At 42.6% G+C, this 71939-nt stretch overlaps 2 protein-coding genes across 3 annotated transcripts; one reads left to right on the forward strand and one right to left on the reverse strand.

Annotated features, from left to right (window-relative positions):
- Nucleotides 1–4551: 4551 nt before the first annotated feature.
- Nucleotides 4552–9088, forward strand: MTIF3 (mitochondrial translational initiation factor 3). The gene is made up of 3 exons (XM_032765322.2): nt 4552–5126; nt 6679–6833; nt 8771–9088. Exons 1-3 carry the CDS (start codon nt 4643–4645, stop codon nt 8984–8986), a joined length of 855 nt encoding a protein of 284 aa, XP_032621213.1. The 5' UTR covers nt 4552–4642; the 3' UTR covers nt 8987–9088.
- GTF3A (general transcription factor IIIA) lies at nt 8974–19466 on the reverse strand. Of its 2 annotated transcripts, none has more exons than XM_032765321.2 (9): nt 19128–19466; nt 16522–16622; nt 14726–14822; nt 14427–14515; nt 13330–13403; nt 10722–10805; nt 9691–9920; nt 9553–9612; nt 8974–9273 (listed from the first exon to the last, which is right to left on the reverse strand). In XM_032765321.2, the coding sequence occupies exons 1-9, from the start codon at nt 19329–19331 to the stop codon at nt 9112–9114; spliced, it is 1101 nt and encodes a 366-aa protein (XP_032621212.1). In that variant the 5' UTR covers nt 19332–19466; the 3' UTR covers nt 8974–9111. The 2 variants fall into 2 exon arrangements, with proteins under 2 accessions (XP_032621212.1, XP_074917755.1); XM_075061654.1 differs by lacking the exon at nt 19128–19466 and adding an exon at nt 18304–18502.
- Between the last annotated feature and the right edge of the window lie 52473 nt (nt 19467–71939).

Below are 71939 nucleotides of genomic sequence, written 5' to 3' on the forward strand. Positions count from 1 at the left end.
CCCAGTATACACCCCCAGCACCTCCCGAAAATACCCCCTCCCAGCGCACACACCCATCTCAACACCCCCAAATACCTCTTCCCAGTAAACACATCCCTTCCAGCACCATGCCCCATACCACCAAGATACGCCCACCAGCACCCCCAAAATACCCCTTCAGAGTACTCACACCCCTCCCAGCACCCTTCCTAAATACCCAGCAAACACTCCCAAAATACCCTCTCTTGGGTGGATAAAAATGGATTAAAAATATCAGATTTTTTATTTAAACTTCAATTGTTTATTTCGATATTTAAATTATAATAAGATTTTCTTTAAAATATTAAACTGTTAAAAATATCTGAATTTAATACAAAGTATGCTAAAGCCTGAACTTATTATAATCTCTTAAAGCATGGAAAGAAAAAATGAATACTGTATGCTGAACCCATGAGCCTTGATCAGAACTTTGAGTTAAAGGCTGCTTTTCTTGATAAAGAAATAATTGGGGAAAACATCTAACTTTTGAGATCAAGTTTTATAAATATGGCAAAATCGTTCAAGTACTATATGAAAGGCTTGTTTTGTTTAATACAAATAAATGTTGTGTGCTGTTTCCTCTGTTTAATTAAATTCGTTACCATCCTAATGCAGCTTGACAAGTCTGAGCAAGGGAGTTGGACTAGATGACCTCCTGAGGTCCTCCCAGCCCTGAGATTCTATGAAGTCCTGAGCAAAAAGTTAATTATCTAGTAAATAAGCAGTATATCATTCACCATTCTCTAACCTACTAAAACTGTACAATCAATAAGAATCTGAAAACATTAAATGAAATAATTGCTGACGTACATGTATATAGTTATAGTGTACTCTACTAGGTAGCAGAAAAAGTACCAAATCTAGAATAAAGGCTCTAATTAGTTGTAAATCAATATGTTTTAATGATTATATCAACTGAGTCTGCACGTTTCTTTAGAAAAGAACTGAAGTACAAATAGAAAAGTTGATTAAAATCAGTGATTTAAATCAGCCCACCTTCCCACATTCCCCAAATACCCTCCAAAATACCCTCTCCCACCACAGGCCTGCAAGTACATCCCAAATACTCCCTCTCACCCCATCTCTAAAGTATTCCTTCCCAGCACACGTGCACCCAAAATACTTCCTCCCAGTATCCTTGTGAACAGAAAAAAATATCTCCCTTCTCATGTGCATGCACACTCCCACGCAGCAAAATACCTCATCCTAGCACTCAACAAAACACCTTCCTCTCAGTATGCACGTGTCCCGTCAGCATACACACACAGCAAAATACCCTCCTCTCTGGACACACACACCCTCCCCAGACACTGTAAAACTCATAGTAAAATACCCTCTCCCAGTTGTGCATGGTCCTTCTCAGAGAGTGTCACACACACAGGAAAATATGCACCCCTGCCAGAAATACAAGCATCAAAATCCATTGATGTAAAAAGATACTTTTCTCTCCTACAGCAAATGAGCGTGGGTTTCTTGGGGGGCCAGATATGGCATTTAAAATGTTAGTTCATGGCACTAAATAAGGAAGACAAGGAGAACAAAGTTTGAAATGATGTGTATGTTTGGGGTAACAGGAGTTTCATTTTTCTGGTCAGTAATTAGTGAAATAATACCAGGTTCTTTGGGATGGAGGATACATTTTGGTATTGAGCATGTGACATTCTTTATGATCAGGTACACTAGAGGAAAGGCAATGTGGTGCAGTGCATAGGGTACAGGACTGGGGATTCAGGTGACCTAGGTTCTAATCCTGGTTCTGCCACTGTTCTGTGAGCTTGGGCACATCACTGAACCTCTGTTTCCCCTTTGACCCTTCTCTGTTGTCTATTTAGACTGAAAGCTCTTGAGCATAAGGACTGCCTCTTACTGAGTGGTTGGTCAGCACCTAACACAATAGGCCCCCAATCATAGAAAGAGAGACAGTTATCTCAAAACTTGTGCCAACCATAGGCCCTGATTCGACAAACCCCATCAGTATGTCTACACTGCAGTGTAAGCCCAGGGTTCAAACTCAGGCTCAAACCTAACCCCCTTCCATCTACACACCATCACAGGGGCTGCCAACTCCAGCTGGCTCACGGGGCTTGGGCTGTTGCATTGCTGTGCAGACTTACTTCTAGACACACCTTGCAGGGTCCTAGAGCCCGACTCCAGCACAGACTTGGAAGTCTGTATTGCAATGAAACAGCCCTGCAGCCTGAGTCAGCTGGCACAAGCCAGATGTGGGTTTTTCTTTGCTGTATAGACATACCCTGAGCCTGAGTCAAGCCAGGACCCAGGGTTCAACTTTATTGCTTTACCATGTAGATGCAGCCCCACAAGATTTGTGGTCTTGCAGTCCACCAAAAGTATCCCATGAGTTGATTTTTCATGTCCTCTTTCCAGTCAAGTTTTCCCACACTAGGCCATGCACAAAGGGCTAAAGGGGCCACCTTTTGGGAGGGTGCTATGGGATATGGGTGATTAGACTCAGGGTCACATAGTGCATTGTAGATGCTGGAGCCCCAGATTGGCATCCAGGCTACAACAACTCCTGGGGCTTCACATGCCTTGGCTCCTTATACAATGTTTGTGGAGAGAAAGGGTCCTAAGAGTGGGATCCACAAAAGCCAGTATGCTAGGCAGGGAGCAGCCTAAACTAAGCAATAGGAGACATCAAGGAGAAGAGTGTGTTGTAAGCCCTGCCCTCTTGCAGACTTAAGCACCTCTCTCTGCTTGCTGTCCACAGCCAGGAACCTCTGTCATGGAGTTATGTAGGTGTTAGGATGTTCACACTACAATGTAAGCCCGGGATTAGTAGAACTTGAGTTAGCAGCCCTTGAGATTGTTAACCTAGGGCTTGAGCCTCTACATTCATTTGTGACTCCCAGTTAGGAATTGTTAAGCCCTGGGTCCCAACCTGAGGTTTCCAGCATCTACACTATGGGCCCAAGTCCAACCAACTATATCTCAGACTTCCTAGCGCCCTCCCAAAATGTAGCCACTGTAGCCCTTTGTTCATGGTGCAGTGTGGGAAAACTTCACTGGCCACCAGACTTGACTGTCCAGAGGACAAAGAAAGTTGGCCCATGGGATACTTCTGGCAGACTCCTGGAGCATGCATCTACTAGGGCTGTGTCTATACTGTGAAGCAAGAGGGTTTGAATCCAGAGCCCCGGCTTGACTCAGGCTCAGACTCCCAACCTTGGTGGGGTCCTGGGAGCTTGGATCTGAGTCCTCTGTTAGTGTGATTTGTGTGTAGACAGAAGGGAGGTTAGGCTTGAGCCTGGACTTACACTGCAGTGTGGACATACTCTATGAAATACTGCTCCATTCCATATGCCTGTAGCAAACTCTTACCTTACCTTCCTCTCCCCAGTCTGCCTGCTTCACAAACATCACCTTGGACAGAAAAAGCATTTTAACAGCTATGTTGGGATAGCCATAGTAAAATGAACTCTCCTCACACGCCTTGGTTTCTTTGTTGAGTGCATTCTCTGTGTAAGCTCTTTAAATGCCTTTGGAGGAGTAGGGAGAAACATCAGGATATTGTCCTAACTCACTATATACAGTAACAAGATTGTGCACACCTTTAAACACTGTCAACAGCAAATCTTTATTTTCAACTTTTGACAAAACAATATAGCTTGACAAGTTAAACCACTAATATAGATGCAGCTGTGCTCTATTACTGCATATATGTCTGAACTTAAGAGATGACAGAGCTTTCTAGTTTAGTTACTGAAATGACAATAGGACTTAACACATATAACAGCAAAACTGTCAAGTATTCTCCTTTGATTGCTTATATGGGACTAAGTTTGGGTAGCTCATGTTTTGCGAAAAATAAACTATTACTGTTGTTTTGAGTCAGTGATGTAAGAAATAGGTTGTATACTAAAGGACAATCACAACCCTGGGCTAAATGTGTGCTTCTCTCTATGGGCTTCCTATAGATACGTTAATGGTCAGGTTTTAACCACACGTGCAAAGATTATGCATGGAAGTCTCATTCTTTTAAGTTCCAAGCCTCTTATAAACCTCAGGGACATGAACTTCTAAGGACTTTGCAGAGATCTGATGCACAGTCTTCAACTACACTTGAGTGTCTTGGTGGACCTGAGTCAGTGTAGTATAAGTGAAAGAAAATATTCTAATCAAGGAGGGTGCCAGCAGCACCAGGAGAGAGGGTCCACTGTCAGATTTTCCATCAAACTTCGTTCATTTGTGCATGTAACTTCAAATGCTGAGACTTTATCTGAAAGTAAAACCCACCCCTCCAGACTGTGACAAACTATCTGTTGTTACAGTAGTAAATCAGCTAGCTCACATAACTCTTTGGGGTTCTTCAAAGTAAGTTTAGACCCTACATTTTAAAATATTGGGAAGAAAACTCCATTTATAATGACCCTTCAGAAGCCTGAAATAGTTTCCCTGCCAAACCTTCTTTCTCTGTTGTATGAACACTTTATTATTGTAAGATCGCTGATGACTGTGCACCTTGAGTCTTATTAAATCAAAAAATACGTGACTTTGCAAACAAATGAAAGGATAGTTTAAAAATTAGGGCTGCCAACCTTGACTTAGGTCTTTTAACTAATGACTAGAGGTTTGTTTTTTTTCTTTTTTTCCCCATTTTCTCAGAATGGCTGCCCTTTGCCTACGGAAATTAATACATCAAGCCACAAGGAATGAAACTGGTTGCCTAAGTAAATACTTGGACGTTCTTTTGGTGCGAACCATGCAAAAGACAACATTCTCTCAAGCACTGATGGTGATGGCTGGTGCTAAAAGGAGACTTATGTTTGTACCTACAAAATCATTTTGTACAACTGAAGAAGCTGAAAAGAAACCAGAAGGAAAGAAAAAAAAACCAAATGGCCAAAAAACATTTGGAAGCATTGGGAGGAAAATTCCTCAGCGGATCCTTCATGTAATTAGTGAAAATGGGGGCAGCTTAGGAAATATGCACAGAGGAGATGTGATTCGACTCATGAATGAGCGTGATCTGAAGCTTGTTCCACTGCGTGAAAATGAAGAGCCTCCAGTGTACAGACTAATGACTGGGAAGCAGATTCATGAAGAGCAGCTCAAACGTAGAGAGAAGCAAAAAGCAAGTTCAAAAGCTGGTAGGTGCCTTGCTAATATAATATTAAACACTTCAAAAATTGCTGTATTAGAAGTAGTGGCAGTAGATCAAATCCTGTTTGTTACATCAGTGAAATCCAGAGTACTGTCATCACAGTCAATGTTATTTTGGATTTGCATGCTGAAAAAGCAAAAATCAGTTTAGTCGAGTTAATGTAGAAAACCACTCTGTTATGCTCTCATAATTAATATTTTGGCGTGTTTAAGTACTTATATAAATGAATGACCTAGATTCTGGTACCATGGCATTCATATTGAATTTTTGTTCTTTTAAATGATCATTAATTTTTATGAATGCAAACTTCTTTATAAATGACACACAGTTTTCACAACTGAATATGCCATATCTATAAGCAGCATACTTTTGTCACTGACAGTCGCAAAACATTGCTCAACATAAAAGAGAGAAAATCTGGAAGCCTTGACAGCAGTGTATTTACAGTGTTCCACATGGACCCTTCCACTTTTCTTATGTAAAATAACCAAAATTACTCACTTTTTCCTCATAAATCATTCTGTACCCATAGTTTAAATTTTTGGGTTGATAACTTGGCAAGATGGAGCACTTTGAGGATGTGTTTGTATGTAGTGATATCTGACTGTCTTGGGTTGTCCTCATGCAAACTAAGAAATTGTTCACACTTTTTTATGTTTTCTGCTGTTTACTACTGATTTGAGACAGGTGAGCTACCACAGTAGCACCACTGTAACAGTTTTGGTTAGCTCTTGTTAAAACGCCTACAAAAAGAAGTTTGTACTAATGGATATTTAAGAGCATATGCAGAGGGTGGGAGGAGAATGAGTTGTGTTTATGCTATTACAGGGACTTATTTCTAACAGAATTCAAGGGTGTTTGATCTTTTGAAACAGAATGGAGTGGAGGGGGATGACTAATTTTTAAAAGTTTTTCCACTTAACTATACAGTGGGAAAACACTTAGCCTTATATTTAAAAAAGCATAATTAGGAATTCATACATTTCATGGCCAGGTACACCTTGGAGCAGCCTTATTTGTTAAGAACCTGAGTTGTACTCAGCCTCATCTGAGACAGACCTTGACCAAACCTGGTTAGTCTGAAGAACAGGGATTGGGTGACTAGAAATGGTAACGGTAAGATTGTTATCCTTTCCACCACCACCACCCTACATGTCTAGTGTAATATTGTTTAATGGTTATGAGCCTTATGGAAGAGAGAGCTCTTTAAGAGGGATGTTGAAGGAGGAAAGGCCTGTCATAATGGTAGAGGGAACATGTTCCAAGCATAAGGAACAGTATAGGAGGCGGTGGCCTGGTAATGAGCAAGATAGAGGACATAAGGTATTGTGAGTGGGCAAAAAGAATGATAAACAGGTAAGACAGGGAACTCTTAATGGAGTAGGCAAGATGGGTTCTTTAGAGTAAAGACACTTGTCTGACCTGTAATCCCCCTTACCCCTCCAGTAGCCTCAGTGCATTAGAACACAGAATAGGGGTCTACACAACGCTACTAAACTTAGTTTGAAGCCTATATATTATTGGTTATATTTTAACAGGGCCTGTTCAGCTGAAGGAGTTAACTTTTTCTGCAACTATTGCAAAACATGACTTAGAGACCAAAATTAGACAGATTCAGCAGTGGATTGATAAGAAGCATCATGTCCGGATTTCTGTACAGCAAAGAGATGTTGCAGATGGACCAGAAAAGATGGTAAGCCTTATTAAGGTTTTTTAAAGTGTTGAACAGCCAGATGTATTAACTATGGCTACCAGTGTCAAGTGTTTCCAAGTATAATACTGCTTTCTTCCTTTGACAGTATACTCTTACCAGTATGTGATGGTTGTGACATTAGTACAAAGGGCAAAAACCTGCTTCCTTTTAAGTGAAGTTATTTCTATTTATCAGACACCACCCTTCAGGACTAATTGTCTCTTCACAGAGATAATCTGAACAATGCATTTACACAAGTAAATCTCATACATTGCCTAGAAATTTTTTAACACTGCATTATTCTACTGAATGTGCCAAAGGCGGGGCACGAACTGATTTTCAGTGGCACTTACACTGCCCAGGTCCTGGCCACTGGTCCGGGGGACTCCGCATTTTAATTTAATTTTAAATGGAGCTTCTTAAACATTTTAAAAACCTTATTTACTTTACATACAATAATAGTTTAGTTATATATTATAGACTTATAGAAAGAGACCTTCTAAAAACTGTTAAATGTATTACTGGCACGCAAAACCTTAAATTAGAGTGAATAAATGAAGACTGGGTACAGCACTTCTGAAAGGTTGCTGACCTCTGGTCTAGAGTAAGACAATCTGGATGTTGAAACTAAACAAATTCAGACTGAAAATTAGGTTTAGCTGTTTAACAGTGAGAGTAGTTAACCATGGGAATAATTTAACAAGGACTATGGTGGATTCTTCCTCACTGGCACTTTGTTAATGTAAGAGGATTTTTTTTAAAGAGATGGTATAGTTCAAAAGGAATTACTCTGTGGAAGTTTTATGTCCTTCGTTCTACAGAAGGTGTGACTAGATGATCACAATGATCCCTTCTGGCCTTGGAATCTATGACTCTCTTCCACAAATATGCATGAAATCTAGCTTATTGTACTTGGCCACCTTGCTGACAAATGCAAAACATCCAGCTTCTGCCTCCCCACTTCTACTGGAGTACTTTCTGTAGCACTTCCATTTACTGGAGGGTCAATGGGTGGCTTCTGGGGCATGCTTCCTTGTTTCAGTACACATTACTTTGCAGTAACTCACATCTGATCATGGTGGGTATATTTGTTAATTTAGGAGAACAGGATTTAGTGTCTCACTGTGATGCAATTCTTTGTGTGTGTAAATGTTAATGATTTACTTTAAAGAGCAGAACAAAATTTTATTGATACAGATTTAATTAAATGCTTTTTTCAAGAAAGATTGAGAATGGCGCTCCCCCTACTTGTGCAGGTACAAAACAGAATCTTCTATGACACCATTCATAATGACTGAATGGTGTCATAGAAGATTCTGTTTTGTGCAGGTACAAAACAGAATCTTCTATGACACCATTCAGTCATTATGAATTAGTTTAAGGCGGACTTTGAGTAGAGAAATTCACTGTCCCCACCTGGCAGGTTCTCTACTTCTGACATTTTGTAACTTATTTTAGAAGTGTTTCCTTCACTCAGTCACTAGTTGGGCCTACCACTGCAACTGCATTGCTAAACTTAGGCTAACTTTTTCTATTAAAAGATTTCCTGGTCACATTATGCTTATAATTTCACTGTAAAATCAAGTGGAAAGAATATAGCTGTAAAGGAGAATGTGCTTACTGGAACTTCACTGAAACAGCCTTCTAAAGTGGAGGGATTCGGTAGTCGCTGTAGCACTTTAAAAGCCTCATGTACTGTGGTGATGAATAGAGTAAGAGAACTAGGACAAGACATAAATTATTAGCTCTGATTTGGACTATGAGTGCAGCACAGAGATAATGGTGTATCAGATTAACTGTAAAACTGCCATAGATATAGACCAGACTTACTTAACATTTTAATCGCTCTTCACTTACTCTGATGAATTACTAGCAGTGAGTGGCCTGCTTAAATCTCATTGTTAATATAACCAAATTTTTATTTTTCTTACTTTCAGCTGGCGCTCTTTGATCAGATTGTCGAGACTATGCCTGAGAAAGCTACTTACTTATCCCAGCCAAGAGTCATTAAAGGAGGAAAGAGCACATGTGTTTTGAGACACATGTCAGACAAAGAAGCTAGTGCGTACAGGAAAATGGAAAAAGAAAAACAGACAGACATTCTGAAAAAGGAGAGTGGAAATGAAACTACTGAACCAAGTGAACTGCAATGATTTTAATCAAATACTTGAAGTGACTATAAAACAAAATATTCAGTTTTCTACATAAACCATTATAAACTGACCCATGTGATAATAAAGCAATTGTCAATTCTGGCTGAAGTTGTCTCCAGAAGTCTCTAGTGCAGAGTCAATGTTTCAACAGCTGGTAACTCATTTTCTGCAGGTTTATTCAGAGCCTTATTTTCTGTTGCCACTTCAACCTTTCGTCGCTGTGCTTTAGGAGGAATATATCCACTCAGACGAGAGGCCAGACTTCGTTTAGGACGAGTTTGTTTTGCCTTAGAAAAGATTCACAGTACAGTATTAGCAGCCTTTACAGATTAAAAAAAATCCTGATCTGAACACTCAAAGTTTTTCTTTGGCCTCCTTTACAGTATTTAAATTCAGAAGTCTGCAGCGTGCCTACATAAAATAAAGTAGTAGCTAGACTAGCTTCCAATTTTAATACTAGTTTTAAAGACATCTTTACATTATTGTATGTGTTAAATTAATTTACTCTTTGCTCCTGGAAGAGAGAGGAAATGGCTCAGAGGTGTTTGTAGAAGTACTTGACTTACTTTTAAGTTCAGCTTTCCCTTGTCAGGATCATGTACAACAGCATGCCTTGCAAGACTTTGCTGCAATTGAGAAGAAAGTTATGTTGACATGACCCAAGAGAAGATACTCTGGATTTTAAGGCAGTCTACAATACCTACTTTCATTGCAAACACTTTTCCACAGCCAGCATAATCACAAAAAAATGGTTTTTTCTCCTCATGAAATGAAAGAATATGACTCTGAAGATTGAACACAGTTGTGTAAGTTCTCCCACAGCCTTCTCTTGGGCATCGACATACTTCTCTTTCTTCAGCATGTGTTTTCTGATGTTGTCTAAGGTAATCTTTGCGTTTGAATGTTTTGGAACATACACCACAGATTACTGGCTCTAGGTGAAAAACAAGAAGAGAGCAACTTACTAAAAAAAAAATCCAAATGAAGGTTCTGACTTAAATAACTCAAGTCAGTCCTTTAGAATGAGAGTCTGCAATTCATATTCACTAATTGAAGGAAATTCAGGGGCTGTTTCATGTTGTTGCCATCCTAGAGTATTCATATCTTGTGCTAAGGAACTATATCCTGTTACACATGATCAGATCAGTGGGCAAATGGGACAGACTTGAGTAGTATTTTTCAATTACAGATTAGCCAGAATGGTGTAGAACAGGGGTAGGCAACCTATGGCATGCGTGCCGAAGGCGGCACACAAGCTGATTTTCAGGGGCGCACTCACTGCCCGGGTCCTGGCCACCGGTCTGGGGGGCTCTGCATTTTAATTTAATTTTAAATGAAGCTTCTTAAACATTTTAAAAACCTTATTTACTTTGCATACAACAAAAGTTTAGTTATATATTTTAGACTTACAGAAAGACCTTCTAAAAACGTTAAAATGTATTACTGGCACGTGAAACCTTAAATTAGAGTGAATAAATGAAGATTCGGCACATCACTTCTGAAAGGCTGCCAACCCTTAGTATAGAAGTATCTCATATTAAGCTGTATTAATTTGTAATAAATTATGTAGAGAGAATCATTAAAGAAGGAATTTATAAAAATAATAAAGAACAGGTTGGCAAAACGTTTAGTGAGATTTCCCTTTAAGTTAGTATTTGGGTTCTTATCCAATACACTAGGGCACTGAACTTAAGCCACTGTATAGAACTGTAAAAGCAAGTTTTACTGAACTTACCTGCATGACAGTCCTTCAGGTGTTTTAGATGCTCTGTCCATGTTTTCCCAACAAATGAACAGTTGTCTTTTTTGCATGCATATCCTATTAAACACATTGTTTAGGTTTAGAAAATACACTAAAACGTGTGAATTTGCCAGAGATCAGTCAACTAAATGTTAGATACACATATACACCTGCTCAACAGAGGTCTAAGATAAGTGAAACTAAGTCATTCTTAACTTCCAATGCTTGAATGGTTAAGGAAACTCGTCATCTGAGTGTGAGGGGTTTTTTGAGCACTCCGATCTTCTTCCTGACCTCCTCTTACCTCTCCCTCCCACAAAAAGGAAAAAAATTCTACCAGTGTAAGCCACATACCAATCTTTGATTTGCCAAGATGCAAGTCTGCATTAGGTATGATTAAATTAGTCTTAAGTCACTTGATTTGGAGTTAAAACTGAGCACAATTCTATCTTATAATAGAACTTAACTTTTTCAGAGAGGAAGAATTTTGAAACTTGGCATAGTGATATTTCTGAATCTTGAACAATTTGATTAAGTTTTATGATTGAGAAGTGTCACTAAGTGGATGAAATGGTTTTTAGCTAAAGATAATGAATCCCTTTTCCATTTGGACATCACTATGCACTCAAACAGCCTAACAGGCAAAGGCAGCTGCTGAGATAATGTACCAGGAGATTAACATTGCCCCACCCCACCTCCAAAATAAAAAAAAAAAAGCTATCATCTGAGAGCAGGAAGAGAGTTGGACACAATGCAAGTCATGATTTTGCAAATTTTCCCCTAACTTGCCAAGGTCTGCAAATTCTTTCATTTAGAAAAATGAAATTTGCTACCAATATACAGTTAGCGGCAAGACTCTGAAGTTGCCCCTCCTTTCCTCAATTCAGTTTTCAAGGGAGGAAAATTGAGTGCAACACAGGAGTTGTACACTTACCAGAAGATGTAAAATTAAAGTTTCTAAAATAATGCTAATACAGCCACACTGTTTTCATGCTAAGTGCACAAGCTATAGAAAGAGATCTGTTTTGTTAATGTATACCTAAAATCCACAGCATGCCTCAGTGTGTAAGGCTGCTAGAACATGTTCGTTTTAATTTGAGGGCTGCAAGGGTTCAGAAAATTAGCTAGGATACACAGATATGGCATCAATTACCTATATATCATACTTCAAGTTCATAGCAGCCAAAAGCCACTGGCTATTTGTCCTATGTGAAATGAGTAGTTCAGTCCAGTTCTGAATTAAGATACCTCATTATGAAGTGGCATTGCAATTAGCTCCTTTGTTGGCACTCAGCAGAGAGTGCAAGGCCCACAGATTATCATCAGTTCTTAGATGGCTTCCCACTAAGAACTGAGATGGGGCAAAACAGCATACTTAAGCACACTGTAAAGCTGACGGGAACCAAATATTGGACCTACAATACTTAAGCTATTGGAATTGTACCTAGATTTTGTGATAATAATTGTCCTCTTACATTCTACCAGTGTAAGCCACATACCAATCTTTGATTTGCCAAGATGCAAGTCTGCATTAGGTATGATTAAATTCGTCTTAAGTCATTTGACTTGGAGTTAAAACTGAGCATAATTCTATCTTATAATAGGTACTTATATGGCCCCCATTAATATCTGAGTGCCTCAGGACCTAATAATGTATTCGTTCTCAGCCTCTCTGTGAGGTAAGCAGGTACTATTATCACCATATTACAGATGAGGAATGGAGTCAGAGGCTAGGCCCAGATTTTTAAAGGTATTTAGGCACTTCTCTGCTCAGCATTGCAAGGTACAAATGACAGCCAACTAAGTCTCATTTTCAAAAGAGAAGGCATATCTGCACTGCCCTCCAATTTGGGCTAAGGTGGTGTGATTAGCTGTGTGCACCAATGTGCTGTAACTCCCCTGTATGGATGATGTGGGCATGAATTTAAAATTCCTAAATTTGCACGAGATTAAATCTTACTGAAAATTAATGGAACTCAGAGTATATACATAAATCACTTTTGAAAATGAGGTAAACTGCTGTGTCACTTATGCCTTGCAATGCTGAGCAGAGCAGAATTCTAGAGGTATTCAGGTGCCTAGTGCAATTTTCAGAAGTTGGGAGTTAGCACCTGGGCATTTTTCAAAAATCCCACATCTGCATTTTTAGGCCCCTCTGAGTCCTGTGTGACTTGCCCAGGGTTACACAAGAAGCATGTGGCAGAACAGGGAACAGTATCCAGGTCTTCCAAGTCCTAGGCTAGTGCCTTAACCACTGGACCATTGTATCAAAATAATCTCAGAGGAAAGGAAAGTATGATCTGGGAAGGACCTACCTGAACAGTATGACTAAAAACACTTGGAGCTATTCTGCCAAGCCTGTGAATGTTCTCACATTAAAAATGAGGTTACACACTGAATGCTGCAACACCCTATGATTAGACCTCAGCCAGCTATTCAATTAGTCTGTGCTGTTTTGTGTCAATTTAGACTGTTTGGTTCGTGAAGTGAGGGCCATGTCTCAATCTAGTTGTAGATCTCCAAGCCTTCAGGCTACACTGAAAAACAAGCTAGTTTTGTGGTTACTTCAGGGTGACTGAAACAAGAGGGAGAACTAGATTACCTTCATGTATCTTCTCATGCCGTTTTAGTCTACTTGGAGTCAGAAAATGTTTTCCACATGCTTCATGACTACATCTAGGTGTTAAATACATTAAAAACAATCAAACAAGGCAAAGCAAAGACACAAATGAGCCAAAAGCAATCAGAAAGGTGCAATCAAACTTATTTTTTCAAAAAGGATTCTCCATATTTTTATAATAAAATAGAACACTACACAGTGCAGCTCTGATAAGCCTGATCCACTCAACAGCTACAACTTTATGTTGTAATTATGAAACATTTTCTATGTATATAGCAAGTATCATCCACAACTTTAAAAGCTTAGTTAAACCTCATGTCATCCCTGTGAGGTAGTTTCTCTTTCTGTAAAATGGGGCTAGGTGAAATGATACATCCAAGGCAATGCAACAAGTCAATACCAGAGCTGGGGGTGTGGTGGGGTCTCCTGTTCTTGTAATCTAGCCACTGGACTGTGCTGCCTCCTTCAGTTATGCAACATATAGTTAGAAGTAATAATGAAACTCATAAGAAAATTCCACCTATAAGAAATAAAAGACCTAATTTTGCTTCCTTCAGTTAATATGGGTTTGCTTTGCTAATGGAGATGTACAACTCCACAAAGTAGTACTTTTCAGTCAAGTCAATTGTGTCCTTACACCTAACTCACTTTTGCTCACCACTCACCTGTGTTAATTAAGCAGCTACTCCCTGATAAGGAAGCAGGCAGGGGAGCCAACCTGGTAAAGGAAAATGCTATTCTACCTATGGATTACACTTTATATGTAAAATGTAAACTATACAATTGGATGATGCTGTAACAAATCCAAAGCACTGAATGTACAAAATATTTCCAGTTATAGAGCACAGGACTGCTGCTCAGAATAGACTGGCAAAGTGAAGGGATAGTTCAACACATGCATTTGTATGTATGTCTGTAGAGCAGAAGTAAGCTGTTAAGCCTGAAGTTAACCTAGCAGCATCCCTTAAAAATAATTATTTGTATCCTGTATCATCCACCTACACTGAAGATCTTGTATCTTATTTCACTTAAATATTGTATATGGGAACATTTACAATTTATTAAAATTATTCACTTACTTGAAAAAAGGTTCACTGGTGTGTTGACAATGATGAACTTTTAGCTGTTGATGTTTTCTAAAAGACTTGCTACAACCTTCAAAGTCACACTGTTTGGAAAATTAAGCTGGTTATGGTTATAGAGAGGCCAATATGATCCACAGGTTTTTGCTAATATTACAAATTCAGTACCAAATATGCAACTGTTTTATAACAACATTTGAACATGCACTCATGTTTCCAGGGTCTGAAATATTTGGTTAACTAAATTAAGTGAAGGCTGTTTAATGCTAAGCATGTATTAGCAAAGAATTACTTACTACATACTGCTTTTGCTGATTTTCATGCTTGCGTTCAACATGCTTCTTCAAGTTTGATTTTGTTGTAAATTTTTGATTACAACCATCAGCTGTGCACCTGCAAATAAATTATATTTTCTTAATACTGTATTCAGATAATCGGGAGAGTGAAGGGAAAGAGCTAGAGCAACAAGTTTAATTCTTTATATACACAAGTAAATATTTTTTAATGAACGTATCAGTGTCTTCAAAATATTGCACATACATTAATCAAACCTCACAACCATCCTACAGAGTATTACCAATATTTTAAAGATAAAATGGCAGGATAAGTGACTCATTTAAAGCTACAGTGGAAATCCCTGTCAGCACAGAAATTAAAGACCACCACATACCCACACCAATTCTTGGAAGTTTGTACTTAGCATTAGAAAAGTTGAAGTACTTTATAGTATTATGGTATTAAAAATTCCTGAAATCTTTTAATAAACAGTCTTTGTACAGTTTATTTCATCCTGAAGGCTCCAAGAGAGTTCAACCCACACAGAAGTCACTTCACACACTGAAATGGGGCAATATGTGATAGTTCAAACACCCAAGAGTAACACTACAAATTTACACAATCAGCAGTGTTCTCTGTTTTATGTCTCGTTTGAAAGAGGGGCCCTTCAGCAGCAGTGCTCCCTAGCTATGTTGAGACATTCAATTAAGAAGTGAGCCAAAGACAAAATACTAGCGGCTGAATCACCAACATCCTACAGAACCTGTTTCTCTTAGTATTTCAAGTTCTGGCCATGCCCAATCCTGTTTAGCACAAAATACCTGGCTGACCAAGTTAATATGGTTTTGCATTTTCAATTTGGTTCATTTGCAAAAAATATAAGAGAATTACTTGGTAACTTTATTTACGCAGTTGCTTCAGTGACCTCATTAAGCATAAAAAATACATAGCTATATCCTCCCATTTGTATTAGTAATAGAACTAGCTGGGAATTTTTTGACAAAATGATTTTGTTGTCAGAAAATGTCATTTTCTCTAAACCAAAACCTTCATGTGAATTTATCAGATTTGATTAAAAACTTTCCTTGGAAAGTGGGAGACCAAAGGTCAAGTCCCTGCTCTGAATCAGGCAAAGGTGTCTCATTTGGGGGGGGAGGAGGATGACAACAAAAAAGAAAACACCTGTAAAACATCTTTGTTTCATCTGCTTACGCCACAGGAAAAATTTATGAAACCTCAAAAATTCTCCTGGGACAGGAAAACAATTTCCCACCCATCTCTAGTTAGTCAGGCATGTAAAATGTTGTACATAGCAATATGCATTTTTAATATATTACAAAAATAAAGGAGTGATTGCTGAAGATTTTAGTAGTACAGGAAAGTTTAAATGACAGCAAGGAGAGGCCAAGAGCTTAGTAGAATTCCAGTAAAGGATTTGGTATTTGTACTGAGAACATGCAAAGTTACCTTAGATTAGATAAATTAGAACCCTCAGGCATTATTGCACAAGCCAACTACTAACTGCTTGATGCTAGAAGGACAGGGTATTCCATAAACATTTACTATGGATTCCTCCCACCCCACCATCCTCTGAAGCATCTGGTATGGGCCATTGCCAGATATAGGATACCAGGCTAGATGGCTCACTAGTCTGAAGCAGCATGCCAGCTCATGTTGGTTTCTATGGCACTGAAATCATACTAGTGTTATACTTTGTTTGGCTTTCCTGAATGTACGTTTTCTTTTTCAGTTTGTTTCTATAGGACAGCAGTTGATCATCTTTTCAGTGCCTGAAGGAAACAAGTACAATACTTACTCAAATGGTTTTTCTCCACTGTGCGTAAGAAAGTGGCGAGTAAGATGGAAGTCTCTGGTGAAACCTTTACCACAACCATTATAATTGCAAATAAATGGTCTCTGACAGAAAGAGAGAGAGAGAGAGAGACTGCTTAAAAATCATAAAAGTAAGTTGTTCTGGGAGACTGATTTTCAGGAGAAGCTGCCCTTATATGAATGAAACCAAGTGATTTTTTTTTCCCATATAAACAGTGCATTTAAGAACCACGAGGAAAAAAATCAAAGCATACAGGGCACAGCTTTAGTCGGTGTTAAACCATTAACAGTGACAGAAAATGTTTAAAATATTCATTAGTGTGCATAAGTTTTCTCTTTATAAAATTAAAGCACTTTTATATCCTCAGGTTGCACACACTGACTGTTATGGGAACCCGTTTAAAATATTTTCCTAGATAAAAAGAAGAGTCTCAAACTTTAATCTGGATTATTTTTTTTAATTTAAGAAAATGCCAAAAATCTGTACCCATAAGCCTTTGAGTTTATTTCTAGAGTTCAGACAAGTTTCTTACAAGATGATTAATGTTTCAGAATTAGCACAGGAGGGTGATCCTACAATAGTTTAACTGAAAGAAAGAAAAATACTAATGCAGTTTTTGTTTACATTGTGTATTTGACAGCATTTTGAGTATAGTCAATTTTACTAAAGTTAGTTTCCTCTTTGTGTGTGGTTTTTCCATACAGCCACACGGGAAAGCGCACACACTTTAAAAATAAATTAAATAGGGAAGTTTGATGGTTAAGCCACAAAATTTGGTAGGAAGGCAGACACCTGAAGGACCTGGATCTACTTTTAATTAACTAGATTTCAAATAGTTTAGGTAAAAGTAGATCCACCTGATGAAGTGGGTATTCACCCACAAAAGCTCATGCTCCAAAATGTCTGTTAGTCTATAAGGTGCCACAGGATTCTTTGCTGCTTTTATAGATTTCACCTGATGAAGTGTGTATTCACCCACAAAAGCTCATGCTCCAAAATGTCTGTTAGTCTATAAGGTGCCACAGGATTCTTTGCTGCTTTTATAGATTTCAAATAGATAGCGTCCTTTTAAATTGCTGGAGGCTATTAACGTGGTACAATGCTTTCTATTTCTATAGATTCTTTCACCCAAGGAGCTTGAGTAATTATCAGAGGTTTGTAAAGTGCTGTGGAGATATGTTGCCAATCCTGCAATTGACTATGCAATCCCAGGGAGCCCCAAATGATTTCACTAGGGAAAAAGGACAGGGAAGGGAATCTGTTCAAAGTCAATTGAAGGATCAGAGTCCAAGTGAAGTGTACCACCACCTCACAGATAAGAAGATTAAAGCACAGAGAGGTTAAAGTGTAATGTGAGTGGGGGCTTTTTTTAAGTGACAATTTTTTTAAATCAATTTTCTGAGAGAACATCCTTTCTTATACCAGGATTTTTTTAAAATCCTTTTAATTTAAAGGGCAATTTAGTGTTTGTGTTCTTCTGTTATGTTTAGAAAGGGCTTCTAAACCAATCTGAGCAGACCATCACCAAACATGCTCAGTCACTCCTTCCCCTTCCTCCTTCCCCTCCCCAATTCACACTCTTGTCTGTGACTTGGTTACTTCCAGTTTAAGTTCTACTGTTACTACGAATGGTAAACATCCTCTTGCGGAACTTAGGGAAGGGTGTGCACCCTCAATAAAAGTGAAACCACCTAGACAGTGTTGCCAAATCTTCAAAATAAAATGATGAGAAAAACAAGGAGTTTTTTATTCTCTCTCACTCACAGTAATCACAGCGGTTGCTTGTGACAACAGCAGACACCAGATTTTTCTGATGAAAATTGTGATTTCCAACTTGATACTGCCCAGCAAAGTTGTAAATGGTACCCAGGAGTCCCAATGCCCATTTACACAGCTGTGCTCAGTAGAGTGCTGCATGTCTAGTGCATCACTTCCTCTGAACTGTTTCCTGTTGAAATAAGTTACCGCCTTGAAGAGAAGGCTCTGCTCCTTGCCCTAAAGTTTCTTGATCTCCCTCAACTCCTGCCTTATGCCACTGCAAAATGCCCAGTTAGTCACTGCTGCCCCTTCCCAGGGTTATGTTACAGTGGGGGGGAGAAGGGTCCCATAAAGCACACAATAGGGCAGCTTGCACATCTGAGGCACAGGCCCCTGGGACACACTAGTCCTGGGGGCTCTATGGGACTAGGTGAGCAGTGCTGGCAACTTGTCTTCAAAGCACTTCAGGCAGCTTGCGACAGTTCCTCAGGAGGACAGAGGCATGAGGCACAGAGCCCATGTTTGCTAGCCCCATGCCAGCTGCACCATGCAGACTGCCAGCTTCCTTGCCCACTGGCAGCCCCCAGGGCCTCATGTGCATGGCCCCAGGTGGCAGCAAACCAGGCCTGGTTCATCTGGCAGGTCGGCCCAGAGCCTCACCTTGCCAGGGCAGCCCAGCAGGCAGAGGCTCCCACAGCCCTGAGATCTTGGGGTGAGAGACACTGATCAGATCCCAGCCCAGGAGAGGAGGGCTCCACAGCTGGGCAGCTCGCCCTGCCCCCTCCAGTGCCAGCCCCGGCCCCGCCCACTTCCCGGCCCCGCCCCCTCACCTCCCCGGTGTGCCGGCAGAGGTGCGCGTTCAGCCTCCAGGCCTTGCTGAACGTGGCCTCGCAGTCGGGGAAGGAGCAGATGAAGCGCTTGGCGCAGTCCGCGCGGGGTCTCGACTCCCCCATGAGGCCCCGCACAGGCAACCGCCGGCTCTGCACACACTCGGCCGCCGCTCCCGCCGCAGCCTCCTCCTCGTCCCCGGCCATGCTGACACCACGTGATGCGCTGTTATTCTTGGCCCCGCCCAGCGTCGCCTTTCTGTCCCCTCTCGGCTCCTATCTTCCAGCGCGCGCCCCCTTCACCTCTGTGCGCTGCTATTGGTTTAGCCCCGGCTGTGCTGTGTGCAAGTGCCAACGAGGCGCGTCGGCCCGCGGGCGTCACGTGTTCCCGAGCGAGCGTCAGGACGCAGCCTGGAGGCGGTGCTCCCTGGGAAAGCAGAGTGTGCGCAGGCGCTATAGTGTGCTATGCTGCTCTCCAGTGTGAGCGGGAGGGGTAGGTTGAGGTTAAAAGAGGGCGGGGGAGACCTGCCTTAGGAGTGAGGGTTGGGAGCCTGCAGCTGCGGGTTCGAATCCAGTCTCCGCTGCTCTGTGCCCCGACTGGCTATAGCAGTCGGAGGAGGTAGGAAGCGGCCATGGGCAGCCTGTGTACAGAATTCGCTGTGGCTCCCTCTGTCAACACGCCTTGTAACAGTTTCTGGGTGAAGGTATGTTAACAGTAGTTGGAGCAATAGTTCATAAAGTTAAGGTATGCCTAGTTCAAGAAGGGGCCTGATTACCTGCTATCTAATCCTTGGGCAAACTCCCTTCCTTGGGTGCAAAATACAATACCTGAGGGGTGTGTAGGTATTTATTTATACAAACAGCCTCAAACACTAGTTACCACCACAAGTTAGGATAGCTGTATGGGGTAAACAGTGCCATGGGGCACAAAGGTCTTTCACATAAGAAGATTTGAGGAACCATAGCTGAATGTTTAAGATTATTCTTACATTGTTAGCATGTACTCAATTTTAGATGCTATAAAACAGAAACAAGTGTTGCAATTAAAATGTTGTATGTTCTGAGCTGTAGATAGTAAAAATCCACCAGCAGAGATTTCTTTCTTGGCTGGGTGTTTGTTATGGAGCCCTAGAAGAGCTCATGCTGTATTGAATAACCCTGGTTGTCACCTTAGTTTCCTACTCATGCATATAAACAAATTCTGTTTGTCTTCCTATGCCTTGCTCAGTCTGCTCATGTATTAGCTATCTTGGATTCTAATCTGATTTTGCAGTTAGCATTGTTTAATCTACTGACAAAGTCATTCAGTTCATTGTCAAACTTTAAATTGTAAGGCCATCCTACTCATATACCTAATGTTATATCTCTATATAGAGACTTTTAAAATCAGCACCAATACATTTTTTTGTTGGTGAATAGATAGGTTGAGTGTATAACTCATCTTCAAAAGAGGACACAGATTCTGAGTGTTTAAACTCATCCGTTTGTGGTAGCTTGGTTTTATTGATAATCCAAAAATAATAGCACAGCATAAACCTCAGCCTAAAGTTCCTTGCATAGCTTGGCTGTTTCTCCAATTGACTTTCTCCAGTATTTGCATTGTCCTAGTTTTCACAGAGCCTGTCTCACATCCCTTATATGCAGGGCAAGCTGCACCTGCCACAGTATCTCAATAGCAATGAGTCAACATGTCCATGTATGGTTCTAACTTCTACTAACAAGGTGAGGCAAAAGAAAACCCTACTAGAGGAGGAATGATCGGAAGTCATTAGTATAAATGTTCCTTTCTTGTCCTATTCCAATAATGATGACTAGTGCAATATTTCTAGAAGTGGTGTCTCACAAAGCTCAGGGGGAATTACTGAACTGGTCTCTGAGAGGCTCTTTCTATTAGCCAGTGATCCACAGAGGGAAAACATTGGAAAAATCTGTGGAGTACGTTTTTCTCATCTGAAAAATGTGTTCTAAATCAAAAGACTTCCAATAAGTCTGCCCCTGCCTGTGGAGGACCAGGGTTTGGTTTCTACCTAGTCCCTCTCTCTGGAGTTTTGAAGCACTTAGCCCCCAAGGGAAGGGTATTCCTCTTGTCATGCTACAGTGATTGGTTTAGTTGATTAGGCATCACTGTTCACAGACTCCAAAGTGCATCCCATTCTGTTGTTTCTGGACTGAGATTTGTGGCTGCCACATAGGGCCTCAAAGTGTGAAGGAAATGACAAAACTCAGCATTCCCTAGGTCAGGCTTAGGTTCTTGACTGGGACTTGGGAGACCTGAATTCAGTTCCTAGCTCTGCCACTGATTTCCTGCATGACTTCGGGTGAGTCATTAACCTCTCTATGCCTCTGTTCAGGGATGATAATACTTCCTTGTTTTTCTCACCCATCATCTGCCTTGTCTGTTTAAATTATAAACTTTTGGGGTTATGATTTGTCTCCTTGCATGTACAGTGACTAGCACCACATGGGGCCTGGATCTTGGTTGGGATTTCAAGGTGTACAAATAATACATTATTATTTATTTATTTATTATAGAAGTTCCTAGAAGATAGCGAAGAAACTTACTGTTTCTCTTTACGTGCCAAGAATAATATTTGTTTTATTAAAACTTTCTTTCTGTTCCACACACCATCACTTTCCAGTGTATTTGAAGTAACATCTCTGAATAGTTAACAGGAGATTTAAAGAATACTGTAGGTACTGAAACAGTGAATATAAAAGGGGAGAGAGTAATAGAAGTAGGACAGAGCTGGAGAAGATGAGATGAGACTAATTATGTCTCTATTTGCTTACATGAGATTAGATTACATACCAGTATGCCATTGATTAAGGGACAAAAGGCTTTACATTAAAAGGCTTCATACTGCCAAGTGAGTACAAGCTCTGGCGGGACCTTCCTCTATATGAAATATTAAAAGGGGAAAATATTTTTCTGACGGATGGCAGCAAGAGAAATTGTCCATCTCCCAGTGCCTAAGGTATTTTCCTGGCCTTTCAATGAACTGATCCAGCACAACTCAGCATAGAACTTTCCCCTTTCTGAATGTTAAAGGGGAATTGTGTTTCCCTTCTGCCTGATAAAGAAAGCTTGACAAATATTTAAGGCCTGATTCCCCAACCCTTACGTTGAGTAGCACTTGAGGGTGCCATTGAACTCAGTGGAACCACTTGTGTGATTAAGAATTGTGACAGACTGACAATATCCTAAAGAAACCTTATGGAATTAACATACACTTAATTGAATTAAGCTAAACTTTACTGAATTAGAGTTAATACCTTTGGGTACATTGTATTAAAAATGCAGTTGTGTATGTGGTGCACTATGTGTACCTTCTCTAGTTGGGAGGTGATGAACTTCCTTCCTTATCAGCCTTTGAAGCATCCCGTGGGGAGATATCCATATACCAGCTCAAACTGGATTCTCCAGAGACCAACAAAGAAAAGATTTTTGGATAAAAAGTCTCAGTTTAAGATGACTCAGGGCCTTTTTCCTGATCCAGCAAACAAATGGGACCCCTGGTCCACAGAAGGCCAGGCCCCAATTCTTAGAGGATTGAGCCTACTGAGGCCTCATAAGATTATGTGGTTATTCTCAGCTGAAGCTGTGATGAACTTGTAACTGCAAAGAAACCCCTAGGATGGGATGATAATTAATAAGCTTATTAGCAAGCGTGTAGGTTTTTAATGTTTTCTCTGTAATGCTTTTTACCTTAAGAATAAAGTAGGCTTGTTTAGAAAGATTTGTATTGTAACTTATATTTTAGTTATCAGTCTCTGCAGAGAATGCCCAAGGACACCTGCTTGCTATCTGCCAGGGCTGGAAAATACACAGTGAAGGCAGGGAACTGTGCAGCCTGGGAATGGCCTGTAGAGAGATGTGGGTGTCCACCCAAAAGCGGTAACAGTGGGGACCCGGAAGCCTGAGATTGGGCGCCCTTGCTGGACCACAAAGGGGACATACAGGTGCAGTTGCCCTGATCTGTCCAGAACTACTAAGCATAAATGAGAATTTCAGAATTGGGTCTTCAATGAATTTGCAAAGAAAAACCAAGATGAAGGTTGAGAGTAAATGTCAGTAACTTGCAGAATACATTATAGGAATATTTCCAAAACCAGGTATTAGAAACCAAGAACTTCAGAGTTAAAGTTAAATTGAAAATAAATCAAATCATTTTGAGGTATGGAAATGCACCATTAGGACACCAAAATAACCTTTAACTTTGCTCTTCAGTGACGCTATGCAATAACCATCTGTTTGATTAAGATATTTTAGGGTTTGTGGTTCCAGGTTAGATTGACCTGCTTTGTAAAGATGCATTCATCCCCTCCCCTAAGACAATGTGCCTTCTTTGAAACTGGCCACCACCTCTCATTGTTTCCAGTGAACATGAAACCAGTGGCTATTTTTTAAGAGCAGCTTGTGACCTGCATCCCCTTGAGAACAATGGAAGATATACACCACACTCTCAAAATGGCCACTTAACAGTGGGTAAATTGTAACCCCCAATTAACTGAGAATGATGGGTGGTATCAGCCATTTTGAAAGCCTGCAATTTTACAGGGTATTCTGTTGTAGATATATTATTCATCAAATCCCGCTGATGGAAAAACTTTCCGTTATGAAGAGTAACTTGGAAAAATTATCTGTAATCCTGTTAGGAAAAAAAACAACAAAGCCCCCTGCGCTTCAATGTGGCCTATGCACAAGATTACATTATAGGGGAATTCTGAAGCATCTGTGGTGTTCTCTTACAAAGTTAATTCAGAATTCCAGACAAAGGAACAAAGGGCTTGACACTGGGTACTAAATTTCATAATGGGCCAATTTTAAAATTAATTTTAACTAATAAAATATTAGCAGATTTACTTGTAAATTCTCAATCTATTTGGCTCAAAGATTAAATGTTGTAATTTTAGGGATGATACTCTTTCGTTTTCATACATAATCAAGTGATCAAATCCCTGCTTTCATTGCAAACTTCAACTTACCCTTAACTATGGAACCATGAACATGTCAATAATTAATTTTAAAGTGCTGTGGAATGAGAGCCCAAAATTTGACCCATTACCTTTTTGTAAAGACCATATAATTCTTCACATTTTCCCCTCAGATTCTTCAGCATAATTTTTTATTTTGTAAAAGATCAATGGCATTAGCCTGACACTGCAGTCCTGCTCTAAGAAATCACTGCTGTGTGTGTGTGTGCAGTAGAAATGCTGGATTGGTGGATATCAGTATGTAGACTGGCATAGATCGGTGTAATTTCATTGCTTTCACTGAAGACATGTCAGTTTACACCTGCTAATACATTGACCCCTCATGTTCATGCCTTGGGGGGGGGCGGGTTATTATAAACATATGTGAGAAACAGAACACTCTCTGAAAAAGCTAAGAAAAAAACCAATAGCATCCTTTTAAGAAAATACATATAGAAGAAAGAAGGGGGAAGAGATGTGATTATTTACATTGAGAGGGATCAACTTGGCTCTGATGTGAAGTGCCTCCTATATTTATTATGTTGCCTTAATCCACTGCACTGTTTTCTACAGCTTAGATCTGGCTGTGAGGTTGGAGAACTCCCCATCACCCTCCTCCCCCACCCAGTACTATCATTTTTATCCTTCCCTTCATCAATGCATTGATTCTCTCTCTCTCTTTCTATATTAGAATACAGGTTGTTTGTCTCACAGGTAGGTGATGGCAGATGAAATATATTTGAATTGTGTAAACAAGATACCGTTGGTAACTAGTAAATAGGGTGATATTTCCTGGATCTCTCTGTTTACAGAATTATGGCTGGCTGGTAATGTCGTCAGTATCCTTAAAAGACCTTTATAGGGATTTGTTAACTACAAAAACACATTAGGAAGAGGACAGAGTTAATCAGTTGGGCTTTCCTGCTGCTATATTCAGCCAAGCAAGCTGACTCGAACAGATGTTTCTGTTTTTAGGCCACCAGGATCTTTATAGACTGGCTTTCTCCTGTGCTCAAGAAGCACATAAGTGGAGTGAATGTGTATTGAAGTCACATTTTCACAATAAAATCTTTCTGGCAGGTTTTTCTACTGGCTCCTGCCCAGTAGGTAGGTCTATTTTAAGTATTTCTAGATGTACTGCTCCCACTTAGAAGAAATCAAGAGTCAGAAATCACAGTACTTTGTGTGACTGAAGATATGTATTTTTCTTACTATCTTGTCCCTTTTAAAGAGATTTTATCCTAATTTCAACCTAGTATGTGGGTCCATAATCTCCACTGCTGCTTACAGGGCTGATGAGAAGGCAGATAAAGGGGGGCAATTATGTCAGGGTCCCAAGTTTGGGTGTGGGGGGGGGTCAAAATGTCTGTAACATCTGTGTAAATAAAGTGAAATGGGGGAGGAGCAGTGAACATGATGTACCACCCGCAGTCCCAAATTTCGCTTGACTGCCCTGGCTGCTTTGTCTTGAAGACAGCTCCGTTTAAGGAGAAGAAATTGATGCTTTCTCCACTGTCCTGTTTGCAAAATGTTTTCTCACTTATATGAGAACAAGTCACAAAAACAGTAGCTTCTAAAATATATAATATATCATGCAAAGTCTTAATAAAGAACCTTAGAGAGATGTAAAAGTACCAACAATGGGGAGAATTGCATCTGATTTTGAGTCTGAAATTGAAATTTGAATACCACTCACATGTTTGAGGTCAGAAATATTATTTGTCTATATTACAATAACACTTCTTGGCCCTAACGGAAATCAGGAAACCCTTGTGCTAAACACTGAACAACCTATACTATACGACCATATACTAAGAGGCCTCTCCCACCATAGGTGCTGGAATTAGGGTGCTGGGGGTGCTTCCTCACCCGCTGGCTTGAAGTGGTTTCCATTATATAACTGCTTTATAGTTTAGTTCAATGGCTCTCAGCACCTCCACTATACAAATTGTTCCAGCACCCCAGCTCCTGCCCCAAAGAGCTTACAGTCTAGACAAAACAGAGGGAAGGGGAACTGGCACAAAGAGATTAAATGTTGTGACCAAGTTCACACAGCAGGCAGTGACTGAGCTGAGAATACAGTTCAGGTCTCTCAGACCAGTGCCCCATCTACTAGACCAGGTTGCCTCCTTTGTTTGGATGTTCATGTCTCAGTGCCTGAAACCAGAGACTTGTGTTGTATCTTGAATGCAAATTAATCCCAGTGCCCAAATGATACTACAGCTTGTCTGAAAAGAATGTATCTAGTGCATCCAGCGCAGGGGTGTTAGAGTCTTGTGACCTAGAATAACGGGCACCAGACTGGGTATCAGGAACTCCTACATTTTAACGTTGGATCCTCCATTAACAACTTCTGCAGCTTTGGGCAAGTCACTCAATTTCACTGTAAGCTTGTTGAGCTACAATAGTTTTGGGTTTTGGTGCTGTGTTCCTTGCACACACTGGACTCCTGCAGATTTCAGTAGGACTTTTAAATGCAGGATTGAGAGCCCCTAGTTCCAAATGTGAACAAAGGGCTGACTCAGCCATGTTTTGGGAGGGCGTTAGGTCAGGAAGATATGGATGGTTGGACTCAGGCCCGCAGGATACAGTGTAGATGCTGGAGCCCTGGGTTCCATAAGGAACAACAATTCCTAACCGGGTTACAAATGAGTAGATGCTCAAGCCCTAGGTTAACAAACTGTGGTCTGCTAACTCAAGTTCTTCTAACTGGGCTTACATTGCACTGTAGACATACCTACAGATCCCCGCCCACACCCAGACCCCCCACTGAGCTGCCCACATGCAGATTGCCCCACACAGAACCCTCTCATCCCACATCAGGATCCCCCTACCAAGCCCCTCCACACTTGGATCCTGCTGGGGTGAACCTGCCTGCCCCACACCTGGATCAGGGGGGCCAGGGCTGGGCATGTGTGTGAGTCTCTGTCCCTCTCGCACTCAGTCTTGGTACAACTGGCACAGAAAGGCAGCACCCCGAGGTGTTTCTGGGGCAGGCTCAGCCCTTGAGCTGTGTCAGGGTCAGGTGCAGCCCCATTGCCAAGGATGGGGCCACTGCCAGTGCCCTGTGCTCCCCACTGCCATGCTGGAGCCTCCACATTTATTTATTAGCAAATAACATTTGCAGAATTTTAAACTGTGTGCAGAATTTTAAAAAAATTTGTGCAGAATTCCCTCAGGAGTAACCCTGCTACACAGTCTGTTTACTGGAGAAGCATTACAATTTCACACATCCTTTCATGGCAGTACTGGCTTCCCATGATGATTATTCTGTTGGACCATAACATTATTATTATAACTGCTCCTTCATCAATTGGAATTATGTCAATAATATATTGTAGAAGCAGATATCAGATGCTTGTTAATTATCTAAATAAGCAAAGTTGCTTCCCTTCCCACCACAATTAATAGACACTTGTGTTATTCATTTAACTGAGGGTATAACCCTACAGATACCTACTTCTGCAAGTAGTTGTTATTTATGTGAGTTGTCTACCTAGTAAGGCCTACTCATGTGAGAAAGGGCTATGGGATTGGACCATTGGAACCTGATCCAAAGCCCTTTGAGATCAATGACTCCTATTTTTACTAGGCTTAACTTGCAGCCTTTTCAGGGCAGGAACCTGACCATGAAGATCTATGGGCCAATAAAATATTCATCCTCACAGGAAACTAATACAGCCACAAGAGTATGTGAATTTATATTGTTTCTTTTTAATGTGCAGACTTTCTCTTTGGAAAGACAACCTTTCTTGACAGATTTGATCAGCTGTACTCTGTGAGTCATACATGCAGAAAGTTTGGAGTTACATAAATAACCTCCCCCAGTAATAAAGATAAGAGCTCATTCCAAAACTGAATGGGGCTGTAATTTCAAATGTTTGTAACAATAAGCATCAAAATGACAAGAAAAGAACCCAAATGAAAATATGGGAGAGGGATTTGAAGAAAGAAATTGATCTGGATCATTGGGTCTCTATATGTGAAAGGGGATATCCATCTTCAATTTGTGTAGCTCATAAAGAAATTCTTTTATAAATTGCCACATAGGTGGCATTTGACTCCAGATAAGTTTCATCATATTTTTGCTACTAGGGAGGTGCTGTGTAGAAGGGATTGCAAGAAGAGGGAAACATACTTGCATTTGTGGTAGTTGTTTCCAGGAATTGGTTTTGGGAGGAAATTATTAATGAGATTAACATTTTATGACAAAGTTACAGGTTCCTAGAGATCCCCTGACCTGCTTACTTGGTGCTTTAGTAGAAGAGCTACATTTTTTAAACAGAGCAACAAATTACTTTTTTTTATTTTTGGCAGCAAGACTTTGACTTGCACATGACTGGAAAAATGTGACTCCTCTTCCTCCTATGGAATTGTGATATAGTAAAATATGGACTGTTTTGTCCTTGTGCACATACTTGGCGTGACATCTTTTCTATTACAAGAGAAGCTCCACAAAGTGCAAGTGTTTAGAAGTGTGGTCACCGTTTTTACCAACTCAGAGGAGAAGGGCTCCCCAGCCAGCAAAACAGAATCTTTAGCCAGATTCTTTGACTATTAACCTGATCCTGAATAAGTAGTGTGATATAGTATATTAATGTTTTATTGTAACTTTGCCTTAATAAAAAGTTTCAAGATGATCTCAGTATATTGTGATAGCATTCAATTTGTATTTTTTCCTTAAAGTCAAACATACATAAGAGCTGTAAGCTTATTGAGCTACAACAGATTTGGGTTTTGAAGCTGTGTTCCTTGCACACACAGGACTCCTGTAGATTTCACTAGGACTTTTAAGTACACTCTAAATGCAGGATTGAGCCCTAGTCTTATAAAGGTTTTCGTTAGGTATAAGAATTGTATTCATCTTGGACCGGGGTGCTGGAACAATTTTTATAGTAGGGGTGATGAGAGCCATTTAACTAAACTGTAAACCCTGTATATGATGGAAACCACTTCAGCCCAGAAGTTCTGGTTATTCTTCAAATGGTAGTGTCTCATACCAACTTTCCCAAAATAACCAGGATGATATTTGTTAAAGTTAATTCTGTGGTGGTGCATACCCCTGGCATCCCTAGTTCCAGCACCTAAGTCTTGGACCCAATCCTGCTTCCATTGAACGCAATAGTAAAACTCTATCTGGCTTCACGAGTAGGGTGGTAACATTTGTACCCTCATGTGCCCAAATCCTGAGTAATTAGGCTTTGGGCAGGGAATTAAGCAGGGACGAGGCAATGGATGCAGACCATGGGACACTGACCTTCCCAGACAAGGTATTTTTAAGGTGTCTATCACATTTGTATCAAAACACCAATACCACACAGCATCGAAACCATGGGCCAGCTGTTTAGAAGGCTGTCTCCCACTCATGAATGATAGCAGAAGGTTCCAACGATCTTGAAGAATATGGCTATTATGGAAGGTCCTGAGGCAAGAGAGGCAAAGTCTGAGCTAGTTGTGGCACAGTGTATTGAGGGCTTTGAAGGCTAGGGCCAGAACTGGAATTCAATCTGGCTTTCAGTGGGGAGTGTAGCGTAGTGTTTGGAGCTCTGGGGTTATGACTCTGTGGACAAGCTGCTGCATGTAGAAGCAGCTGGAAATTTTCCAAGGCTGTCATTGTCATTCCCCGGTACAGTGTTCTGTAGTTAAGCCTTGAAGGGGGGTGGGTCACAAATTACTTGATAATTGAGCCCGGTCAGCACCTGGCAGGATGAGGCATAGCTTCCAGGCTGGTTGTAGATGGAAGAAGGCATTTCTGGCAGCTGCTGCTGTTTACGAAGCCAGGAGCAGCAAAGAGTCCTTGAGAACCCTGAGGCTGCAAACTGTTCTGATATGGCTGCAGATTCTAGTTTGTGGGCTGGAAAAACAGCTTCTGCCCTTCTGTTCCCCCTCCATGTGGCTTTCAGGCCATTGGAGCTGCACAAGCCTACATCTTGGGGCCATTCCCCTGCATGCCAGTATAGTCAGAGCTGCTGCAGAGACCCCTATGCACAGCTAATTTACCTGTTGCACCCACCCCAGCACAGCCTCTGGCTTAACTGGTGCAATGAGTATTGTACAGGACCCATGCGCCTGCATGAATTTCACCCCTTATGAATAAAAAGATTTTCTCTGAAACTCAAAAGCAGTTGGTTGAACAGCATATCAGTTTAGCAGTGACCAAATGCCTGTCTTTCTACATCTAGTTTGGGCCTTAGAGGCACAGCCTTGAATAAGCAGCAGCTCAGAGCTGCTGCCACCTCACAGACAGGTCAGGGTGTGATTGTGCCTGCTGTGATGGGCGTATGCTATTAGAATGGTGCTGGCTGTTCCCTCTGGGCATTTGGCCGATTCTGCACCTTTGCCCACTATTGGATGAGGTATGCCAGTATATGCACATGCAGGGAGCAATTCTTGTGTCGGACATGTAAGGGGGAAATTTCTTGGGCCACCATCCAATGCAACTGAGCAAGGGTCTGCCACAGTTTAGCCTACTGTTTCTCAACCCATTTACTATCCTGGGCCATATATGCAGCTCTCCATCTGTTATGTGGGCCGCATCCACAAAATACATATACTGCTTGTACGGCCCTGAGGATGTCACATGGCCTGCAGCTATATGCTGATTGGGCCACACACGGCCTGCGGGATGCAAGTTGAGAACCACTGATTTCTAGCCCATAGAAGATTGACACCTAGTGTCTGTATTTCCAGGACAAATGCACGTCTGTTGGTGATAACTTTGGGTTCAGTTATGGACTCCTCACAGATGCCAAACTCCCTTTGGCTTCAGTGAGAGTTTGGCATGAGTGAAGCCTGCAGGATTAGGCCCATAACTCTATTCATGAAGGGCCAGTTTTCTACAAAGACAGAAATGTGGTGCCATCACAACGAACAACTGGAATTTATTTTTGAAATTTAAGAAAAATATCACTTATTCAGTAAAATTCAGGTAAAGGTTTCCCAGCTGTTCCTTCAACAGATTCACCTGTGTGGTTTCATTGAGGGCCCTGATGCATGGCAGGCCACTCCCATTAGGGTGAATGGCATGAGCTCCTCCTCTGCATAGTTGTGTTTGTGTTTGACCCAAATCCTGCAACTGGCTGAGCACATGAGGCAGCGTGCACACAGGGCCAGCTTTAGGCCAATTCAACCAATTCCCCCGAATCGGGCCCCGCGCCTAAAAGGGCCCGCACCCAAGCCCTGCCAGTGCGCTGTACCAGGGTGGCCCAGCTTCCCCAGGGGGCAATTTAAAGGGCTTGGGGCTCCAAGCAGGGACTGGGGCCTCAGGCCCTTTAAATTGCCACCAGAGCCCCACTGCTGGAGCCTTGGGGGCTATTTCAAAAGTGTGGGGCTCCCCTTGCTTCTACCTCCCCAAACCTTTAAATAGCCTCCGGAGCCCTGCCACTTCCCCAGGGCTCCCGGAGCTATTTGAGGGGCTAGGGCAGTGGAAGCAGGGGAGCCCCAGGCCCTTTAAATAGCCCCTGAGCCCTGGGCTGCTGCTGCTACCATGGTGGAGGAGAGAGAAGGAGGAGGGAGCACTTACTATACAGAGTAGGCTGTACCCCCTGTACCTGCACCCCTGTCCGCAGCCAGCCCCTGCTACAACCCCTGCCCGCACCAGCCCCACACCCGCTGCCCTGCCTGCAGCCAACCCCTGCCCGCACCAGCCCTGCACCCTCTATCCTGACCGCACCAGCCCTGCACCCCTTGCCCTGTCTCCAGCCAACCCCTGCCACACTCCCCTGCCTGAAGCCAGCCAGTCCCACACTCCTCTGTCTCCAGGCCTGCCAATCCCTGCTGCACTCCCCTGAGGCCCTGCCTGAAGCCAGCCAGCCCACCCCCGCCCACATCCCCCTGTCTCCAGCCAGCCCCGCACCCTGTGCCCTGCCTGCAGCCAGCCTCTGCCTGCAGCCAGCCCCGCACCCCCTGCCCTGCCTGCAGCCAGCCCCTGTCTGCAGCCAGCCCCTGCCCTGCCTCCAGCCAGCCCCATGTCCACTAGTGCCTTGCAGTTCCCAGGGCAGTAACCCTGCACATCTGCTTCAATGAGGGGGGCAGGGAGCAGCTGGGACCCAGACGTGCACACCCTAGGGTGACCAGACAGCAAGTGTGAAAAATCAGGATGGGGTGGAGGGTAATAGGAGCCTATATAAGAAAAAGACCCCCAAATTGGGACTGTCCCCATAAAATCAGGACATCTGGTCACCCTAGCACACCCCCAGGGAGTGGTGGGGACCTACACATGTGAAACGGAGCTCATTTCTAGTTCAGGCCCATCTTTTTGAAAAAGAACTTTAGGTAGGGTTAACGTACATCCGTATTTTCCCGGACATGTCCAGCTTTTTGGTTCTTAAATTGCCATCTGGGAGGAATTTTTAAAAATATGGACGTATGGTAACCCTATTGGTAGAAAAAATACCTACTGTGGCACATCCATTAAATCAGTACTTTTTACAGGGAACTGGCTGCTAAGAATTGAAAGGCTTTTTTTCACATGGTTTTCTTTTTTTAGTCATCCCTGCCGGGGCCCTGCCAAAAATGTTCGAATTGGGCCCCGCACTTCCTAAAGCCGGCCCTGCGTGCACATGTGCAGCCAGCTGCTGTATTGGGAACTTACATGTTGCCCCCAGTGAGAGCAGAGTTAGGCCAGTGCTGAGTGCTTTTGAAAACCCTATCTTGTAATCTTAACCCTACTGTAAATCTTACTTTATTTGTAGTTATAAAGGGGAAAGAACATAGTTTCTTATCAAGATCAAACAGAGGCACCTAGTGGCAAGAAAATGAAACTCCACTTCTAACTTGGAGTTGAGTGATTTACTGCACTTAACAGCAGCTGGTATCTAAAAAAAGAAAAGCCTTTATCCTGTTTTTCCCTTTGAACTGGTTTAATCCACATGGCAAAGAAACATTTATTACTAGCTATCAAGATTTTATAGTTCTCTAACTTGTTCTACCGACTCACAAACTGAAAGTAATTTACTTGTATGCCTGGTTTGGTTCAGTTTTTTAAAAAAATCACTACTGTCTGGACTGCCAAAATTGATCTATATTGACATGGTTCCACTTTTGGTCATAGTTTTATTCTAGCAAGACTTGGTTTTAGAAATATAGAAGCAAGACTCCCGTGACATTGCAGTGTCAATCAACTGCATTCGCTAAGTAATTTTATTCCATGGAGCGAACTGTGACCATGCACACAGGTTTGGAGAGCCCAGACTGCAGTGGAGCTGTTAGAGGCTCAGCCACTTGAGGGTGGGGCAGGACCTTGCACAGTGGGTTCCCTGCACCCAGTGCATAAGGAAGGTTTGGGAGGGGGAGGCGGAAGCAGCCAAATGCATGGATAATTGATCTGCAACTGTCAGTAATAATTGATGCTTTGCCCTTACATAAGACATCAGTGTGTGGCTCAGTGAGAGTTGAGTGTGTTCACCATCTCACAGGTAGTGCTTAGCACTGTGCTGTATCAGTCCCCTTCTGCACATAAGCATCATGTGGTCCCATTCTCTCATTTGATTGCATGTGCTATTTTTCTGGCTAATTACGTAGCTGTAACTTGGTTACATTCATAGCAAATTAAGGTCCAAATACTGCTGTTCAGGACACTTTCTCCGTACAGTGGATAAGCAAAGTACTCAGAGTTTGTCTTTCAATTTGTCTTCAAACTTCTGTTAGAATAGTCAGTAAAAGATAAAGGGGAAAGTGTTGTTATTAGTACTTCTGTAACCCTTTACAGACATTTAAGGAATCCTCAAACAGCCTTGGGAGGGAGGCAATTATTATCCCCATACTGGAGATGGGCAAACTGAGGCACAGAGGCTAGGCAATTTGCCTAAGGTTACTGAGGAAGTCCATTGTCAGAGCCAGAATTTCCTCAGGGCTACCTCTCTTTGACTGGAATACAAAGTAACTCTGAGCTGCATAAGATATGATTGAGATGAAAACAGTCATGCAACAGTCTTATGAAATATAACAGAAAACTAATTTGTCTATGCTACTGAACCATTGTACAATATTTAATAGAGACTATGTCCCTTCTATATGATTGTTCAAAAACTATTGAAATTATAGCACTGCTTTTAAAATTCTATAGGTGCTCAGAGGGATCTCTATAGAGCACTTAACTTTCTGTACACCCACTTACTTGAATCCCTATTACATTCAATAAGACTTTTTGTTCATAATAGAATATTCACTGTAATGGCAAGAAGAATAGTTAGTGGAGGGAGAATGATTATTCCATCCTCTAAATGCATAACTTAGAGTAACAGCATGTGTGTTCAGGGAGTGTTCTCATGGCCATGCCCGGTAGCAGAAACATGCACACAAATATAATTGCGAGTTAATATACAGCACTTCCCTTTTGTATGGAGCTCTCTAGTGGCAGGTGGAAAGGGGAAAGCTAGAAATCCTGCTGGCCATTTGAAATGCTAATTTGAACTTGGTAACAAACACGGGGCCAGACCCTGCAGTAGTTATTACTGCTCTAAAATTGTACTGGAGTTTTACTGCATTTCCTGAGTGCTAGAGTGTGTGTCTGATTGTGACAGCCCAGAGTAGGGGGAGGTACAAAGCCACCCTGCCCAAGGAGAATGTCTCTAGGTGCACCCATCTCAGAGAGGCAATGCCAGTGCACCCCCACTGCACACTCAGCTTGCATCAGTGCTGTGGGAGAGGTGTGACAATGCCCCTGTCTCTTGTCCAATCCCTTGGAAATATTGCGCACCCTAAGGAAACACAGACTGAACATTCCCTATGCACTCTTAAGAGAGTCAGATGCAAGCTGGCTCTGAGCAGAGACTGCAGGGTCAGGCCCATAGTGAATGAGAGGAAGCAAATGGGATGGTCATACCAAGTTGTGACCTTGTTGGGAGAGAAGGAGAATGAAAGGATTTTAACAATATTGACTTAACAATAGAGCTGTGCAGGACTCGGAATTTTTGTTTGTGGGAAATCCTGTGACTATGATACTTGGTTTTGTTCTGAATTAGAAGGAACATAAAAATTTCAAAACTTCCTGCAGAATGAAATGTTTGATGAAGAAAAATTATTTCAGTCACAGTTTTGTTTCAATCCTGACTTTTACAAAAAATGTAAATCTTTTTTGATAAGATCAAATTTTGGGGAAAAAAAAGAGTAAACTTTCTGTTCAAAAAATATCGATGAAATATTTTGAGTCACCTTATCAAAATGCTTTTCCAAATTTTTTCTAAACAAAATTTCATCCCTGTTGATACATTCCTGTGGAAAAATTTTGATTTTGACAAAAAGGCATTTCCTGGTAGAAAAATGTTGTCAGAAAACAGCTGACCTACTCTATGTAACAGTGTATTAATCTATAGCTTTGTCTACACTAGCACTTTCGTCTGTCGAGGTGTGAAAAAAACTACCTCCCTGACCTACATAAGCACCAGTGTGGACAGCGCTATGTCGGCGGCCCAGCAGGAGCCCTTACAATGGGGCAGCTGCATTGGTACAGCTGTGTCACTGTAAGGTCTCTAGTGTAGACATACCCTCTGTTGAAATGCAGTCAGCATACGGGCTCAACAAGCCCCTACCCCAAAGACCTCATCACCTAATTAAGGCAAGATAAGGAGTGTGGGTGGAACAAGCAATCAGAAGAAAGGGTGGGGGGAAGAAGGAATGAAACAGTAATAAAAACATGCATTTATATAGGCTAGACATCTTCAGATAACAAAGATGTACCTCTGCTATGATGCCTGCAGAACACAACCACCTGACAATGCCTAGGCAAGTGGTGAATTGAGACTTCTGCTGTCACACAGGCATCGCCCCTTTTATTGTTAGCTCATCCTCCCAAGTCCCCTCAACCCGTTTGTCTGTTTCAGCCACCTGTTTTTGTCTGCTGCTCATCAACCTACATTCCAAGGTGTCTGAGGGCAGAGGCTGTCTTTTTTTATTAGTGTTTGCACAGCACCCAGCACAATGGGGCCCTGATCCTTTTTTGGGGTTCCTGGTTCCACGTGTGGCTATAAATAAATAATAATGGATGAGTATCTAATAGCAGGGCCTGAGTCTGATCTTGCTTATACAGATGTAAACCTGGAGTAACTGCACTGAAGTTAACTGCACCCAAAACCTAGACCTTGTGCACGTGCTGGTTTATTTTTAGACCAAAGGTTTCCTTCACGTTCTTCATAATGTGCCTTATTCCTAGAACGTGTGTGATCCAAAAACGAAGAGGAATGCTGTTTTCTGAAGTTCCCTCTCCTGCTGTAATGGCTCTGTCTGCCAACCAACCAACTTAGACACAATCAAGATCTTTTTTTTAAAAAAGTCCCCAAAGAGGACTCTTAATTCCCTAGTGCCTCAAGTTGCTCCCCTAGAAAGCTGGTGAAATAGTTTATATGTTTTCTGCAAATAGCTTCAAACCAACAACTTTTCACTTCGTATGACATTTTAGTTTTTAACAAAAGAAAAAAAATCAGTTTTAACCCTTTCTTAGTGTTGCAACAACAAAAAACCAGATTGACCAAAACAATTAAGTTATTTTTCATACAAAAAATGTCTTGATGAAATAATTTCCTCTTGTTCTAGTCCCCAGCTGTTACGGGGGTAATCAGTTCCCTGATCTCTCAGAGAAGTTCAGCTCACACTTGGGAATTAGCTTGCTTCAGCTGTCCCTTAAAACACACAATCCACTCACAGCAGGAGACTCCTCTCTCAGGGTGTAATACAGCCTTTTCTGGCTAGCTACTTCAGGTTGTGCAGAACTGAGCCCTGCTGCTCAATAAAAACATCCTTTCCCTGACCAGAATCATTTCCTTTGGAGAGCGAAGTATTTTTATATACCTTCAGTTATAACTAGCTCCAGCTGGAGCATTTTCCTGTTTCCCTCAGGCTCTCCTAACACCTCCCCTGCCATGCCACCTGCTATGCCATTCCCTCAGACCTGTTTATCTGCTGCTTTTCTCTGAGATTCACTTCAGCCCTAATAACATATTCAATCCCTCTCCTGTTCATAGATGTTACTTGTCCAGTCAAGCAACACAAACATTATTATGTGATCTGTGTATCATCATTACTAACCAACGCAGTTTATATTTTGAATATAGAATATTGAATTCTTGTAGCAAACTATTTGCAATTGGGCTATAGAATAAAAATGTTGCATTGAGTAATGTCGAACAACGAGTCAGTGCAAGAGAATTACAATTAATTTAGGTTTCAGAGTAGTAGCCTTGTTAGGCTGTATCCACAAAAAGAACAGGAGTTCTTTGTGGCACCTTAGAGACTAACAAATTTACTGAAGAAAGCTTATGCTACAATAAATTTGTTACTCTCTAAGGTGCCACAAGTACTCCAATTAATTTAGGGACAGTTTGCAAGCAGAAAAAGAGGTTAAATTTATCTAGCGAGCTTTGTGCTGTAAATGACACATTCAGCTCTGTTTGTGTATGTTTAATCAACAGTACAGAGAATATTCCATAGTTCTTCATGAGCTGATGGATTACAAATGGATTTAGCCATGCACTTATGCTTATCTCTGCTATACTCTCAGAGATTTCATCCTAATTCTCACACTTGTATGCAGTGATGTATTATGACTTCTTAAAACTCAATGCATAATAGCGCTTCTCTGAGCATGTAGTTCAGTCAGTCAGTCAGTCAGCCAGTTTCTCATTGAAGAAGAAAAGGTATTTTACAATTTCGTTCAGAGAGAATTGAACTATGAGGCTGTGTGGTGCCCCTGTCTGACTCCTCTACCTGTTCTGTCACGGTTGAGGCAGTTGGGCATTAGAAGTGGCTGCCATAGAAAATGTATTTGTTTTTCTCCATGACCCATAAAGGGTATTAGGAGCAGTAGCTGGGGTCGACTGGAAAATAATAATTCTGTTTTGCAAAAATTTGCAGGGTTTTAAAGTTTATTTTCATTCCTGTGCAGAAGGAAAATGAGGCCTTTTGACATTTGATGTGATAAAACATGCGAGACAGAGACCCCAGAATAACCAGTAGTTGGGACAGTCTTCTTGGATGTGGAAGACCCCAGCTCAGGTCTCTGAACTGAATCAGCCAGCACTGGGACTTGGTCCTCAGGATTCTACCCACCGGGTTTTAGAGTCAATCTTTGTTTCTGGCTCAATGAATATTTATACAGAGTGGAACAGCTCCAACAGGAGATACTGGCCGTGTCTGAATCCAGCATTCTAGCCTTTTCTTTGGATTGTATTAAGCAAGTGGCCAGAGGTCACCTTGGAGCTCATAGTTGAGCTTACAGTTTTCACAGCCTCACAGCAGCAGTGGTGCTAACTCTCAGATCTAGAGCATGGTGGGAATTTCTTGATGAGAGTCTTTTTCATTGGGAAAATTCTGATTTGTTGAAACAGAAACTGTTCATGGGAAAAGAATGGTTGTGACAAATTTCCTGCTTAAACAAAAAATTGAAAAAAATATGTTAAAAATTATTGAAACATTCAACATTTTTTAAACAAAGAAGTTCTAATTGTTTGGAGTTGGTACAACTTCATTTTGAAATTTAAATTAATATATAGTAAAAAAAAAATCTTTACTTTCGCTTTTCTGATTTACAATGAAGCTCATCATAGAGATGTCTAAACTCCGGAATCCTTCACTTCTCTGGCTGGCCTGAAATCCATTCCAGACATAATCAGAAGGGTGATAAATGCCTTACCATAGGATTAGCCTTTAGAGTAGACTCTTCTTCTACAAAGTACCTCTTGGAAAGGTCTGATCAGGTTATGATCTAATAAGGCTATCCTTAATACTTATAGGACCGGTGCCAACACTCATTGGGAGTCTTTCTGTCAACTTCATTGACTTCACTGGGTTTTTAATCAGATCCATGAAAGAGGAATCATTTTGTCTTCTTTTGAAATGCAGCTACCTCTGGGGTGGAAAGTGATAGCTATGCAGCATTACTATGAGCTGTTGAAAAACTATTGAGGACAGGTATTTAAGAAAGCATCCTATATTCAAAGGAGGTTTGGGTATGCAGATTATAGTTTTTACATTGGCATCTGGCCAGGAGACTGGGACTTGGATTTTCAAGCACCAGAGTGCTCAATAGCATCATTTTCCATCTCTTCCAAAATGCTGCATGTGCAGCAGCACCTTGATTCCAAACTGACTCAAACAGAAATGTTTCCTACTAAACCATCCACAGCACATTGTTTTCGTTAGAGGTCACTTATCCAAGCACCAGCCATCCCTGATGCTGCTTATCTTGTGAAATATTACAACAGCCCACCACTCTATGGATGCAGACAACATGTAATTGCTTTTCCAGTGCTAAATATATGCACCCCTTTCTGAGGTTGTTCCTTAATAAAGATAAACAGAGACTGTGTATCTGCTGCTAACTTACCCTATCTCTCCCATGCTCTCTTTATATAATTCTGCCTGCTTCTACCCTGTGTTACTGCAAATTGCTGTAGTTTGTTAGAAGAGAGAGTGGGGAAGAAGGTGGGAAAGGAGGCAAGATAAAGCATGTGCTCAGAGAAAGAAGAAGAATAATTTGGTGCTATGGATTAGGAGCCAATACTGGATAAATAAACTTCCTGGAGTAGAGTGTGGTTGTAAGTATTGCTTTATTACTCCAACTGAAAGTGAATAATCGAAAATATGACCAGAGCTATCTTACTCACAGCATAAAAATGTGCAGATTCATAAATTTTAAGGCCAGAAAGGACCATTATGTCCATCTAGTCTGACCTCTTGTATAACACAAGTCTAAAATGTCACCAAGTGATTCCTCCATCAAGCCCATAGCAAGTTACTGAGCCAGAGCACATATTTTGGAAAGGCATCCACATGCATTAAAGCCAGATGGCTAACAAAAAATCATGCTTCCTGTAGTGATGTGGAGTTAAGGGACACAGAGAAGAAGAAAACTTCTAGTTGGACTGAGACTAAAGTTAGAGCAGAGAGGCCAGGATAGTCTGAGTAGCTAACCGCGCAGCCTGACTTTTAAAACTTCTAAGCATAGGCAGTTCCTACTCCTTGTACTTCTAGTACTTACTTCAGTATAACTTTAGTCGCTCAGGGGTGTGGAAAAGCCTGAGGTAATCTACACCAACCTAAGAGCCAGCGTGGCCAGTGCCATGTCAGTGGGAGAAGCTCTAGGGGAGATGGAGTAATTATGTCGATGGGAGAGCTCTCTCACAGAATCATAGAAGAATCATAGAATCAGAGAAGATTAGGGTTGGAAGAGACCTGAGGAGGTATCTAGTTCAACCCCCTGCTCAAAACAGGACCAACCCCAACTAAATCATCTCAGCCAGGGCTTTGTCAAGCTGAGCCTTGAAAACCTCTATGGATAGAGATTCCACCACCTCCCTAGGTAACCCATTCCAGTGCTTCACCACCCTCCTAGTTAAATAGTTTTTCCTAATATCCAGCCTAGATCTCCCGCACTGCAACCTGAGAACATTGTTCCTTGTTCTGTCATCTGGCACCACTGAGAACAGCCGAGCTCCATCCTCTTTGGAACCCACCTTCAGGTAGTAGAAGGCTGCTAACAAATCCCTCCTCACTCTTCTCTTCTTCAGATTAAATAAGCCCAGTTCCTTCAGCCTCTCCTCATAAGTCATGTGCCCCAACCCCCTAATAATTTTCATTGCCCTCCGCTGGACTATCTCCAATTTGTCCATATCCTTTCTGTCGGGGAGGGGAGGCCAAAACTGGATGCAATACTCCAGATGTGGTCTCCCCAGTGCCAAATAGAGGGGAATAATCATTTCCCTCGATCTGCTGGCAAGGCTCCTACTAATGCAGCCCCATATGCCATTAACCTTCTTGGCAACAAGGGCACACTGCTGACTGATATCCAACTTCTCATCCACTATAATCCCCAGGTCCTTTTTTGCAGAACTGCTGCTTAGCCAGTCGGTCCCCAGCCTGTAGCGGTGCATGGGATTCTTCTGTCCTAAGTGCAGGTGCAGATAGGAAGTGTGAAAAATTGAGGCACTTTTTTTAGAAGGGAGAGGATAGTTGCCTATATAAGACAAAGCCCCTAATAGCGGGATAGCTTATCATGCTAGGACAGTAGGGTTTTGTACATTCCCCCTATTTTATGAATCCTCCATTTCACAACAGCTTTGGTTCTCCATCCCTGTATATTTTCCCAGCACTGATGCAGCCTTCTGTTTCCATAGCTGGTGGGACTTGGGGCCAGCAAGCCACATAACATAGGGGTTACCATAGCGGGTCAGACCTCAGATTCATTTAGTCCAGTGTGTTGTAGTGGCTTGTACCAGATGCTTCAGAGGAAGGTGTCAGACCCTATGGTAGGCAGAGATAGGGTAATCAGTAAAGTATCATCCCAGTCTCTAATCACTAGAGATTTAATAGCCCTTCCACAAAATGTTATCATTATAGTAACTCTGGGTATTCTTGACACCCACATAAATAGCCAAACTCTTTTCTGAATCTTGGCCATCTGCCAATCTTGTTGCCTGGTGAAGTCATCAGTGGAGGAAGTTGCCCGCAAACTGTAGACCAGAGACTTATCTCTGGTTTCTAACTTGGGTTAGATCCAACATTTCAGGGAGTGGGCCCACTTTTGGTGCCCTAAATCAGAACACCCATGAGGGAGACCAGTTTGGGTCCATCTCTAAACCTGTCTCCAATATGTACATCGTACACACATGCATATAGTATATAACGTCTATATGTAACACCGACAGACCTTGGTTATTGGGATCAAACCTGGGCCTCTGGAGCTTAGTGCATGAACCAAAAGTCAGCTGGCTGCTAGCAGACTCATCTTATCTGTCTTAGTGCCACTAGATGAGACTGAACACCACACCCAAAAGGTGTGTGAGTTACATACTTCCCCTAGCTAAGGAAGCGGATCCTGAGCTTCAGAGACTTACCAGTTGAAATCCTGGACAAGCCCCCACTTGTAACACTGACAGACCCCAGTCGTCGGTGGGTGGGGTCGAACCAGGGACCTCTGGAGCTCTGTGCATGAGTCTCTACCACATGAGCTAAAAGCCAACTGCATGTTAGCTAAAGATGTAGCGCAACCTCATTAATCACTCTCTCTAAGTGGTCTCGGTGCCACTAGAGCGGACAGAGCACCACACCCAGGAGGTGTGTGGGTTACATATATACGTAATTGGTTTCATCCTCCTTTACACTAAGGCCTCTTTATAGCACTTTGGCAGTGTAAAGAGGCTATAAAGCAGGCAGAAATGTAATTTACACCCACTTTGAGGCCAGAACGGTGTAATGTGGCTTGACTGTGAAGGAGAATTTAGGCCAATGTGTATGTGTGCTAATGTTAGCATACATTCCCTAACTCAGGATAGCTACTGATCAGCAGCATAACCGAAGTGCACAGAAACCCCTGGTATTCGACAGCATGTTAAAGAAAACTCAGGAGCAACAATAAACAGCGAAAGAAAAGTGCTGTACTGCAGGAGCTGAGTACAGTAATGTACTTCCATACTGGGAAGAAATCTAAAAACAGAGAATATGGGAAAAGGTATCAGTGCAGCCACCAGAGCTATCAAGATCAGTGTAAGTGGGCTGCATTTGATAAAGGGATGCCTGCAGACTCCTTTCCAGAAGCTCTGTTCAGTGTGTGAATGCTTTGCTGGCCATTCTCTTTGAGCCTGAATGAAGGCAACATTTCTATTAATTAATGCTTTACATAGCAGTTTAAATCATCCTTTGCCATGGCAAATAGAGATATGCAAGTGGCCAATTATCTGTGAAGGTAAACTGTGAATAATTGTAAATGCCCCCTTAACATGGGATTGAGGATCTGTCTTCTGAGCATGCACTGAGTGTGTGCCTTGTTAATGTATTTGTAATCTACCCCAGAGATCAAGTTCAGTGACTGCAGTAGGGTTACACCAGGGATGAATATGGCCCAATGTGCCAGGGGGGTTCTGCTGTTACCCAGCGTAAACCCCCCAACGTCAGCAACTCTGGTCATTGTGAATGTTTACATACATGGGATCAGACGAAAGGGTTTTGCGTGTGCACTACATCTACACTGCACACCACTGTCAGCGGCATGTCGTGTACATGTAGCTACATGCTGTGGGGAAAAGCAGGCTTCATCCACACTGTAGTGTTTGGCTACATGCATCAGTGAAAGGCTCGGGACGAGGGGAGGCAGCAGGGAGGCAGTGGGACACAACACTGCTCAAACTAGCAATGTCAGCAGGGAGACACAGCTTGGATGAGTAGAGAGCCATGTAGGGTGTGTACTCGGGTTTATACCCAGGCCCTTGAGAGGTGTCTTTACTGTAAACCCTGCCTCATGGTCTCCGCTGCTCTTTATACCTGTGCTGGAGGGGCTATGCATGTAATAGAGGCATGCAGTGTAGACGTACTCTTAACCAAGCAAATCTACATTCAGATCCTCATTAGTCTCCTAAAGTCGGGTGATATTTTTCAGCCAAAACTTTTTTTCAGTGAAAAACCCAGATTCTGCAATTCTGGAATGTTTTGTGAATTTATCCGTTTTGCTGAATTGTTTTAGGTGAAAAGAAAATCTGAATTTAAATGTTTTGGTGAGCATTTACTCTTTTGTTTCAAAATGTCCTTACTTTATTTTTTTAAATCAAAAATATGTAAAAATGGTCAAAATTGAAATGAAACGTTTTGATTTTGTTGTAAGAAGACTTTTCATTCAACCAGCAGTGACATTTTTTTCAACTTTTCCATATGCTGGAAATTTTGAAAAAAATTGAGTTTGGTTCCAAAACAAGTTGTTATTTATTTATTTATTTATTTACATTGGAATTGCTACTGACCCCCAAAAAATCTATTAGTCAGACAGCTCCATTCCGGCCTCCTGACTCTGTTAGTGGACAGCTGAAGTGGGGCTGAAAAATGGCTTCACTATATGGCTGTGTATTGTGGTGAATTTGGCCCAGATTCAATGACAATGACACAATGAACTAATGACATAGGAAACTTCTCTCTATGACTCAGCTCCATTTACATTAGATGCCCAATCTACTTAAGCGCAATATGATATCAAGTGATAGAGCCCAGCAGATGCTAGAATGGAAAGCTGACTGATCCTCATGAGGAGAATCAGAGATGTTAGAGCCCTTTAGGGAATTGTGTATATTACTGTAGTGCTGGTCTTCCAACCAGTTACTTTCCATGCCATTTAACACAGAGACCATCTTTCAGCTGGGTTTTGTTGACCCAGGCACATCTTGCTAAAGCGAAAAGTTTTTACATTATATTCCTTGAATTCTGCCTGTTATGTATTTAATCCCACTGAGACAAGAATAAAACATGTAACTGCCTACAGAGAAATCCAGTGAAGCTGCTGCCTAGGGAATCCTACAAGTACCAAACTGTCCTTTTCCTACTCTTCCTTTTTCCTATTTTTCCTTTTCCCCTCTCACTCTTTGATTTGGGTCTCTCTCTTACTTTTGTCCCTCATTCTGTTTAAATCTACGTAACATTTTCCTTGGGAAAAGAACAAAGAAAGCCAGTACATCAGATCAAAGCAATGGATCAACATCTCTATTGTACTGTCTCTCTAATGTTTCATCCCACTCAAAGACCTGGCCATCCAAAAGGTGGGAGGACATTAACAGAACTCAAAAGTAGCTGAAGACTAAGAAGAACCCTGTAAAAATAACTATTGAAAAAGAGCAGAGGAGAGAATGCTTGTAAAACGTGAACGTGCACAAATAGGCCAGCAGGTGTGATATGCATCCTAGAGTATTAATTTAATTAGCTCAAAAACATGCTCTGTGCCATTGGTATAATTAATTATGAAACATCATGGACACCTAGAGCAGTACCAGGTGACAGGAGAAAAGCAAATGGGGTACTGATCTTCACAAAAGGAAAGAGGGGCTCTCTAGCTAGCCCAACTCCCCTACCCGCCCCCCGTCGCATGGGACTGGCCTGAGCCACTCACCCAAGGGGCGTTTGCCCCACCCCCATGGGGCTGGGGCTGGCAATTGCTGCTTGCCTGAGCCCTGCCTGACCCCCAGTCAAGCCTTGCCTCTCTCCCTCCATGAGGCTGGCCTCGCCCCTACCCTGCACATTCCTCCACACCCCACTTTTTTGACAAAAGTGGGCATTTGATCAAGTTGGCAAGAACAAATGGAACGAATGCCCACTTTTGCCAAAAAAGTCAGAACGGCTGGGACAGGGCTTAAAAAAGGACTCTCCCAGCCAAAATGGGATGTATGGTCACCCTAAGCCAATATAATGAGGTTCAGAAAGTAAATTTGTTATCTTTGGGCAGAATTTTCAAGTCTGGTCCCTAAAGCTACTCTCCTTAAACCATATCTAGGTACAGTATCTAAATATCTTTAATCAGATGCTGAGTTGTGGCTTAAGAAGCCTAATTTAGATGGCTGTGTTTGAAAATTGTGGCCTTTATTTTACTTTTTTTTTTGTTAATGAGAAATCAGTCCTCAGTCTAGTTTATTTGGACCTAATTCTCTGATCACTTGTACCATTGAGAACAATAGAGTTATGTCAGTATAAAACCAGTAAGTGAGAGGAGCATCTAAAAAACTGAGCTCAAACGGTAGCACATTCCGAGATACTCTCTTTCCACACACCTCTGAACACCCCCCACCTCCTGAAACTTAAAGGTGGTAAAACTACATTTTATGACAAATGGTGAAAAAACCTTTTGGCGCTGACACCTTGTTCAGCAAGAGTCAGCCTGGGGCAAATTTTTTATGGCCAAGAACTTAGTCTTGTCTTAATTTCCAAACTGCTTCCAGCCGTTGGTCTTTTTGGCAGAGCTGTGCCTCCTGGTGCATGTAGTGCTGCCATGAATACAGACCCTGTGCTGTCAGGAGCAACTGTTCGGCTGGGCCAATGGCAATTGTAGGCAATTGAGATAAGAGGGAAACAAATGATTACGGCAGTGGAGAGCTTGAATTTGGGAAAAGATTAAAGGAATTAAAATATGTATAATTTAGCTAGTTGACAACTAAGGCCCTGATTCCTGCAATGAGCTCCACATGGGCAGGCCTCTGTTCTGAGCCCCTCTGATTTCAATGAGTCTGTGTGCAGAGGGAATCCATCAGTGCAGAGCTCTGGGTTGAGGCAACAGTGGTTGATTGTTCATATTTAACTATTTTTACTAATTCCTCCCAGTCCACAGTGATTTTTTGTTCCTCCTTTCAGAATTCCATCCAAACTATCCAAACCTTTCCAGTAACGAAGTATTCAGAACTCCACACAGCATTCCAGGGCCAGCTGTCTCAGAACCAGGTAGAGATGCAATCTGACTTCCCTGCTCTGACCCACGATGCCTCTGGGCCTGGTCCAGCTCCCACGGAAATCAATGGAAAAGTCTTCCTTTGACTTTGATGGCAGTTGGATTGGGCCCTCAGTGTCTGTGTACAAGATGACTAGCAATTTGAACAGACAGGTGAAAAGCAGCAGTCTGTGACAGGGTTACCATCAGATTTCTAGGCCATTACTAAGGGAATTTTTATGATCAACAGCCCCTTTAAAATGTAAATGTCCTTCTCACATCAAAAAGGAAAATATAAATATTTTCTCAAATGAAATGATTGGTCTCATTTCCCAAAATTAATGGGAGCCACACATGGATCTAAAGGCAGAATTTCACCCAAAATGTAGGTATGTGATTTTAAATATATACATTTGGGGGGCATAAGATAAGATGCTATAATGATGGGCATGGTATAAGAACCTAAATAAAATAGACACATGTCTCAGTTGCATGTATATTAGCATTTTCCCTTATGCCAATTTAACCTATATTTATACATTAAATATATACCACCCGTTACTGACAGCTAGAAAAGCCTCCCAAACAGTGGATGCAAAGATCCCTCACTCTTCTCCAAAATATCTCAATTTTGCATCTTTGGTCCGTCTCTGATTTGGTGAATGGGTTGCAGGGTGTATCCTTGGTACCATTTCTTCTCACTAACCTGGATCATCAGCTTAATTCTAGCACACTGAACAAGTGACCAGGCCAAGACAAACATTAACCAAAGGTATTAGAAGAAAACTTGATGGAAGTGGAAGTGGAACTGGAACTGGAACTAAACTCTCCTATAATTAAAGAGAAAATGAGAGGACTGAGTTTGGCTTTTCACCAATGAATTACTGGAGCAAAGCACAAAAAAATGACTGAACACTTTGTTAAACTTGTCTGTTCCAGTCATTTCAGTAAAGATTTTTCCACCAGCTAAAGTTTGGCTTTTTAAAGACTTCTTTTGTTCCCATGAGATTTTGCCAGGCTCATTTCCAAGCAAAGAAAGTACCATTTGTTGTATGTGTGCATTAAACAAGCAGCAGTTTGTTATTTCATTTATTATTTATTTACCTGGGGAAAGAAACTTCCAGGTCTAAGAATGGTCTGTTTTCTTTCTAGACAGGAGGAGATATGGGTAATGAATGGTCAATGTCTTATGACATGGGAATGAAGTAATGACTGTTTCTGATGTTACACACACGTTTAGACGGGAACAAAAACGTGCACAACTAGGACCTAATTCTGATGTTATTTATTCACTGAAATTAATGGGAGTTTTGGCTGAGTAGGGACTGCACAATTAGGCCCTCATACTGAATACATACTTTGAAATCAAGAACTTGTAAAGATAGCTGCCTAAAATCAAAGGCATTTCTCAGCACTTCCTATAATGCACTTGTGCTCCATTAGCATTACTGTCTATGAGTCTCACTGGTGCTATGGGGCACCATAGACAACATAGCTGGTAATCTTGGTGTTGAATTTTTTTCTAATTTAATTTCATCACACACGCTAACTGGCTGGGAAGACTGCAGTGATGTATCAGATTATTTCTAATGTGTCCACCACTACCATATTATCTAAGCATCAGGTACAAAGTTAAGATCTCTTTTTTCCTCCCCAGGGCAACACCCAGTCTCAACCACTCCTTGTTTTATCCACTGTGACTGGGGTAGTCATTGGTACCATGTATTTGTTCAAGAGCACATACATGTATCAGGGAGGCAGCATGACAGGTATATCCATATAGGAGTATTGGAGTAGCAGCAGTTTACTTCTAACTTACTATGGAAGAAAAGTCTCAGCTAGGCAGCTCCACCTTGTGCACCTGAAAATCATTTGTCTACTCATGATTTGTGTCTCTGTCTTTGAGGATAGGTTACACAGAAATTAGGGGACCTGGACATAAATGAGGATGGAGCTGGTTGAACTCCACCCAGAGCTCTGCAAAAGCTTCAGCTAGTCCTATTGAAACCCTTACTATTTCATTGTGCTTAAAAATCACCGTTCTCTTAAAATTGGAGGTGTTTAGCTATAGTCCACAAATTCAAGTGCAGAATATACGACATTGCCTGGCTTCTCCCTGTTCACCCTCTCCCAATAGGCTCATAGATACAATACAATATAACTTTAGCATGTTATTATTTATTACTTGTATTGCAGCAGGGGCTGGCATCATGGATCTGGGCCCCATTGTGCGAGGTGCTGTACAAACACATAAGAAGGAACGGAACAGTGTCTGGACTGAATTAAAACGTAGTGAAACATACTGTACTCTACTTATGTCAAGAGAATTCTTAGACAATTCTAGGTGAAAGTTTATTTGTCAGTAACAAGCAGCCCAAGGTGATGAAAGAGGAGTCAGAGATAAAAACTGGGGTAGGAAGAAACTAACCCATTTGTTATAACTGTTCCATTATGTATTATATAAATTATATTTTTCATCTCTGACAATGCACAGCTAGCTATTGAGGAGATTACCGAGCCTTTTCTTGCCATGTTTAGCAATAAATATGGTCAGTCTGCTGTGTAAATATTCACAAAGGGCTCAGCACTGTAGCTCTTAGTCAAATCTCTCACTGAAATCCGTGGGTGTTTCTGGGCTCACTGGGTACAAGACTGAATACAAATACATGAAATTAGTAACTTGGACCAGATTCTCAGCTGTTCTAAATAGCAGATGCCAATTTGCCTTGTACTATGTATTTCCCACATATGCACTGAACCCAAACCTCTTGTCACAACTTGTCATCTTTCAACTTTCTTCCCCTGTCTATATTCAGGTCTTTTTTATTGACTGATCACCTATTCTGTGTAGGCTCATAATTTAGCAACCTTTCCTACTCCAACTACACTTAAGACCAACACTGTGCACCTCTCTGAACAAATCCATGAAGTTCTTTAAACTTAAGCAGAGAGATTTGATGGTAAACAAGCTGCAGAAGACTCAAGCTATGATCTAGGAAAAAAATGAGAACTACACAGCAGTGAAGACATTAGAAATCACGACAACATGGCAGTTCTTCGGTGCAGTAAGAAACTCTCCTTTATGATTACATATAGACAGTGAGAGGAGGAGGTCCAGCTCTAACATATTTAACAAGTTATAAAGCTGTAGTGTCCTGTAAGGATTCTAAATTGTATGTGGTGACTGACTATACATATTTGACTTTGGTACCTTTTTAGCAGTGTAAAAGGGCATTTGTAAGGAACCATAAAAAGTCATTACATATGCAGAACAATTGACCCTCTTCAGCATCTGTGGTAGGAAACACATCTGTCTTCTGTCTGTTTTTTTCCTAAATGTCTCCCTGAATCCACTTTTATGGGGGGATTGTAAATATCCCTTTCTCTTAGAATCCAAGAGTTAACAATACCCCCTGTGACTATAAACACAAGATGTTTCATTCAGGAAAGAGGTGCACTCAAGTAAGCAGCGATCTTTGTGACAGTAGCTCCCAGTATGGTCCACATGCCCAGCTAATCACATTAGTGTGAGAGTGAAGAGGTGGCCAGTAGACAGCAAAATAAAGACGGAGAGAAAAGCAAGACTAATCTTGTTAAAAGGGAAGCAAAGATAGACGCTATTTTTACACAGCAGCTTATAACGTCCCAATTTTCCCAGGATTGGAATCACCTGTATGTCTTCTGGGACTGTGGGCTGCTTGGGGAACACTCCCGGCTGCGGCTGAGGCAAACAAGCACAAACCCATCTTGTATTTACAGAGGGTTATTTTTTCACGTTCTTTGCCCACCGCGTTCTCTGTGGTTCTTGTGTCATGGGCTAACTAGTGACGCTCTTTAAAAATGTAGGAATGTGTTTAACATGGAGAACGCTGGTGATTAACCCGGAGAATGCTGGCATTTTCCAGACTCTTCCAAGAGAGAAATAGACTCTCACAATTTGTACCCAGTATTAACACAAAAACAAAGGAGACCCCTTGTGGAGAGTTCTTATGTTTTTCCTGAACCTTTTTGGGAAACCAATCTGGGACATTTTTGGTGGTCTTCTCCCAACATTATGAAGTCATCTGCACTCTGATTGTGCAGTGATGGTGTAAGTCATATACCAAATACCCTTGTGCAATAGAACTTAGTTTAACAGTATGCCTTTCCTATGAGAGTAATCTCAAAGCACCCTACCGAATAGTGAGTCAGTTGCTGGTAGAACGGTGACTATGCAGGCAGTAATGATACCCATTATGTGGTCAAATAAGCCTTAATCCTACAAGTCCTTGAGAGGTTCACAACAAGGAGCACAAGCTTGTTGTGCTCCAACACAGGTGGGAGGGGAGGTTACTTGTGGGAGAAAATTAGGTTAAGCATGAGACACAACTCTCTGAACGAAGTATTAACAAGTTCTAGATCCCTTGAGTCCCTATTCTTTATTTACAAGAATACCAGGTAAAAAACAGTTGGGGAGTGAGGTGAGAGAGGAGTCTCTGAGCAGACATAGGTTTCGGTGTGATCCTCAGCATGAAGTGCTCCCTTCTTTAGTTGTGTTCTTGCTGCTAGGCGGGAGTAACTTGATGGCCAAGCAGTAGCAGGATCAGGCTCCTCTGCACTGCTTATCCTGCTTGACACTTTTCACGTTGTGCTTCTGTGCCTCACGTTATGCATCTGTGTTGATGTGGGGTCAAGCCCCCTGTACTGGATGTTAAAATCAGTTAAACTTAGAGTGGGGTCACCTTGGCTTGGATATTGATGGAAGATGGTCCAGTGGCTAGGCTCATAGGTGCCGACTCTGTGGGTGCTCTAGCCCTGGATCACCCATGGAAAAAAATAGTGGGTGCTCAGCACCCACCAGCCACCCACCGATAGCTGTTCCATGGTGGGCGGGAGGTGCTGTGGAGTGGAAGCAGAGCAGGGGCAATGTAGCAGGGTGGACCTCTGCTTCTGCCCTGAAGGGCTTAAAAACAGCCCTGGGAAGGGGCTGGGGCTGGAGAAAGCAGCCTTTAGGCTGGGCTGATTGGGGAAGTGGCTGCAGCCGGGGTCATGCCCCAAACTGAGCCATGGGGCCTAATAAGAAGGCCAGGGAAGCCAAGGGCAAGCAGTCTCTCTCTGACTGGGGAGGGAGACAGGCCTGGCTGCTTGGGAACTCACCTGGGGGACCTAGAGGAAGGCAGGGCTGGGGAAAGGCCTTAGGAGCTGGGAAGCCCTAGGCTAGCAACTCCCCAGGCTGCAGAGCTGGTTCTAGGCCTCCTAGGTACTGGACTTGCAGAGGGGCAGCCGGAGGGTGGGTAGAGGCAGCCAGTCCAAACCCCTTGTTGCCTGCAATGATCGGCTGATACACTGCAGTCTGCCCCAGGGCACGGGGGCTAAACAGAGACTGGCAGTAGCCATGACTGAGGCAAAGAGGGGATAGTGGGGTGAGGGTTCCCCTGGGACGGGGGAGACCCAGTTAAAGCGGCACCGGGGTGCAGGGAGGGACATGGGGGCCAGTAGCGGACTGGTGGATCACCGGCCTGCAGAGGGCGCTCTGGGCTGAGACTGAGCTAATTCCCTGAAGTCACCAGCAGGAGGCGCTGCGGGGGTGAGTCCACACATCTACAGGCAGGAAGAGGTGGGGTGAGAGTGGGGCACTGTGGGAGGGGGCAGAGCAGAAGCAGGAAGAGGTGGAATGAGGGTGTAGCCTTGGGGGAAGGGGTGGAGTGGGGTGGGGCCTGGGCAGAGTGGGGGTGGAGAACCCACCCAGAAAAATGAAAGTCGGTGCCTGTGGCTAGGGTCCTAGCCTAGGAGTTGGAAGACGCACATTCAGTGCCCAACTCTGCCGCATACTTCCTGTGTGACCTAGGGCAAGTCATGTAGTCTCTCTGTGCCTCATTTTCCTACCTCACAAGGGTGTTGTGAGGGTAAATACATTACAAGGTTAGTGAAGTGCTCAGATACTGCAGCATTAGGGACCACAGAGGTGCATTAGACAGATAACCTACTTTTGGTTTTTTTAGCACTGAGATCTTTAACTCCCATCTGGCCAGGCAGAGGTGGACTGAGGGGTTCTTGGCTGAACACCTTATCTGAAAGATGTTATCTCTAATTCAGCATAAGATGCTGCTGCTCTGTAATAGCACTAGCTCTAGACATCATTAACCTCAGCTGTCATCAAAATGCTTGACCTTTAAGGAGAGTTCCACAGTAAGGGTGGCGTTCACATGCACTGTTTAATGTGGCTTTATTGTAGCAAGAAAATGATTACCGACCTGTACACTGAGCCCAGTTACAGCTTTCTAAATATAACAAGTGTTTCCCTCCCTGTAAATTCTCCTGTTTCCCATCCGTGCTCCTTTATATGTTGGTTTATGAAAATCAGGTCTAAATATACCGATTCTACCTCTGCCATGCTTGTTATAAACATACCTCAAAGTCGATAAGCTTCCTTACCCTGCGTCATACCTGAAAGATTGCAGAGCAGAGGTCAGCACCCAGATTTAAGGCTAGAGGCTTTTTCTCTTGTTTGGCTGGATAGAAGAAAACTGGGAATCTGGAGAAAAGGGTGCTAGAGAGAAAAGTAGTGAATTCATTGTCTGCTAAATCCTCTCTGTTAGATTGTGTGGGATTCTTAGGGTGAGTGCTGCATGCTCAGGGCTCCAATTGTATGGTGTTCTGTCTGTCAAGATTCCTATTCCCTTCCTGCCCATTGTTGAGGTATCCAAGGAGTATCTGAGCACTTCACTTCACCAGCTGAGGTGTTCCCAGTCCCACCCCCCAGCAGTGATTTACCTCTCCACCAGCTGTTCCGGGCACTCGAAACAACATGCCCATGCTGCTGGGGAGGGGTGCATGGTCGCTTTTGTGGCTTCCCTTTACTTCCCTGTCAGAAAAGCATTTTTTTGTGGGAAAGCAAAGAAATCTGCGAGGGTCATGAATTCTGCATGTGTGCAGTGGCACAGAATTCCCCCAGAAGTAAAGTGTGCTTGCCTTTCCCATGGAGCTGCAGGATTTTCAGGCAGTGTCCCCATCACTTCATGAGGTCACCACTCTTTCCTCTTTGAAGCTTGCATCATTATTATGATTATTCATAATATGGTAGCACTTAGAATTCTAGCCAAGGTGAGGACCCCATTATGTTACACACAGCAGATACCCACAATGAGAGATATTTCTCAGCAGAGAATGTGCAGTCTAAAGAGACAAGACATGAGGTTGGAGGGGACAGAAATATTCTCCCCATTTTTCAGCTGGGGAATGGAGACATGGACAGAAGGACTTTCCCAAGGTCATACAGAATGTCTGTAGCAGAGCTGTGAACTGAACACAGCTCTCCTGAGCACCAATCTAGTACCTTACACACAAGATAAGACCATCTTTCCTCCCATAATAAGTATCTCTGTGAATCTCAGAATTTTTGTAGCAGATTTCCCCTCCCACAGATTTTCATGTAGGAAGGGAAAATGGGGCCTTATTATCTGAAAAGGGCTTTATCCTCCGTTTGTACCAAGCGTTGTCTAATCAGTGCCAAAACCATAGAGACAAGGATGAAAAAATAAAGCAACTGTATCAGTGGATCAGGTGTATGTATCTGTATATGATCTTATTAATCAAATAAAAACAGAAGCGAAAAAGGGTGTAATAGGCTGGAGAAATCCCTGATGGAAAATCCCATTGACTGTTGCATTATGCAGTGTGGTCAGGAGGTGAAAAGGAAGAAGCAGATGGAAGTCCAGCAATAGCACCAGATAAACAGTGGCAGCTTTCGTTTTAGGATGCATAGTGAAAACCAGGCAACCTGTCAATATTGGGCTCAGCTGGGATGAAAGCTTTTACACCAGTAAACTCGTGAGTCCCAGCACTTGGTGAAGTGAATCAGAAGCTCATTACATCTGGAGAACTTGATATTGCATTGCCTTCTAAAACAGAATGGAAAAATTAGACCTCCATCAGCACTGATGAGCTGATGACCTCAGCTGGCACTTGTGGTGGCTAAATCAGAGAGGAAGCTCAGCTGGAGACTGACCCTTGCTGGATAAAGAGAACACTGATTATTAACTAGTGCCATGGAGTCAGCATTAGAATTTTGCTCTTTCTTGTACAGTGACAGCACCCTGGTAGTGGCATTTGGAATCAGCTGGGATTAGTTTTGCTAAGTGATCCCCAATTCATACCATCCCTGCTAACAGTTGCTATGGGACTTGCTTTGATTGCCCCTGGCCTAAAATAATTGTCCCTAGAAATCTGTGAGTTCAGCTGGAAGAAAGCTGTGAAGTCATTAAGGAACAGTGCTCAGAATGGTCTGAAATAAAGGAGGAGGGTGTCTATCATAATCTGGAAGTAGCAATTTGATATGACAGTGCTTAGTGTGCCCCTCTCTGACTCAACTTGATTTTAATCTTTTTGAGGGGAGGAGTGGGGGGGAGTTTTCAGTGTCTGTGATCTCTCGTGCCCCTTTCCCATACATACACACCCTTCAAGCACTGTTGAGGATTGCAGAGCCACTAAAGCAGCGGGTGATGGCCATGGCAGCCTGCACATACATGGAAAGGAGGTTTTAGATGGGAGCACAGGAAAGGGAGTAGGGGAAATCTGAGGGGGAGCAAGGAGCGTGCAGGATTTTTGGGGAGTGTGAAGGCTGGCGTAGAAAGCAGAGATGAGATGTCAGGCAGAGACATGCACCGACAAAAAAACAGCGCAGGTGGACCCTGACATTTCTAACCATAGGAGGAAGATAGAGCTGCCCTAAGACATGCTAAAAGAGGTGGAGAATTGAAGTTAATGTCTAGATCACCCAAGTAATAGCTTTGATTTGTTGTATTAACTTAAAACTCAACCTTTTCTTATTCCCCCCTCTGTACTAATATAATTTGCACGTTCAACAAAAAAACACAACAGAACAAAAACCAAACTGCTCTGTGCTTGCGTTGCCTAAGGATGTTTTAGACCAGGGGTGTGAAACATGCAGGCCAGATCCAGCCTATATAATGTATCAATGTAGCCCACATAAGCTTTCATTTAAAAAAAAAAAGTTTCTAGCCCTTCTGGCTGCATGGAGAACCTTCTACACATGAACCAAGAGTAAGCCAAGCAGCGAGGCTTGCAGAGAGCCTGAAAAAGTGACTCATGGGTGAACTCCCATGTCCCCCATTAAATCTGATCAACTTTAAATGATATTTCAGTGTCAACATTAGCTATAATTGAATCACTGATTGTTTCGGGGATTGGAATAGGAAATAGGGTGGGAGTGCAGCTCCCTCTGGGAATTGGGAGTTGCTGCAGCTCAGGAACTGGCAGAGAAAAGAACACAGGGGAGTCACATGGACCAGGAAGAGGGAGAGAAGGACGACAAAGAGGATGGGGAAGGAAAAGAAAGACAAGGCAAACACTGCAGTGAGTTTAAGGGATAGAATATTGTCTCACGGAGGATGTGTCGTGTGGGACAATAAGGCACTGAACAAATAAATAACTCAAAATTTAGGTACTGCACAACACCTGCGTTCCCCCCTGATCTTGGTGCAAACTCCTTACTGACATCAGGGGCCATGTGCAGTGCACTGCAGGGAGTAGAGAGTTCTAAACTGATTCCCTGGCTACTCACCATTATCAAATACAGAACTTTCAGTGAGTTTGACATCACTTTTTTAGACACTTTGCTGGGCAGGGCAGTCCCACAATTCCCTTCCCCTGCTGTTACTGGAATTGACATTCATCATCATTATTCACTCAGGCCTCTCTGCCCTATAGACTGTGAAACAACAGAAACTTTCCAAAAAGCCAGATGCAGAATGGGCTCTGGTTCCTTCTTTACCTTTTATTATGGATGTGCCACATGCTGATGGCCCAGCCAGAAGTCCCTCAGCAGCTCTGTACAAGTGCAGACCAGAGTGGGAGCTGGGCCACTCTCACAGTGTGTAATGTGTGCACTCCCTCCATGTCAGCATGGCTCTGTTGGTCACTGTGGAAGGGAAGCAGAGCGATGGCCACACCCTTGGCCCATCCAGTCCTGACTTACACAACCTTTGTGCTCTTTACTGGGATTCTGGCTAGCCACTGCACAAAGTCTGAATACTTTGCCCTTTCGTTGGTTTCACTGGTAACTGTGAGGGAATGAAATATTGGCCCTTGAGTTAAAGGTATTGTTAGATACAGGATGGACTTTATATGGGGTTCAGTCCTGCTTCCATTGCCATGGATAGTTAAACCTCAGTTGACTTCAATGATAATAGGAAACTTGAGCCTTCTCCACATTCTACATGCCTCCCCTCAATTCCCCCCCCCCCCAAAAAAAAACCCTTGTGCACGTGGCACAACCAGCTACAACTTGGCTTTGACTTCAAAGATTGGTTGTAGCAAACTGTGAATGTGTATTAAATAACTCTGTGTCCCCCAAAGGCACAGAGAGTACAGACACTGCTGTGCAATCAGTGCCATGCTATTCATTGTAGTATGTTGCTAAGTCACAAAAACATGGAAAGCCCGATGGCCCTGAAAAGATTAAATTAAGTATTTGGAATTTCCTCCTGTTTCTCAAAGGCATATCCCTGCAGGCGCTCACGTACCCACACAAACACACTCCCCAGCATTCGTAATTCCTGCATGACTGTGTCAGTAGCACGCAGGCAAAGGTCATATGCAATTTTTCCTAAAGACAGAAAATAGAGCACCTCAGGTTTTTGTAACAATTGTCTACCAGGCTATTGGATGTGATTGGTTTGTCTCACTCAGAGTCTCCCATGCTAAGCCAGATTGTTGACCTATCTGTTGGGTCTTGGCCCCTCCGTAGATTGTCTGTTTACAGAGCTATCTCTAGCATTCCTATCTTTTCACCCGTACACACAGGTGACAATAGGCCCAGATAAAAAATGATCCACTGGGTGTAAGAAAAGACACAATAGAGAAACTAGGTGTACAAGGCCACTCTAGATTTCTTTCTCATTACGTAAATTGGTGTAGATTTGATTCTGCATTAACTCAGCGTAGTTTGTGTGACTGGGGTTCTTGTTACATACACTAGGAGTTATGGAATAGCTCCATACAATTACTCACTAGATACAAATGAGGGCTCTTTATTATTCAGTGAATTTGAATTAACCTTAATTCCACCTTTTCATGCAGCCCAAGTACAGTAATAGATTTGAGGGCAGAGAGGAATGTTAAGATCATATAACACAGGTCATAGGATTTCAGCCACTAATTCCTGCCACAAGCCCGTAACTTCAGTTTGAGCTAGAGCAGCCATCTCCACGGGAGAAAGCCAGTGGGACAATGTGGGGGAATTACTACCAGGGACTCCTCACTAAGATTTCCTCTCCCAGAAACCTCATGTAGGATTTTCTTCAGCAGGGAATACTCCAGGCCATCAATAAAATAATCTAACAACAACTGGGGAAAGTGCCCTTTGGGCAGCACAACACGTGGAAAATTTTATTCCAAAAGGCAAATGTTCCAAAAAGTTATGAGCATATGAAAACAGGAGTTTATAATGGAAACTGCTTTGCAGCCTTAATTTCAGCTGCAACTACCAACAACTGATATAATAAAACAGTGCAAGAAATACACTCTTGAAGTCATATTTCATGAGGAAAAGTAATGGTTAAAGATAGCTATCCTGGGACTCAGAAGACCCACGTTCAAGTCACTGCTCTGCTATAGATTTCTTCTGTGACCTGTAAGTCATTTTTTTTTTTTTGCTCTGCCGGTGGACCTCCCCCTCCCCATGTGTCCCGATATTTTCTTCATCTCATCTGGTCACCCTAACTTCAGTAGCTGGAGCCATCTTCAAAAAAGAAGAAGAAGAAAGACCCAAGGAATAACAGATTAGTCAGCCTCCCTTCAATACCTGGAAAGCTACTAGAACAAATTGTTAAACAATCAGTTTATTCAAACCCAGAGGATAATAAGGTGATAAGTAATAGCGTATATGGATTTGTCAAGAAGAAATCATGCCAAACCAATGAAGTTTCCCTCTTTGACAGGATAACTGACTTAGTGGTTATTGATAGTAATTTTTTAGTAATAGTTCGTATTTACATCTAGACCATATTTCCCTGGCTTGTTTATGAGAATATCGTGGGACTTTGGCTAAATTCCAGATATTTTACATCTACTGCATGGGAGGGTGGAAAGCAATAGATACAATATATCTAGACTTTTTTAAGGCTTTTGAAAAAGTCTCACATGATATTCTCACAACCAAAGTAAGAAAATGTGGTCTAGACTAAATTGCTATAAAGTAAGTGTATAACTGATTGAAAGACAGTCATCCAAAAGTAATTACTAATGGTTCACCATCACACTGTGAGGACTTCTTTAGTGAGGACTTATTTAGCAAAGCTTTTGATACGTTTTCCCACAGTATTCTTGCTGGCAAGTTAAAGACATATGGGCTGGATGAATGGACTATAAAGTGGATAGAAAGGCGGCTAGATCGTCGGGCTCAGCAGGTAGTGATCAATGACTCCATGTCTAGTTGGCAGCTGGTATCAAGTGGAGTGCCCCAAAGGTCGGTCCTGGGGCCAGTTTTGTTCAATATCTTCATTAATGATCTGGAGGATGGCTTGGACTGCAGCCTCAGCAAGTTTGCAGATGATACTAAACTGGGAGGAGTGGTAGATACACTGGAGGGTAGAGATAGCAAACAGAGGGACCTAGACAAATTAGAGGATTGGGCCAAAAGAAATATGATGATATTCAACAAGGACAAGTGCGGAGTCCTGCACTTAGGATGGAAGAATCCCATGCACTGCTACAGACTGGGGATCGAATGGCTAGGTAGCAGTTCTGCAGAAAAGGATCTAGGGGTTACAGTGGATGAGAAGCTGGATATGAGTCGACAGTGTGCCCTTGTTGCCAAGAAGGCTAATGGTATTTTGGGCTGTATAAGTAGGGGCATTGCCAGCAACTTCCAGTTCTCCAGAATTTAGTGGGGACCGTTAGGCCATTTATCTGTGCCAGCCTTCACAGGTGTCAAGCCTTACGCTAACTGCTGAAGCCAGTGTCTTCTAGGAATCAGGCCTGTAGGTTCCTTGCATTACGGCTGAACAAAATAAATGCTAATGCTAACTCTATGGGCTACAGAGAGCAACAAAAATAAGAGGTTCAGAAAACATGACGTATGAGGAAAAGTTGAAAGAATTTGGCATATTTAGTCTAGAGAACGGAAGGCTGAGTGGGGACCTGATAAGTCTTCAAAACTGTAAAATCTTGTTATAAAGAGGACAGTGCTACATTGCTCTCCATGTGCACTGAAGGCAGGACAAGAAGTTGTCATTCTAGTTTGCAGCAACAGTGATTCAGGTTAGTTATTAGGAAAAACTTTCTAACTATAAGGATAGTTAGGCACTGGAACAGTTTACCTAAGGAGGCTGTGGAATCCCAGTCATTGGAGATTTTAAGAACAGGTTATACAAACATCTCTCAGGGATAGTCTTAGGTACACTCGGTGCTGCCTCATCACGGGGGATGGAGTAGATGACCTCTTGAGGTTTCTCCCAGCCCTAATTCTTATGATTCTATGCTAAGTCCCAGAGATAGATAGTAAGCAATGTCTGTGATCACATTCCAGCTGAGTGAAGCTGTTGAAAAAGTAAAGCAATAAAAATAGATGAGTCCACAAGCCAAACTTCTCATGTTTTGGGCAGCAGCCAGTTCAATCATTATTTGGGCAGCTCTTGACTCTAAAGATCTTAATTATGAAACCCACTTAAGCTGCCCAGGCACCTGACACACATTGCAGTCCACAGCTGCTGCACATTGCTGTATTGTGGTATGATGGTCAAAATAATTGATCAAAGTTTTAGAGAAATGGGTGTTTCTGTTGCTTGTTGTTTTACAGGGCAGTGGGTAAGCTTGTAGGACTGACTTTAACTTGTGAAAGAATTCTTCTCCCTATCTTAAGAAGTGGGCTACTTTAGGGATATAGCCTCATGTTTTTCCTGTGTGATTTGATACATTTTTGTTATATACGATGGGGACCAAATTCACTACACTGGCTTCCCCGCAGTAGAAATCCAGCTGTCATGCCCCAGGCTTGGAAAGTTTTCCAGGAGTAGAAAGTTTGGTGGTGAAAAGTGGCCATGATTCCCCTCCGGTTAAGGGACAAAGCAGCTTAAAAAGTGGGTGTGCTGGCTGGGGTGGTGGCAGAGCTAGGGCTGCCAGGGAACATATTGATGTAATGTGTCCCTACTGCAGTTTTCACCAGTCAGTTCCTAAGGAACTTGTGCCATTACTGAAACCTGCCTGGCCTGGTAGAAATCCTGAGTGAGAGTGGTGGGGGCAGAGGCTTCGGCTAATGTAGACAAGAGCAAACTGCAATTCCCTGCATCATTGTGGTTGAATCTGGTCCAATATTACTAAATCCATATAACTGAATTAACTAGACTCTGAGTTGTCACAAGCCTAGGGTGCCCTCCAATGGCAGGCTGCTGCATGACAAGTGTGCTCAGTTTCTTCTTCAGTGGTTCTCAGAAATAAGAACATAAGAACAGCCATAGGGGATCAGACCAAAGATTCATCTAGACCAGTATCCTGTCTTCTGACTGCGGCCAATGTCAGGTGCTCCAGAGGGAATGAACAGAACAACAAGTGATCCATGACCTGTTGTCCATTCTAAGCTTCTGGCAGCCAGAGCATGGGGTTGCATCCCTAAGCATCTCAGTTAATAGCCATTGATGCACCAATCCTCAATGGATTTATCTAGTTATTTTTTGAGTCCCATTATAGTTTTGGCCTTCACAACATCCCCTAGCAACATGTTCTGCAGGTTGACTGTGCATTGTGTGAAGAAGTACTGCCTTTTGTTTGTTTTAAACCTGCTGCCTATTACTTTCATTCAGTGAGCCCCTAATTCTTGTGTTATGAGAAGGAGTAAATAACACTTCCTTATTTACTTTCTCCACACCAATCACGATTTTATAGACCTCTATCATATCCCCCCTTAGTCATCTCTTTTCTAAACTGAAAAATCCCAGTCTTTTTAATCTCTCCACATATGGAAGCTCTTCCATACCCCTGATCATTTTTGTTGCCCTTCTCTGCACCTTTTCCAATTCTAATATATCTGTTTTGAGATGGGGCGACCAGAACTGCACACAGTGTTCCAGGTGTGCCTTGCAAAAGATGCTCACAATCATTCATGATCTGGCCCTAAGACCTTGATTCAACAAAGGATGGAAACATGTCCCTGACTTTAACATGTGAGTCATCCCATTGACTGGCAAGTACTTAAGTCAGCAGTAGGGTTAAAAAGTATTTTAACAACTTTATGTAACATTTCCAAAGCTCAGCTAAAGCTGTGAGAACATAGAGCAAGGAAGACATGCAAAGTGGCAATGAGAGCTTGCCCTCTGGTTGTGAGTGGAACTGCTCATGTGAGTAAGGTGAGCAGAATTGATCCATATTGTGCTTTATCTCATTATAACTTTTTAATCGTCATCACTTTAGTGTCTACTGACGAAGACTTTGCACTTCCTTGGCATACTCCACAATAGACCTTCTTATCACTACTTATGTTTTTTCTTCCAGTCCCTAACTCTTAGCCCAACACACACACACAGCCTCCAAGAGATCTCATGTTCTGTGAAAGAGTTTCCCCTGTAGAATGTCATTTCCCACAGAACAGGTTCCTAAGGTTGGAGTTAGGCCTTGTTGAAAATATGCCAGCTTCTGTGTCCTAGGACGGAAACAGCCTGGGTGGTGGAAAGGAGTGCTGTAGGAAAGCTGGGAGCCTGGCCCAAGTCCACATTAGGAATTCTTCACTTCCATGTTGAAAGGAATTAAATTCACAATTTTTCAAGCAGATCTACTCCCTGAAGCCACAAGGTCACACCAAATGCTAGAAGGGTGAACTCTTCCTTCCATCCCTCTGAAATAGCTACAGTGCAACTTACTGTAGTCAGGCATCTAGAGGTGAACAGTGAAGATTTCATAGCAAAAGGGTAGGGTTCAGCCTTCGTGTCCTAAGCCAAAATTCCCCTATCTCCACTCTGGTGCAGCAGGAGACCTGCCTAGGCTGACACCCTCTGCTCCTGGGGCATCTGCATTTAAACTGTGCTGTGTGTATATATGTGTATATACATGTAATGTGATGTGATGTGACATACTTCAGAATGAAAGGCATTCCCATAAAAGTAAAATATGACGATGATGATGATGATGATTTATTGACTTCTTATGAGCAGCAAATATAAGCTCAACAGCAAATGAAAAAAGATTTAGTTGTACTAGAAAAATAAATACATAGTGCACCTCTGCAGAACAGTGACAATGAGGTAACAGATTTCCTTAAGGAAATAAGCAATTGTTTGAGGGTTGAGGGTATGCATTGAACAAGTTTCTCCTCTTTTGTCTTTGAAACTCCTACCATCTTTCTGACCCTGGAGTGACCTCTCACAGACAATCGCTTGAGTCTGCATTCTGGTCAACAGGTCTCCAGCTGAGTCTTTCCAATATGACAACATGCACCTCATTGTAGTTCTGGCTACTGTAGCATTTGCATCTGAATGCAGAAGGTTTTCTTTCCCTCATCCAATCTCCTCCCCGCAGTCACCTGAGGTCGTTCTCTGCTTATTTTGGTCTGTAACCACTTTGTGACCTGGACACCACAGTGCACTGCAATACTTAGCAATAAAGGTGCTGCTGTTAAAATCACATCACTTGTAGCAAAGGATTCAACACCCGCCTCCACACTCTGTCATCCTCCACTACTGCCCCACACAACTCAAAGCCCACATCCCCCCCATTGCTGAATTATTTAAAACACAATTGGGCCAGTGGAGGAGACAATGGGCTTCCCCCAAATCCCTGCCCCCTGTCAATGTGACCTACCCGCTCCTCACTTGCAGATTCCAGCCCTGTGGAAGGGTCTCTGTAAGGTCTCATAGCTAGGGGCAGCGGCTCGTTCTACATATTTTGCCACCCCAAGCACAGCAGTCTGGCTGCTTTCGGCAGCACACCTGCGGGAGGTACACTGGTAACACGGAGTCGGTGGCATGCCTGCAGGAGGTCTGCAGATCCCACGCCTTCAGCATCCTCACCGCCAAATTGCCGCCAAAACCGCGCAACCAGCGGACCTCCCGCAAGCACGCCGCTAAAGGCAGTCTGACTGCCGCCCTCACTGCGACTGGCAGGTGCCTCCCCACCCGCGGCTTGCCACCCCAGGCACGCGCTTGGTGCGCTGGTGCCTGGAGCCACCCCTGCTCATAGCTGACCTCCCCCCACCACCACCACCTTCTGCATGACAAGTAAAATCCTCACATGAAACCTTCACCCTCCCTAGGCTTCAGAATCTGAACTCCAGCCCAAGCCAGGAACATCTACATGGTTATTTTTAGCACCATGGCGTGTGTCCCAGGAACACAAGTCTGTAGACCTGGGCTCTGACACTCACTGCCCCCCGTGGAGTGGATTCTGCCAAGTAGACATACCCTAATAGGCCTTGTTTTAGGTGTGACCCCTTAGCTGTCTCTTACAACTATCTTAAACAAAGGATGTGTTCCCACATCAGTGTAAACAAGGTTTTAACCCATCTTAAGGTTTCATCCAGCTTGTAACAGTACTTTATATTGCTGGGAGATGCCAAAATTGATTCCAGAGTGTCTAATGGCCTCTGTGGCAAGGAGAGAAATCAATGTTGTAACACTAGTCTGTTCTTTCACAGCCTCTCAGTGCTGATCAATCACTTCTCTGTCAATGAGGCTGCCTCTGCTTCTTTCCCTGTCCAGATGGCAAGGTGCAGTGCTTGCAAGTTGTCATGTATTAGCTAGAGTATTATCTACATCTTTATGGACAGCTATCCAACTCATACATTTGCCTTTTTCTGTTTTTCGGGGGTTGTTTTAAGTGTTTCTTAGAAAAACACATCATTCTCCATAGCGCCTATGGTTATTGTTAAAAATAATAAGTATTAGTAATCACAAGCATTTGGTATTGCATTGTGCTAGGAGCAATACGGACAAATACTGAGACAAACTCCCTGCCCCAAAGAACTTACTGTACATTATAAAGATGACCAAGTATATGGGTCTGTCCCAAAGGGTGGGCAAAATTCCATGTGTCACAGAGCACTTCTGCAATCAATTTCTTTTCAGCCTCCCCCTGGCAGGACCCATGTCATTTGCTGAAGTGTTTTCTTACGTTTGTGTAAATTCCTCCTCCCTACCCCCACTAGACTGTTCTACTTGGTTGTCACATCAAAGTGAATCGCAGCCTGAGAAGAGTAGATAACATGGAATCAGGTTTTCTGCCTCTTTAGTAGAATGTTTCATTAAAATCTGCTCTTAGAATGCCATTGGCTGGGTTTCTTGACATACTTATTTGAGTATAATACAACAACTGCTGCTTCTCTTGTGCACTGCTGTCCGTATGGGCTGGAATCCTCAGGAGCAGGTCATCAGACAGCCTGCCAGCTCTGCTGGAGACATATGTTACAAACACTTCCTTGGAAAGTGAAAGCCATCTGTTGAAAATATTTCTGCTTGGTAAAATATTCTAATTGTGTCTATAAGAAACAGGCAACGTCAAACCTGTCCTGGTGCATGAAACCGACTTATTTATGGCCAGAAATGTCACATGGCCTTTGTGGGGGTGTGAATGTAATGTTTCTGAAAAGTGCCTGATTGACAGGTCTGAGTATTTGAGCCAGAACAGGTCCAGCACACACTGCCCTGTCAATATGCCTCAACACTGACCCTGAGGGATCAAGGGGTGAGAGGTTAGTTCAGACTCCAGGCTTATTCAAGTCTTTGACCCTTCTGCTGAGGCTGCCAACAGCATTACCAATTAGTGCCAGTAGTGGGGATGGAGACACTTGCCCAAAGGGAATTGGACTGAGGCTACTCAACAGTCATCAGATAGCAACAGTTTCAGTCACTACTGACCTGAGCTGGATTTGAATTAGTAATGCCTACAGGGTAAGGGTTTGTATCACAGCATCAGCCAGCTAAGCTGTCCAGTCCCCTCAATTTGATTTTGTTCATTTCACTCTTGTAAGGCAGCAATTATGGGAGTATCTATGGGTACATCTACATTGCAAATAAAACATGTGCTCTTAGCTTGGATTAGCTAAGACATGGCAACTCCGCTTTTAACTTGAGTTAGCAGCTCAAGGTCAACCCTAGGCTCCCCTATTGGCTTTAACTTGAGCCACTAGCCTGATTTAAAAGCCACGTTGCCATGTCTTCATTGCTATTTTAACCTGGCTTAGCTAACCAGAATTAAGAACACTCTTTTGTTTTCAGTGTAAACATACCCCAAATGCAAAAGCAGAAAATTAAAGAATATTAAAAAATGTCAGAAGGGAGCTCCAGAAGGGTATCTCCATGTTCTGCTTCACAGTTATCTTTTACATAGAGGATGTGGATTGGGTTTCAACTGTGAATATGAGGATGCAGAAACTTCTTCCTCTGAGAGAAAGTCGTCTCACCATTGTGGGACAAACAATCCAAAAGTTTTGTCTTGCATTTTTTTTGTGAACACTGTTAGTCCTGGGCTCAGTTCAGTCCTTCATAGGGTTCCACAGACTACAGCCCTCTTCTGAGAACACTCTGATTCCGATGCTTCCCATGTTCACCCTGGTTCTTGACAGTTGCAATGTCCCCAATCTCTTAATGTATATTTAATGATGAGATGGATTCTGACAGAGCTTTTTCCATTTAAATTAATACCAGGGCTTTGAACTGGCCTGGAAATGAACGGAGAGCCAGTTGAGGGCATGGAACATTGCTGAAGATGAGTGTGTACCTGTCTATCCTGCCAAGAGATAATGTGGCCATCTCTCTGTGCACCAGGTAGACTAAATTGCAATAGTACAACCAAGAAGTGATGAAGGCAGGTACCATTGTTGCCTTTTTGCTTTTGATTGATTAATTTAGCTTGAGCACCACTTGGAAGATGGAAGTTCTTTGGTGTGTGATTGAAAAAAGGAAAGAGGATGGGAGGTTAGAGAATCTAATCACATAAAGCTCTCTTCTCAGGGGATGTCTAGCTAAATGACCTTAGACAATGTCAAGCCAAGTCAATGAATGAGAATCCTGTCAATGTGGCATAGAACATTGGGTCCAGTGCTCATGTTACTCCTCCTCATGTCACCTGTAGCTGGACATACTGCAGTAACCAACATGACAATTCAGAGCAATATTGCAAGTGGTCACACTGAAACTAAAGGGTTTTTTTTCCACAGACCCCTCAGATGAAGTAGGAAGTTTCTTCTAGTTAACTAGCTACTTCTGAAACCAAAGATTTTGCTTTTAGCAGTTCTGAAAAACCTTGCAGCACCTAGGACAGAGATACACAGAAAAAAAAACAGCTAGAAAGAAGGGTTAAACCACTGTGAAAATCACCTCTCCAAATGTGCATAACAATGGTGGTGACAGTATAATAATGCTTTAGCTTGCATAAAATAAATAGTTTTAGCATTAAGGTTTTAAATAAGTAATAATGATAATTTATAGTGAAAAATCCAAAATGGCCACTGCAATGATTCTCTATTAGAAAGTGCAAAATAAAGGACGCAGACTAAGCTGACCATTAGCAGTTAAGAAATAGGGGTGAAATAGAGTTCAACAGGCATGACTCAGCTTCCTTCCAAATGCCTGAAGGGTGGAGCTACAAGGAGGATCTAGACAGGATTAGGGTCCAGGCTGATAAATTCAAGTTGATTGGCTGAGACGGTATGCTAATATATGCTAATTTCTGAGCATGGAAAAGCAACCAATCAGAGAAGACCAGACACTGAAGGTAAGACCAACAGCTTGCTGGCTGATGTGTGGGTGTGGAACCAAGCAGAGAAGATTAACCAGCAAAGAGCAGAGAAGTAGCTACCTGAAGAAGCAGCAGCAACCAAAGCTTCTAGAAGACAACAGCCACAGAAGCAGCAGACGGCATTCGGTGGCAGCAGTTGGAGGCAGCAGCCACAGTGAGACAGCCCGGTCAACTATCACTCTTTTGTGTCCAGACAGAGCAGAAGGACCAAAAGATGGTTCAGAGGGACTGTGAAGAAGTGTGTCTGATTTTCTGTCTATTTTCTGTCTGGGTGTGCTTGTAAATAAAGCTGGATGCCTGCTTCTCAGTGAGATCCACTCCACCACATTCTGTGACTGATCACTGCGCACAGAATGGTAATGTTAAATTGTTCCATGTACAAATGTGAAATGTTTTCATATATACTGAGAGAGAGAGAGGTTCCATCCTCTGCATTGTATAAGTGCAGTGTTATTATCAGTGTTGTAGTACGGCTTGTATGCAGAGTCTCTCTGTGCCTCAAATATCACATTGTAACCATTCTCTGCTTTGTGTATGCTGTGTGTTCTGTGTAGTTTGTGGCTTTATTTTATTGCGCTGCTTTAATGTGTAATTTCTAAACAAGAGTTAATAATGTTCTATTCTACCTTATGTATTCCCTCCTGCTTTATTGAATGCATTGTAGCTGCTTATTTCCTTTAAATAAATACAACTTTGTTTTTGAAGAATTACTGCTTGAATGTCAATCCTTTGAGCAGAGGGCTGCATCCAGAACCTCCCATGGGTTAGTAGGATTTGCCTGCTCTGGGGAGTCCTCTGTGAGCTGGAAACAAACCCCATGGTAAAATCCTGGCAATTCCTCTAGGGTGGGCTACCACCTTATTACTCATTTGGGCAGAATAAACTGATGATCAATTTATAATGATAGGCAAGCCACTATTGGGGTGCGTTAGGTCCAAATTTTGGGGTAACGCTTCTCTGGTCCCAGCACCCTAGTATTTGAGTGCCCAGCACAGTAGTATCCTGTGAGAGAGGGAAGTATTATTATCCCATATTTTTACAAATGAGGAACTAAGGCACAGAGTAACGTGCCCACACAAAGTTTATGACAGAGCTGGGAACTGAACCCAGATTGCCAGGGTCCCAGAGCTCATCTCATTATCCTCACAGCAGAGCACTGTTGCCTCCCATCCAAGCATTTTCCTTGCTCTATTCCCCCCAAAATACACTCAGACGTGGAGATATGAACTGCCTGGGGTGAAAAACCCAAACTTGCCTGAATCAGTCACAGTGTCTGAACTCCCACATCAGAATTCAAGTTCAGGTTCTTTCCCTCACTCCCTGTGATCAGTGGGGCTGGGGACACGTGACAGGGAAGGGGACCCGTGCATTGTTTTCAGTTCCCTTTCTCAGTCCACATTCCACCCTCTTCAACTAAAAGGATATGGAGCCCTGTTGTGATGTGGGGCCACAAGGCAGAGAAAATATGGGGACCTCACTTACTGTTAAAGATGTCAGCCCATTAGAAGCCTTTATCTATGGCAGGCCCCACCCATCTTCTTTATGGATGAGCTTGTCACTACAAGTCTCACCAAAACTTTCTCTCCCAGGTACAACTGATAAGCACTTTTGATATCCTCTGAGCCTGTGCCTAGTAAAGTTAATTGCAACAGATGTGAAACAGCTGCCGTAGGGAATATGGCAACAGCCTTCGTTTCTCTTTTAGGTGGCAGCTCAACTGTGATTGATAAGGAATTGTCTGTCTTCTCCGTATGTTAGAGAGACTGATGTAGCTGGTCTACAGATCGATCTACCAACTTAGCTGGCTCCTATGGTGTGTGTGTGTGTATTGGGCCATAGGCCAGAAGTAGATTCAAAGAAATAAATGTAATCGTCCTATGTAAACAGGAAGAAGAAGATTAAGTGACAGATCCTCAGTGGGAATCAGTTAGTGTCAATTCACTGTTGCCGCTTCTGCTGCATGATTCTATGTCAAGAAGACTTCTTTCTGCAATGCTGTCAATGCTGCAATGCTGTCTTGAGCAGTATATTTCAATAATGCATTAAATAAAATATTCCAAGTACCTCTTTTGTGACACTTACTCATTCTTCAGGAGAGAGGGAGGGATTGCTGTAAATTGGCTGAAAATATAACTGGTCGGGCTGTCAATAACTCCACTGTTCCAGAATATACCTTCCCTAACATACTGAATCACCATCAATGAAACACTACACACTGTGCTAGCCAGTGTCATTTCAGCAGCCAGAAGAGCACATTAAATCATATGAATGATTCATCTGCTACAACTTTTACAAACAGATTTCAAACTCATCACTGATCCATCAAATGGGACTGCTGGAGAGGAAGGATGGCCTTCTGGTTCAGGCACTGAATAGGGACTCAGGAGATCTGGGGCCAGTTCTTGGCTCTGCCACAGAATTTCTTGGGTGGCCATGGGCAAGTCACTTAATGTCTCTGTGGCTCAGTTCCTCACTGTAAAATTAGGATAATACGCCACTATCTCTCTTGTCCCTTGTCTATTTAGACTGGCAGCTCTTCAGGCCAGGGACTGTCTCTTGCCCTGTGTAAGTACAGTGCCTTGTGCAATGAGGCCCTGGTCTCAGTTAAGGCTTCTAGGTGCTACTGTAATACAAATAATAAATAAACAGCATACTTGGGGAGTAAACTATTACTCAAGGTGCAGAAGGACAGCAGAATCTTGTGATTCTGTGACAAACCAAATGTCATTCTAAGGAAATATTTCCTGTAATTGCATGGCAGGATTAAACTCGGGTTCATGAGCATGGTTCAGGCATGAAACGTTCCTGGGCTAGTTACCTTGATTCTTCTAAGGATGTTTCTCAGGAAATGGCTGGTAAAATTCACTTTCCCCTGTTCCAGGAGTGACCCACATCTTGGACTCAGAATGTGTGTCGGGGGCAGGGGGGAGGGGTAGAGCTGTGACTGGGGGATAAGGCCAAAGCCAGACATTATGAGCTTAGTCCCTCTCAGTGGGAGCAGGAGCAAAGCCCACATGCAGGTCCGTTTGCTTTACGATCGCTGAATGGGCAAAGGGGAACACCACTATCTGGACATTTTTCAAGGCTCTGTTCTCCCACTGCTACATGATAAGCTCTCCTGGTGCTGGTTGTGTGTGGGGGTTCTGTCACTTCAGGTGTTGTCTAGCATTGTGATGAGGGAGGTGTTTATTCCCAGGAGGAGATTTAGAGAATGAAGAGAGGGTCAGCTTTGCATGATCAAAATGCTTTCACTGAGGGAAGAATTAATAACCTCTGCTGCTGTCTTTTATATTTCTGTAAGACTCAGTCAACTCCCGCGACATGATTGATGGTGTGAGTAAATCATTGGTGGCGCCGGCGCGGGGGCAGCTGCCTGTTAATGAAATGAGAAGACAAGGAGGAAGGTGTCTTGCCAAGGCTCATGACTCCCCTATCAGCACTGGAAAGTACGAGTGAGTGGCTTGTTTAGGGTGGTATATTTGCTGACAAAAGTCTATGCAAACAAGAGCCCTTGTGAGAACCTAAAGGGAACAGCTGCTCTGCATCTGGTAAAGGTAAGTGCAGTTTGCAGAGCAAACTCACTCTAATTTGGGCAAATACTGCTACAAGCTGTACCTGGAAAAGAAAACATGTTTACCGGGATGTTAACACGACTGGTATCGAGTATAGAGAAATGCCTGCCTCTGAGACCAGCTCCCTGAGGCAGCACTTCTGGCCTTGCTATAGAATGGAAATGGTGATTCTTGCTGGAAAAGAACCCCAGGACCCAGGAGTTGAAGATGCTTGGCACTTTGCAGAATCCAGCTTTATGGCCTGATCCTGCAGTGAGTTCAGTGCCTAGCTTTTTCAAAAGTGACTCTGCAAGCCAAACTTGAGGCCCCTTAAATGGGCCAGATTCTCAGAGATGGTTGCTCAGCACTTTCTGAAAATCAGGGCCCTCTAGGGTGTTTCAAACTGGGCACTCAAAAGTTGAGATGCCTCAAATCACTAGTCACTCTTGAAAATTGAGTCCCAAGTGGCATCAGAGAGGTGCTCAGGTGCTTAACATCAATTGCAGCAGAGAGCACCCAGCACCCCACAGGATCTGACCTATAGTGAGGAGCCAGCTATGTAGGTCCCTTGTTTTCCTTGCTGGAAGGCAGAATGAAAACAATGCAAAGCCTGGTGAGACAGCACCACCACGTGGAGGCTAGTGAGGAGCCTGCCAGATGCATTGCATTATCAAAGCAGACAGAAAACAGATGGAGCATGTGAGAGCTTGGCTGGGCTGTTTGAAAACTCTCAGGCTGATAATTAAATAATGTAACAACAGAAACAGTAACTTGCTTTATTCCTTCCTCTGGATTTCTCAGAACACTCGACCTTCTCTGGGGACTGGGACAGTCTTTATCTTTGATTCTCGTGCAGCACTGAGCACACTATGCTAAACAAATAATATTCATGTCTTGGCTTGCCCTCTTTTACTAGGCCAAACCCCAGACTCGTGCCCTTGCCCCTCACAGCAAGCTACACCCCACTAAATAGAATGATCAGAGAAAAATTGTCATGATTGCTGGAAGAAGGTGTGCTCCTCTCTTCCCCCCTCCTCTCCAGCACATGGCATTAAAGCTCCTGGAGGTTAGAGATTTTGTGTTGTCATCAATTTACTTACCAGGCATCAGCAGAGTTGAAATTGCCCCGAAAACCTTATTCCTTGATAGTCTTGCCATATGAATTGTTAGAAACATCGATGGCATTTTGTGATTGATGTAAACCAGGGACAATTACACCTCTTGTTGTTTGCTTGTTTCTTTAATTGTTTCATATTGTTTCCCCAGGCAAAGTAAACATCTAAAACCAAAAGGACCAGGTCAAAAGGCTCCTGTTTTTACAGAGTAGAAGGAGGATGTGTCTTACAGTGTTAAACTAAAGCTGCAGTGTGGTCTTACTTCAAAAGTAAGTGAGCATCATTTTACCTG

This window comes from Chelonoidis abingdonii, chromosome 1 (genome assembly GCF_003597395.2).
Source record: "Chelonoidis abingdonii isolate Lonesome George chromosome 1, CheloAbing_2.0, whole genome shotgun sequence".
In the NCBI taxonomy this organism is placed as follows: Eukaryota; Metazoa; Chordata; order Testudines; family Testudinidae; genus Chelonoidis; species Chelonoidis abingdonii.

Excerpts from the sequence above, each read along its gene's own strand:
- MTIF3 (XM_032765322.2), top strand. The coding sequence starts at position 4,643 with ATGGCTGCCCTTTGCCTACGGAAATTAATACATCAAGCCACAAGGAAT. Across the intron at positions 5,127-6,678 it reads AAAAGCAAGTTCAAAAGCTG|GGCCTGTTCAGCTGAAGGAG; the intron begins GTAGGTGCCTTG and ends ATATTTTAACAG. Across the intron at positions 6,834-8,770 it reads CAGATGGACCAGAAAAGATG|CTGGCGCTCTTTGATCAGAT; the intron begins GTAAGCCTTATT and ends TCTTACTTTCAG.
- GTF3A (XM_032765321.2), bottom strand. The coding sequence starts at position 19,331 with ATGGCCGGGGACGAGGAGGAGGCTGCGGCGGGAGCGGCGGCCGAGTGT. Across the intron at positions 14,516-14,725 it reads ATCAGCAAAAGCAGTATGTA|TGTGACTTTGAAGGTTGTAG; the intron begins GTAAGTAATTCT and ends TTTTCCAAACAG. Across the intron at positions 9,921-10,721 it reads CCTGAAGGACTGTCATGCAG|AGCCAGTAATCTGTGGTGTA; the intron begins GTAAGTTCAGTA and ends TTTTTCACCTAG.